This window comes from Martes martes, assembly GCF_963455335.1.
Source record: "Martes martes genome assembly, chromosome: 5".
NCBI lineage: Eukaryota > Metazoa > Chordata > Mammalia > Carnivora > Mustelidae > Martes > Martes martes.
The window spans coordinates 119106959-119179047 of NC_137892.1; positions in this window are offsets into that span (position 1 = coordinate 119106959).

The following is a 72089-nucleotide window of genomic DNA, read 5'->3' on the forward strand; positions in this document are numbered from 1 at the left end:
CTGTAGATCTATCTTTGTGCCACTAACAATCCTTATTATTATTGTTGTATCTGAGGTTTTGAAATTAGCAAGTATGAAGCCTCCAACTTTGTTCTGCTAAGACTGCTTGCACTCTTGGGCTCCCTTGAGATTTCCTATAAATTTTAGGGTGCTTTTCTCTATTTCTGGAAAATACATCACTGGGATTTTGGTAGGCAATGACTGAATCTGTAGATTATTTTGGGTAGTTTGGACATTTTAACAACATTAAGTTTTTCAATCCATGAGCACATGTTGTCTTTCCATTTATTTATATTTTCTGTCATCTTATTTACATCATATTATTTTAGTAAGCCTTTAGTAGAGTGCTAGACCATTAAAATAAACCTGCAGGTATTATGTTTCTTAAGAAGCCCAATTACCTGAAGTCCACAAAGCTTTGAAAACTGACAGACATACATGGACAGACAGACACACACACACACGAAAATGGACACAAGTTTTGAGTTTATGTCCCCTACATAGTAAGATAGAAAGATCAATGGCAATTATTAAAGAATCATTTACTCACTCAGCACTAGAGCACCTACTGTGTGCAAGGCACTGAGGCCACTAAAGCAAAACTGAAAGAGAGCCCTGCCTTCATAACGTTTCTAAATTTTTGGTGGGAAAATCATCTATAAAAGCTTTAAATTATTGCTAATCCAGTGCCATCATTTTTTTAAAGATTTTATTTATTTATTTACTTGACAGAGAGAGAGAGATAAGAAGTAGGCAAAGAGGCAGGCAGAGAGGGAGGGGGAAGCAGACTCCCCACTGAGCAGAGAGCCCAAAGTGGGGCTCGATCCTAGGACCCTGAGATCATGACCTGAGTTGAAGGCAGAGGATTAACCCGCTGAGCCACCCAGGCGCCCACCATTACTTTTTTTTTTTTTTAAATAACCCATTGCCTTTATTGTAAACAAAATGTCTTTTTTCCTTGCAATTACCAACAACTATCACTATTCTTGGCTTTAAATTAAATCGTGCAAATTTGAATTGACTTCCCTTTGGTGCTGCTTCTTCCACTTCCCTTTCTCCTCCATCTTTGCCTTCCCCGAATCCATACACCACTACAGTAGTGCCTTATTCTCCAATGCTATTATTTCAAAAAGGAAGGAATCAAGGCATGGGGAGATAATTTCCCTAAGGTGAGAAGGCCAAAAAGCAGCAGTCAAACTTGGGACTAAGGAGTTCCCAGACTCCCAGTACAGTGTTCTTTCTGTCTTCTACCTGCGCCTCTACTAATAGGACTACTCGTAATGGAGTAGAGGCAGTAACTTGCCTTATCGATGCCATTTCCTGAAAACCAAGTGTGCGGGGTACTAATAAGGAAAGGACTATGAATACCTCATTTAATTTACTCCTTCAAGGTTCTGTGAGACAGGCACTTCTGCTGTTCTTGAGTCGAAAACTGTCAGAAGACTGGTTTTGAGCCAATAGTCAAAGTAAATGATTCAGAAATCCCTTTGGGTCTCAACTAGACAAACTTCTTTTAAAGTGATTGGACTACACAGAGGAAAGCAAGCCAGCGTCATCTCAAGCTCTTGGCCCACTCAAATGGCAAAATGCTCTAATGTTAAGTTGGAAAGCCTTCAAAGATCATGTCTAGACTCACAGGCCTTTATTATTTCTTTTTCACTGAGACTAGAAGAGGTGTGCATGCGAGTGTATGGGTATGTGTGTGTGCCTGTGTTGAGGTAGAGTTACTACCTGTATGCTACCTTTCCTTTGTGCCCAAGAGGTCAGACAGCACCCATTTGGAAAGTCCTGATTCTAAATACATTTGCCATGCTCAATGTATCACGAGTCTCTAACTTTCTAAAACTTGAAGGACAAAAGAGGACTCTGTCACACCTCAAATAAGACTGTAAAAAATTTCCTAGTAATGTCAAGTAAAATGCCAATACTTATAACTATCTGTGCCATTTGAGTTCTCAGTGAACAACAAAAAAGAAACCATTAGCCCTTTCACAAAGAGGGCCATGGGCCACATAGAGCCAGTTCTGGAAGGTCATTAAGTAAGAGCCACATCTCAGTTGAACTACTCACTCACTCCTTCCAACCACTCCAAGTTTCAGATTCCTAATCCACACGGTGGGGAGCGTGAAAGCACCTATTCCTTATGACAATTGGGAAAATTAAGTGACTTAATAAATACAAAGTGCCTAATACAGTCTCTCATGATCCAAGTACTCAACAACTTATTACTGAGTGAAAAAGAAAACATTAAGTTGATTTCCAATGTGAATACAAAAACCATCATCTATACCCAAGTTACACAATTCACAAGGCCAAGGTTCAACTTGGACCTGTTCCAAGAAGTCCCAGACCACTTATCTACCGTCTGCACCTGTCCTTATCCGTAAAGATCGCCTCTTCTGTTTCCTTTGTTTCTTACACACACACACACACACACACACACACACACACACACACACACGGTTGTCTTGAGAACGAATGTTAAGAATAAACACAGCCCTGAAGAGGGTAAAAAACAACAACAATGACAACAGATTCAGGTGTTCTTAACATAGGTAATAGCTATCTGAATTTTAGTATTTGTGTTATATTTACAAAAGGAATCTAAGAGAAACTGGGGGAGGGAGTCCTGAGGTCAGGAGGGAAGAAGTAAAAGTCAACATGCTTGGCATCAGAAAAAAGGATAGGTTTTCCTTCCTCCTTTTTCCTCCTCCCTTCCCTCATCCTTCCTGTCCTGCTGAGGTCTGCCCCTGACAAATTCATACGTTGAAATCCTAACCCCCAAGAATGATGGTATTGGGACATGAAGCCTTCCAGAGACGCTCATGTCTGAGAGGAGAGCCCCTACGACATGGGATTAATGCTCTTATAAAAGAGACTCCACAGAGCTCCCTAGGCCCTTCCACCACGCAGGAGCAAAGCAAGAAGGCATGTTAGGAACCAGAAAGAGAGCTCTCACCAGAGAACACAATCATGCTGCTACCTTGATCTTGGACTTCAGCCTCCAGAACTAGAAGATACAAATTTCTCTTTATAAGAAGCGACCCAGTCTGTGGTGTTTGGTCACAGCCGTCTTGTGACACGTCCTTCCCCACTTGTTCCTACCTTTCTGACTAGGTCTTTGGGGGTAACCCAGGTTGATTATTTGAAAATAAATGAGAATGAAAGAGAACATGAGAGAGATAAGAACCAATATGCTGAAGTAGACAGGAACCCCCAAAATCGTATATAATTAATTTTTATAAGCAAAAGAAAAATACACATAATTTTCATAGCTTTAGGCTTAAAATTCACTGAACAACTTAGTGCTTCATCCTTCTACTTCGCCTTGATTTTCCACTCCCCATTTCTTATTAATCACTTTTACTCCTTTGGCTCTCTGTCAACCCTCGTACAGCTATAAAAAAGAAAAGGAGGAAAAAAGAACCATGGGAATAAAGATGATTTGATTCTAAATAATTAATGGAGATTTTAATATGTGGGAACAAACAGGACTTAGACAGATAATTTTAAAAATATAATCCAAGAGAGTGCTGTAAATTAGGTGAGAAAACTGTTTTCCAACTCTTTGTATGGTTGCTTCAAATTAATTAGTGAGGGCTGGGAAATGCATATCCTTATTCATTTCTAGTGGAAATGTCACTGGGACACCATTTCTCAAGGGCAAATTAGCAGCCTACATCAAAAGGCTACAAAAAGATCTATACACTTTGACCCTTCAATTATACTTTTAGGGCAAATTTTCTAAGGGAATCCTTAAGAATTTATGCAAAGATTTACCTATGAGAGGTTTAAAAGGCTTCATTTTTATATTGGAAAGTTAGAAACAATATACATGCCTGACATTGGAGGACTAGCTAAATAAATGCCTATTCAGAACCATCCATTGAGAGAGGATTAATGGCAAGTGTAGATGTGCAGACTGGATTAAGTATATGGGTAGATTATGAAGCAGTGCCCAGTCCACAAGCCATTTTAATTTAACAAAAGGTAGAAAGCTCCTTCTTTAATAAATGCAAAATGCAGGTAAGACTTCAGTGTGAGAAGCTATTTTGGCCATACTTAGATGTGCTAAAACAGGTTTTACTTCCAAAGAACTAAAATACATAATACATACCTAATTATACATAGCCTTTCAGACACCATCTTTAATAATGTATTTCTAGAGTTTGGGTCACATGACTCATTTCTGTTCTTTCCTTCATAATGCAATTTTTACATTTTCCTGAGTTCCACATTCTCCCCCAAATTGCAGTTAAACTCATGACCAACAGGTGTAGGTTTACTCTCAATACTTTTACCCTTTTTTTAACGAGCACTAAATGCCTATCATATTAAAAGTTGCGTCAGAACATGGCGTGCAGAGATTGTGAAACTGAAACGATGGACCAATTAGCAGGCAGGCAGCACCATGACACTACCGTCTAAATGTCAGCACTTTGGGGAAGCAGCAAGCGGCAAGTTGGCTTGTGAACGACAGTTCTGGGTCTCATGAGTCATGTTCAAGCAATGGATGAAAACTGAAAGCAACAGCTAGGAAACATGATATGTGAGCATGTCAGGGTCCATCAGTTATTTTAACACATAGAATTTAATCTATGAAAATTGCTGAACAAACTGTGGAAAGAGCCGAGATGCCCTTCAACGGACGAAAGGTTAAAGAAGATGTGGTCCATAGATACAATGGAATATTCTCAGCCATCAGAAAGGATGAATACCCAACTTTTATATCAACATGGATGGGACTGGAGGAGATTATGCTGAGTGAACTAAGTCAAGCAGAGAAGTCAATTATCACATGGTTTCACTTACTTGTGGAGCATAAGGAATAACATGGAGGACATTAGGAGAAAGAAGGGAAGAGTGAGTTGGGGGAAATCAGAGGGGGAGATGACCATGAGAGACTGTGGGCTCTGAGAAACAGGCTGAGGGTTTTAGAGGGGAGGGAGGTGAAGGGATGGGTGAGTCTGGTGGTGGGTGTTACGGAGGGCACGTGTTCCATGGAGCACTGGGTGTTAGATGCAAACAATGAGTCCTGGAACACTACATCAAAAACTAATGATGTACTGTATGGTGACTAACGTAACACAATAAAAAGAAAGAAAGAAAATAAAAATAAAAATAAAAAACTGCTGAAGAGTTATAGGAGTACTAGAGAGGCAAAGGGCAATGTGTAGGCATCACAATGGTAGTGACCACACTGAACAGAGGCAGCCAATGAAATTGGTTCTATCAGAAATGAGAACATCCAAGAAACCCCCAAAGGATCTGGGATCTAGACTTCTGGGGGACGGGGCTCATCTTGGCTGGTGATGGTAACTTGAGAGCTCTGAGGAGAGGCTCCACAAAGCTACAAACCACAGCCCTCATTCAGATAAGGGTGCATGAATTTTACTCTGGGAACATGAGAATATGGAAACTAACATGATCTGACATAGAAATCAACTGCTTCCAAGGGTAGTAAACCCTTGGTGAGGTACAGCTGACAAAATAATGAGGAAATATAAAAAAGGAATTCCTTTGCCTCCCTACCATACCGCAATTTACCTCTTACTCTCCCAGTTGCAAGACCTATCAGGGACCCAAAAGCAAAGGAAGATTAGTCTGCCCAGTCCCAGCCACAGTATCACCAAACAACATACAGAACAGATTTGGAGTTGAGTGATAAGAACTTAAAAAAAAGGGGCACCTTTTTTTTAAGTTCTTAAAAAAGTACTTAAGTACTTAAGTACTTTTTTAAGTACTTTAAAAAAAGGGGTGGCTCAGTCAATTAAGCGTCTGCCTTTGGGTCAGGTCATGATCTCAGGGTCCTAGGATCAGGTTCCAAGTCCAGTTTCCTGCTCAGCAGGGAGTCTGCTTCTCCCTTTCCCTCTGCCCTTCCCCCTGCTGTGCTCTCTCTCTCTGTGTCAAATAAATACAATCTTTTTTTTTTTTTAAAGGAACTCATAAAAAACATATGTATAAATACTCATAGGGAGGGGAAAAAAGCAGCATAGCCATCAACGTGCTGGCAGTGGTTATTACTGGATGTGGAGAGTCTATGAATGATTTAATTCCCTTGGTGCTTTCCTTCATTTTCCAATTCTTCCACAAAAAATAAGTCATAACAATTTTCTTATACAAAAAAGCTGACTTCTGATTAAAAGAATGTTAAATGATATCATGTAACATTTGGATGTGAAAGCCTCTGGTATGTTTGAGGGCTTTTTAAAATGAAATTTCTCATTTACACTGATTTCCCTAATGGCATCAAGAATAAAATGCAAGCCCCTGTTTACCCAGCTAAACAATGATTAATGCTAAGTATACGGAAACACATGGTAAGACTAATGAAGAGTTTTTCTGTTTGAACATGGTAATGGTTTTGTGAAATAGGCTAGCACAGGGTTTGAATGAGGTTGCTAGATCAAAACCAAAGATTAATCAACTGGTTAATAATTTTGTCAACAACTATTTGCAACAAAACTGGGATTGCTAATAACTAATTATTAGAGAAATAAGCATTCCCTAAAGAACATTAAATAGAGCAATAATGGATATGACCTGTTTCTGTTTCTGTGGCATGTTTTAGATTTTCCTTGTGACTTCATGATTGTAATTATCATCCCCTCTGCCACCACCAGTACAATTATTGAGCATTTACTGTATGCTCAATAAGTATTACAGGATTACTTCGTTTCTTCATAACAATCCTATGGAATTTGGGCAATCATTTCCATTTTTGAGTTCAGAAAATTGAGTCATAAATGGTTTAACTACCTTGTTGAAAAATCAAACAAGCAGTCAAGGCAGAGCCAGGACATTAAAGGAGCTGAATTTCTTAATGTGATTTTTAATGTGATTGATTTAAAGTAGTATCATTCTCTTTGCTCACCAGGGAGTCTGTTTCTCCCCCTGACCTCTCTTCTCTCATTCTCTCTCTCTCTCTCAAATAAATAAATATTTTTTAAAAATTAAAAATAAAAAAATAAAGTAATATAATTAACAAACTTAAATAGTATTATAATAGTAATCACTCCAAGGTATATCAATTCACATTCCAATTATTTATTTTGTCACTGTGTTACTTTACTGTGGCCCAAATATGTAAAATACCTTAAATTCCTAAAATAGAATATAATACCTTTGTCTCTCCTCATGCCAATGTACATTATTTAAATTACAACATAGCTCGTAATTTCCCAACAATAATAAAAATAGGAGAGCTTCCTATACTAAACATACATTTCACACAGAGTATTAATGCTCAGATATTTTACCTCAAATGAATGCCCATTTAAAATTTTAATATTCAGGGAATGGTCTACCTTTATAACATATTATCTCACTTGAAATTGAGAGTGCCTCTGGGACTCTTTTTGTTTTTTGTTTTTTTTGGCCCTGTGTTTGATAATAGTAGTTTCTAAAGGATATTTGCCAGGGCTGGGATGCCTGCAGTATGAATGCTGCCACTCTTCCTTCCTGCAGACATTAAGGTAAATCACTGAACACATCCAAATTACAGTTACACATGGAAAAGTTTCACTGAGAGAATTGCAATGACTGAATGATTCCTATCCATAAAGCAAATGAGAAAATACCTATATCAAAATGGGTAAGAAAGGCTGAGGCACATTCTTGCCATTAACCCAACTCATGGCATAGCACGATACAGTCCTGAGGGAACATCCAACTCCCAAACTTGTCTTTGAAGAGTAAAGGGTTCGGATCACATATCTAGGACCCCAACCTTTAAGGGTCCCAACAAAGGGATGGACTCTCCCATCACCTAACTGAAAAACAATATGGCTTATATTGACAAGTCTAATAGGACTATAGCAAACGAAAAAATACTGCTGTCGGGTGTGCAGGAAGACTTGCCATGGCTATCCCCACAGGCCTTAGCACATAGGGAGCAGCCAAAAATGACCATCTCTGAATCTTTCCCTAAAAGAAGTCTGAGTGGCTGATTTACAAGCCTAAGGATTTGGCTCCTTATTGGAACACATCTAGGAGCTGCAGTGGGATCCTCCTTGGAGTCCAGAAGAGCCAGGAGGCACATTCCATAACTTCACCCTCCAACTTCCCACAGAAATAAAATTAATCAGAAATATCTCCATGTAAGGAGTTTTCCACACATCCAGTAGCCCCATTTTTATAATAGCCACCCCAGGTACAAGCCCTGAAATTACTGAGCTAGGAAAGCCAACAAGGCTTGCATTCATAATTACAATAGGACTATAACAAACAAAGAATCACTTTTTAAACTGACACAAGAACACCCCCCCCCGCCATATCTATACACTGAGACTCAGCACAGAGACAGTCGGCAGAAATGCTCATATTCCAGTTTCACCCTGGAAGGGATTTAAGTGCATACTTTGCTAGATGCTACCTGGGGATGTGGCTTCCTATCAGCCTGCATCTAGTCATTGGCTGTGATCCTCACCTTTGGGAGACACCCCAATATCTGGGAGCCACTAAAAACAAAGGTGGTTACTTGAACAATCAAAAGGTTTGAGTGAGGGGCGCCTGAGTGGCTCAGTGGGTTAAATCCTCTGCCTTCGGCTCAGGTCATGATCTCGGGGTCCTGGGATCGAGCCCCACATCGGTCTCTCTGCTCGGCGGGGAGCCTGCTTCCCCCCTCTCTCTGCCTGTCTCTCTGACTACTTGTGATCTCTGTCTCTCTCTCTCTGCACCAAATAAATAAATAAAATCTTTAAAAAAAAAAAAAAAAAGGTTTGAGTGGGAAGCAGAAGCTCAGGCTAAGCTGATTGATGAGCTTCATCTCCTACATGTGACCAGTCCATTGAGACGAGAAGAGGTGGCTATCTTATCTAATATGCAGAAAACTAAAGAATCAAGGAAAATCAACAAACTGGGGAATATATTCCCAAGGAGGGGGGGGGGGACAGGATAAACAAGAAACCTTTCTTAATGAAACAGACATGAATTACTTGATAGAGTTTTCAAAATAATGGTCAGAAAGGTGCTTGCCAAGGCCAGGAGAACAATGCATCAACAAAGTGAGAATTTCAATAAAGAGAAAACAAGAAAGTATCAAGTGGAAATCATAAAACTGAAGAACATAATAACTAAACAAAAAAGCAAAAGTTGATGGGGCAGTTTCAACAATAGCCTAGATCTAGTAAAAGAAAGAATCAGTGAAATTAAAGACAGGGCAGTGGAAGTCATCCAATCAGAGGAGCAAATGAAAAGAAGAAGAAGTAGAAGTAGAAGAAGAAGAAGAAGAAGAGGAGGAGGAAGAAGGAGGAGGAGGAGGAGGACAAGGAGAGGAGGAGGAGAAGAAAGAGGAAGAAGAAGGGGTAAAGATAGCTTAAGGGACTTGCAAGATATCACCCTCTAAATCAATATATGCATTATAGGGACCCCAGAATAAGATAAAGGGGCAGACAACTTATTCAAAGAAAGATGGCTGAAAATTACTAACCTAGGGAAAGCAAAAGATATTCAGATCTAGGAAGTACAGAAAGTTTCAAATAAGATAAATCCAAAGAGACCCACCCTAAACATGTTACAGTTAAACTGCCAAAAGTTAAATACAAGAAGAGAATCCTAAAAGCAATAAGGAACCACCCCCCCCATAAAACAATCAGCAGGGTTTTTTGTTTTTTTTTTTTAAGATTTTATTTATTTATTTGACAGAGAGAGAGAGATCACAAGTAGGCAGGGTGGGGGGGGAAGCAGGCTCCCTGCCAAGCAGAGAGCCCAATGCGGGGCTCGATCCCAGGACTATGAGATCATGACCCGAGCTGAAGGCAGAGGCTTAACCCACTGAGCCTCCCAGGCACCCCAATCAGCAGGTTTTTTAGCATAAACTTTGAAAGCCAGAAGAGAATGGTATGATACAAAGTGCTGAAAGAGAAAGACTGCAAACCAAGATACTGTACCAATACTCTGTGAACAAAGTTGCCCTTCAGAACTCAAAGAGATATAGCTATAGAGAAGGAAAAGCTGAAGGACTTCATTGCCACAGACCAGCTTTACAAGAAATGTTAATAGAGTTCTTCAAGCTAAAATAATTAGAACAGAAGCTAAATAAATAATTAGAACAAGCTGCTAATTAGAACAGAAAAACATTAAAGTATAAAACTTGTTAATAAAAAATAGACTCAAAATTGGTATACTCTCTATTTAAATGTAACAAGAATACCCAATAAATGGTAACAAAAAAGTATAACTCTAGTACAAAGACTCTAAGAGAAAAGTATTAAAAGATAATCATAACAACAATAATGTGTTAGTAAATATACAATATCAATGTAAAATGTAATTGTGACATCACAATAAAATGTTGGGAGAAAGTGTAAAAGTATAGAGCTTTTATTTATGTGTATAAAGTTAAGTTTTTCTTGGATTAAAATAAACTGGCATAACTATAGGTTACTTTATATAAGGCTCCTGATAACCACAAAGCAAAATCCTACATCAAATACTTACAAAATACAGAGAAAGGAATCAAGGCACACCACTAGAGAAGATCATCAAAAAACAAAGGAAGACAGCACGCGTGGAATAAAGCATCAAAAAAACTACAAACACACACACATTAACGAAATGGCAACAGTAAGCCTATACTTATCAATGATTAAATGTAAATGGAATAAATCCTCCAATAAGAAGTCACAGATTGACTAAATGGATAAAAATATGACATCTAACCATTTGTTGTCTATAAGAGACTTGCTTCAGCTTTAAGGACATGCATAGACAAAGTGAGGAGGAGGAAAAAGATACTCTACCCAAATGGAAACCAAAAGAAAACAGGGTCACTATATTCACATCAAACAATATAGACTTTAAGACAAAAACTGTAACAAGAGACAGAGAGGATCATTAGATAATGATAAAAGGGTCAATTAATCAAGGGGATATAGTAATTGTAAATATTTATGCACCCAATACTGGAGCACCTAAATATATACAGCACATATTAATAGATCACAGGAGAGAAATAAACAGCAATACAGTAATAACAAGGGACTTATATATAACTGCCAAAAGTGGATAGATCATCTCATCAAGAAAATAAGAAAACACTGGACTTCAACTACACATTAGACTAAATGGACCTAATAGACAAAGAGAGATAATTCCACCTAACAGTAGCACAATACACCTTCTTCCCAGGCACAATGGAACACTGAGGACAGAACATATGTTAGGTTGAAAAACAAGTGTTAATGATTTGGGGAAGATTGAAATCCTATTAAGGATTTTCTTTTCTGATCACAAATATATGAAACTAAAAATAAATTACAAGAAGAAAACCGGAAAATACACAAATATGTGGAGATTAATCAACATGCTCTTGAACAATCAATGGGTCAAAGAAGAAATCAAATGAGAAATCAAAAACTATCCTGAGACAAATGAAAATGAAAACACAATATACCAAAACTTATGAGATAGAGCAAAAGCAATCCTAGAGAGTTTTGAGGGATAAATGCCTAGTTAAGAGGAAAAAATATCTGAAATAAACAACCTAACTTTATACCTAAAGTACTAGAAAAAAACAAGAACAAACTGACCCTAAAGTTAGTAAGGGGAAAAAAAAAAAAAAAAGGGAAATAAAGTTGAAGAGGGAAGTCACAGAAATACAGACTGGAAATCAACAGAAAAAAAATCAATAAAACTAAAAGCTAATTTTCTTTAAAATAAAAAATAGACAAACCTTCAGCCTGACTCAGAGAAGAGAGAGCACTCAAAATCAGAAATGGGTTGTCTGGGTGGCTCAGTTAGTTGAACATCTGAATCTCAATTTTAGCTCAGGTCATGATCTCAGGGTCATGAGACTGAGCCCCACATCGGTCTCTATGCTGGGCATGGAGTCTGCATGCTTTTTGCATTCATGCTTTCTCTCTAAAAAAAAAAAAAGAAAGAAAGAAAGAAAGAAAAAGAAAGAAAGAAAGAAAGAAAGAAAGAGAGAAAGAAAGAAAGAAAGAAAGAAAGAAAGAAAGAAAGAAAGAAAAGAAAAGAAAATTAAAAAGTTGAATTCATAGAAACAATAAAACAATCACTAGCTAGGAATGGTGGGTGGAGGAAAAGGAGAGGCTAGTAAAGGGAAACTTTCTGTTTTAAGTAAGGCCTGAGGGTCTACTGTAAACCTGGTGACTACACTTTATGACACTGTAATGTCTAATGGCATCTGCTAAGAGAGCGGAACTTAAACGTTCTCCCACACAAAAAAGAAGTGAATATGTGAGGTGATGGATCTATCAATCAACTCAATGCTGGGAATCCTTTCACAACGTACATATATATCAAATCATTACACTTTAAATATATTACACTTTCATTTGTCAATTATAATTCAAAGAAGCTGAACAAATAATAAAATCAATGCCCCAGAAAAGCACTCTTGATTAATCAGATTAAGTATGAAAGATTAAACTTCTTAGTTGTTCAGATCAAAGAATGAGGCTTCTTCTCTGTGGGTGGGTGATTGGGTTTCCTCTGAAGGGAGTGGACATTTTGGTATATTTGGTAAAAAGAAGATCCTGTGATAAGAGTAGGAAATTAAGCCTTCAACTGGTGGTCAAGGGGATACTCTACTCTCTCTCTCTCTCTCTCTCTCTCTGAGATGCCATTATGACTAGCCTGTAAGGTGGTCAGACATACTGGGACATAGGGGCTGAGCTGAAGGAATGTGTTGTTTTCCACAAAGAGGCAAGGGGGAGCCATGCATCCTGCAGACAGGACTAAACTGAACAGTCCTGTTATCCATTTTCACAAAGTAACAAAGAAAACTGGAGAAGAGAATAAAATGTAGCTTAAGAGTTCCAACTAAACTAACCCACAGGGAAATCAGGGAGGAGCCATGCGCTCCTGAATGGCTAGACTACTGAGATGCTGGTGACTTGAGAAAGCCCTTTAAAAAAGAGAGAATCATGAGGCATAAAACTCTAGGTGCCCTTCTCCACAAATGTGCTTGGAGAATTAGGCTTCCATTTTATTGAGAACAAATTTATTGTGTTGATTAGATTGTAAGAGACCGGAATCAGCCAATTACTACCTAAGAGCTAATAACAGATTTTACATGCTTAAATGGTTAAAACAACAGCAAACCTAAAGGCTCTTTCATGACAAGTTGAAGTGATAGGAAATTAAAATTTCGGTGTCCATATATCATATTTTATTGGACTATAACCTTGGTTATTAGTTTACATATAGTCTATTGTTCCTTTTACAATAACAGAACAGTTGCAACACAGATGCAACATTGCTACAAAGTCTAAGATATATACTATCAGGGGTATTACAGGAAAAAAAATTTGTCAATCCCTATTAACATAAATAACCAATAGAGCTCTTTAGGGGAGTGTGCCCATTACTAGAATTTTCTGATTGAGAATGCCAAAATTTCACAAATATATCACCTCTAGGACATCTGTCAAGTATCCAAATGCATCACCATCAGATTATGATACCACTCCTTTTTGGAGAAATTGCCCAACGTGATCAAATCTAGGCCCTATCTCCCTTAGGCTCACCTTTCTTGAAGAATAGGAACCCACTGAAAAAAAGAAGTGGAGATAGCTGGGGGTTTTTGTTTTTGGTTGTTGCGGGGGAGGGGGGGTGTTTTTTTGTTTGTTTGTTTTGTTTTGTTTTGTTTTTTCCTATCCTGAATCCTTAGAAGTCACTTTCTACGGTTTAGATAATCTGACAACTTTCTCTAACATCATTCACTTTTAAATTGTATTAAAGCTTATCATTTGTTTATTTTTACAATTTTCTGAAGGAGAGACAGATGGAACTCTAACAGGAAATCCCAAACCCCTGTGTGGCCCTCTGGTTGCCAGCCAGGCTCTCCTGCAGCGGAGCTGTGAAAGTGATTGGCTGGTTCCCACTGAGCACCAAGACCCATTGGTTGATTCCCGCTGAGCTCTGATCCTGATTGACAGCTTCACTATCTCCCTGAGCCTTGCCAGTGATTTCTTGCCTTCAGCAGTGCACCTGCATAGCTGCTAAGAGTGGAAGTGAGAGTCATGAGCCACATCTCAAAGTTTTGTGTCCTTCATGTTCTCTCAAGGAAATAGGTGGGAGGAGGAAGGGAACTCTGGCAAAAAGAGGAGAAAACTAGACATGTAAAACCAATTATTGGGGCATATGAAATTAACATTCTACAAACGTGGGGTTTTAGACAGTAACATACCTCACATATTTTGAACCATAAGTTAAGAGTCTTAGGAAGATGATGTCTAGGAACCAGACACATATATTCTGGAAACTGCAAATATGTGTTCATATTATAAATCAAGAAACCATCACCCTTATTAAATCACCTTTTGTTACTTTGATAGGGACAAATCCATCCCTCAGTGCTTAATCTCTCACTAGTAGGTTAAGTGATAAAAATCTAGACTCTGGACTCAAAACTGGGATATTAAACTAAAAGTGGGGATCTTTATTTAAGGAACCTGATAATCTTTTCTTTTGTCATCTCAACAAGATATAGCTTTAATTACTATAATAGAAATCAGGTGATTCTAAATTATCACCCTGAACATCATCTACTCTATAAAACCAACATTCTGCCACTTAGCTCCCATCTACTAAATAAAAATTAATTCATCTTTAACCAAAGATAGGAAAAGCTTGTACGACAGAAACTATAAAACACATTAAAATAAAGAAAACTTCAATAAATGGAAAAACAACTTATGTTCTTAGGTTGAAGGACTTAATAGTATTAATACTGTTGTCAGTCGAGGGGCACCTGGGTGGCTCAGTGGGTTACAGCCTCTGCCTTTGGCTCGGGTCATGATCTCAGGGTCCTGGGATCGAGCCCTGCGTCAGGCTCTCTGCTCAGCGGGGAGCCTGCTTCCCTTCCTTTCTCTCTCTGCCTGCCTCTCTGCCTACTTGTGATCTCTGTCAAATAAATAAAATCTTAAAAAAAAAAAAAAGATGTCAGTCAATACTATCTGAAGCAACCTACAGATTCAATGTAATCCCTATCAAATTCCCAATAAATTTATTTTCAGAAATAAAAATCTTATCCCAAAACTCACATGGAACTTCAAAGGACCCCAAATAGCCAAAATAATCTTGAAAAACAACAACCAAGAAAAACTCACACTTGCTGATTTCAAATTGTACTACAATGCTACAATAATCAAAACTGTGTAGTGTACTGGCAGAAAGATTAACATTTAGGCCAGTGGAACAGAATAGAGAATCCAGAAATAAACCATGACATACACAAATGATTTTTGACAGGGTGTCAGGATAATTCATCAGGGGAAAGGATGGTCATTTCATAACATGGTGCTGGAAAAATTAGAACTTCAGCATACAGAACTATAAGGTGGATCTTTAGTTGATATCATATATAAAAATTAAGTCAAAATGGATTAAAGACTTAAATGTAAGACCAGAAACTGTAAAAGTCTTGGAAGAAAACATAAGGCAAAAGCTTCACACCACTGGATTTAGCAAGAATTTCTTGGATAGGACATCAAAGGCCCAGCAAGAAAACAAAAGTTGAGAAACTGAACTTCATGAAAATTAAAAAATTCGTCTGCCGGAGGACACTATCAACAGAGCAAAAAGGCAACTCATGAAAAGGGAGAAAACATTTGCACACCGTGTACCTGATAAGGGGTTAATAACTAGAATACAGAGAGAACTCCTAAAACCCAACAACAAGAAAACACACAATTTTAAAATGGGCAAAAGATTTCAATAAACATTTCTCCAAAGAATATATACAAAGGCCAATAAGCACATGAAAAGATGCTCAACATCACTAATTATTAGGAAATACAATCAAAGCTACGGTGAGATATGACCTCACACGCACTGTGATAGATTTTTTTTAATGTATTAGCAAGGATATGGAGTAACTGCAACACTTGTACACGGCTGATGGGAAGGCAAATGGCATATCCACTGTGGACAACAGTAAGATGGGTTGGTTCCTCAAATAGTGAAAAGAAACTTGCCCTGTGACCCAGCAATTCCACTCTCGGGTATACACCCCAAAAAGTAGGGCCTCAGATATTTGTATTTGCACACCTGTGGTATCCGTACACTGATGTCTGCAGCTGCATTATTCATAGCAGTGAAACTAGGAAAGCAACCCAAGTGTCCACTGACAGATGAATGGATAATGAAAATGTGGTATACACAAACAATGATGATTCAGCCTTAAAAAGGAAATTCTAACATACATTAGGGTACAGATGAACCTGAACATTACACTGAGTGAAATAAGTCAGTCACAAAAGAGCAAATACTGTTTCATTCCCACCTATGCAAGGTACATAGAGTAGTAAAAATGACAGAGACAGAAAGTGGAATGGTGCTTGTCAGGGACTGGGGGAGGGAAGAATAGCGTGAGTATTTAATAATGAGTGGAGGGTTTCAGTTTTCCCAGATGAAGACAGGACGAAGATGGAGGCACTGTGAATTTATTTAATGCCACTGAACTACACACTTAAGATGGAAAGTTTTGCATTACATGCATTTTGCCATGATTAAAAAAAAATGGGATAAAAAGAATTCACCATTTGATGTGCCTGTCTAATTCACTGGATGACTGTGAAAATCGATGACCCTTATTTTGTGTAGGACATTCCCATGAAAAGTACAACATTCATACATATCCAAAGTGGTATTATTTGACAAAACATTTTTCTGAAGTTAACTCTACCAGGTTTTCCATTTTTATCAGGTTTTCAATTGTAAAGAAGGCTACCGCAGTCACCACTCCTGATGGATTTGAATTGCTATGGGAGACAAATTCTTAGAGCTGAGCTGAGTCCTCCTTTAAAGTGGGACACCTGAAAGCGTGAACTACCACCTTTATCCTGCTCTACGGCTTATCCCGTAACACGTATCACCTTTTGACATAACAGGATTTACTTAGTAATTACGTTTTTTAGTTTTTTATCTCTTCTGTTTAGCTCCTGAAGAATGGGTATCTTTGTCTACTGTGTTCACTGGCAAGCACCTGGAATTAATGGCAGGCGTACAGTAGGGATAAAAGAATATATTATGATCTAGACAATTTTTATCTACCCCAATATAGGGCCCTCATAAACCTATTAACCTTCCAAAGAAGTTATTTCTAAGAAGATGCCTTTTTTTTTCTTTTTGCATCTGTCTAAAATACACGGCAGATGGGTCACCAGCTTATTGAATTATTTAACAAATACTTATTTAGCACCTACGACATGCTAAGCACTTTTCTAGATGATTTCCTCAGTTTGCATTCTCTCTGGCTAAGTCTGAGTACGGACTATTAGGGTGCCACTATTAATGGAGCAGATGTACAGTTTAGGACAAAACTTTCCGGGTCCACATGACCATTTAGACAACTGAACTAGCCAGGCCACACAATTCTGTCCGAGCTCAGTTCCACGCTAGGTAACAGAATGTGGCAAAAACGCCAAAGGCTAGTCTTTCCTAAATACCAGGAAAGAAACCAACCACCCCTAGACTTAGGCAGACTGCAGGCACCATTCTCTTTTTGCCGACATCTTCTAAAGGAAACCTAGTTGTTGTGCAATGAATAACCAGTGAATGAATGAGCAAATGCTCGAATGTGTTTTCCCCAGTGCTCCCAACCACAGAATCAGCAGCCTTTAATTGTGGCTCATTTACTTAATGTAGTATTTAAAAAAAAAATTGCTGTCATATGGAGTTTTAAGATATCCTGCACTCAATAACATGTTCTTCTGTTTGTACATTAGAAATGGCATAAAACAGAACCTAACAAATGAACTTCAAAACCCCAGTGCTTCGTGTCTCTCTCTCTTTTCTTGGGTTGGGGGGGGGGGGGCGGCTCATTTATTTCCTTGATTTATTCTTGTCCTTTTGTGCCCTTAGTCTCCTCAGCTTTGTCTTCAAACAACTAATTGCCATGTGTTCTGATGGATAAGCCCGGCCGTGGGCTCCTGTTTTCAGTAATAGCGGCTTTCTCCCTTTATCACTCTTTTTACAAAGGAGATTTTCTTAATTAAATGATCTTTGCACTCATCATTTCCTAGCGCTCATTTCATATCTGCTTTGCAAGATGATCGCCAAGGTCCCCTTCCAGTTCTAAAATTCTATGACATTTGGGCGTGACAAATACTAAGGAGATCATAGAATTCATCATTCTTCTCTACATTTTTTAGTATTACAGCCTGCTTTCTCATTTCAGTGATATTTTACAGTCAGTTTGCCTTTAGATTTTCCTCACAGACTCTTCTCCAGCAACTGGAGGTTTTTTAGCTTCCAAAAAACACAGAACATCTGTATCACTGACAAGTACACCAGAGGCTGCCTTAATGGTAGGTATTGCAAGAGCTAAACATTTTGGTGTATTGTATGTGAGAGGAGGCAAAGAGATGGAAAGGATAACCCTCTTCTTCCTGACTGAACCCACGGCGGACAGTGCCCATGGCTTCGAGAACACACTTCCAGCTGAGGAAGGTGGTGTCGGAATGCTCGTACCATACAGGAGGCTTCAGGAAACCATTCCTGATGAATGGGAGTAGAGACTGGAAATCAGACCTCAGAAGTGGCTCGAATCTTCCTTTAGAATACAGCCGCTCCAAGAATGAGTTGCTACCTTTATTAGGTTCCCTTCTTCCCCATAGAATATATTCTTACATATTATATGATTTACTTAGTTCTTCTATTTATTCTGTTACCTCTCTTGCTAAATCTCTGTCCATTGAGGTCATTGATTGCAGGCCAAGAATCTGGAATAATGCCAGGCATACAGCAGGTGCTCAAGAAATTTGTCTGATGAAAGAATGAATAATTTCTTGCTCCACCAGCATCAGGTCCAGGCCAGAATGAAGTGAATGAGGCCTCTAGAGGGCAAAATTGAAGGCTGCGCTCACTCTCAGGGCCAACACCGCACAAACACGCCCACAGGGAGGTGAGAGGACTCCTTCAATTTTGCACCCTATGTATCTCCCTTGCCTCACTCCAATCCCAGATCTGAAAACAATCACTGTTAAAAACACGTTTTTCAGGGCAGCCTGGGTGGCTCAGTCTATTGAGCATCTGACCCTTGATTTTAGCTCAGGTCAGGGTCTTGGAGTCATGAAATTGAGCCCCCCTCCCCAACTGGGCTCCGAACTCAGCAGGGAATCTGCTTGTCCCTCTCCCTTTGCTCTCCTCCCCTGCTAGCACCCTAAAATACATCAATAAAATCTTTAAAAAATAATAAAAAATAATTTTAAAAACCTAACATCTTTTCACCACACCCTATACCTACTAAATCATCACCACTGTGGGGGGGATGGTAGCCTGGGATCTCACTACTTGGTCATGCCTACATGCAGTGTTATTTCAGAATCACTACTTTAAACTCAGCAGCTTGCCATCCATAAGCCATCTTGAGCCAGTATGTTCATCTCCTTCAAGGCCCTCACGAACTTTCTGTAGCTTAGCTTTCCCTTCTTTTCCCTGAAAAAAATCCAACAGTAGCTAATGTGTAGTGTTTTCTAGGCTCCTAGCACTGTTCCCAGGTTACTGTGTATAATGCACCTAATTGTCATAAAAGGCCACGTGATAGGCTCCACCATCGTTGCCACGGCCCTAGGAGAAAACTGCCAGAGAAAGTTTAAGTCACCTGAGGTTTCACAGCAAGGACACATTTGTAGAGACTAAAATCTAGACAGAATGCTTTTAATATTCTGGCCCCAAGGAAATTACTGTCATGCATGTCCTAGGTCCCCTCAGATTTCTACTCTTTATTCAACTCTTCTCTTCATTGAGAAAGCCTTTTCCAGTCACTCTTCTGCCAAAATCCACCCCATTAAAGTCACACCCATCCCCCCCCCACAATATCCAAGTAAACTTCCATTTCCTTCACCAAGCCATCTTCAAACACCATGGTGTGAAGTATGCTTCCCTCTCCTGTTGTCATTTAACTTGGTTTCTCCATTGTTCTATCTGCATTAGGTTAGGCGCACAATGAACCAGATCTGATTAAATATTTTGAAACACAAACCCTTATTAAGCCCGATTTCCTGTACCCATTGTCTTTCAGTAAAGCACAGCCCATGCCAATCTATATTCTATGCTTCTGAGGGGAAGAAGAAAACAAAACAATAAACAAACAAACAAACAGAAAAAAACACCATGAAGAAAAAAACTAAACTCCTGGCTCTTGACTTTCAAAAGCCTAGCACGGTCTCCTAGAAAAGAAGTAAATAAAGGCCGCGGCTAACTGGATGGCTTCCAATTCAACCCCCCAATTAGATAAAAATCCCCAACTAGGATGAGGCATAGAGGGAAAGGCAAGGAGTAAAGAGATTTTACGTTCATAAAAAGTGGGGAGCCCTCCAACAAATGCAGATGCGACAAACTGGTGTTAGTTTAGAAGGACCGGAGAGCAGAGAGGACCTGAGTATCAACTGTAGGCTGGAGCCCAAGGAAGGAGCAGAACTCTATGGAGAAAACCTGTTGCTTTATACGTAGGCAGAGAGGGCATTCCGCACACAGTCGGAGAGTGACTCAGGGCAACAAAACAACTCATGTGCCCCAAAGCACCCTCAAACCAGACAGAGCCTTAGTGCTAAAGGTGCTCCCTGAAGCGAACACGGTGTCTGAACAGCAGGAGGATTTCACATGCCCCAAAGCTCTTTATGAAGAGCTGAGGAAAAGCTGTACTTGAACTGTAGGGATGATGGGTGATTCAGCAGTGTCTTCAACAGCCAACAGAGCACGTGGCAACCAGAGTGTCAGGTAGGTATCAGCACAGACAGATCCTGATCAGTCCCTTTCAACACCCACCTCCCCACAACTGTGATCCTGATATCTTAGAACTCGGACAGTCCTCTCCACGTTTGTGTCTGACCTTCACTCTGTACCACGAAGTCTCCCTGATTATGATCAGTTCCCCAGTTCCAGCCCTGGCATAGGAGATGCTCAACACGTACTTGTAAATACATGAAGTAGAATGAATCTCATACATTTGAAAATGGATATTTTTGCCAGGAAAACCCTCCAGTGACACTGGTAGACATCAGAGTGGCCAGTTACAAGAATCAAGAAGCGGATGCCTCTATGGTGGCTCATTATTCTCCGTCCAATCACAGCTGTTTGGTGCAGATCAAAAACACTCCCAAGGCCTGAGTGAGTTCTGGAACACACAGCAGTAATGAACAGTGTCAAGAAAGCACATGAGAGGGGCGCCTGGGTGGCTCAGTGGGTTAAAACCTCTACCTTTGGCTCAGGTCATGATCTCAGGGTCCTGGGATTGAGCCCCGAATTGGACTCTCTGCTCAGCAGGGAGCCTGCTTCCTCCTCTCTCTCTGCCTGCTTCTCTGCCTACTAGTGATCTCTGTCTGTCAAAAAAATAAATAAAATCTTAAAAAAAAAAAAAAAGAAAGAAAGAAAGAAAGCACATGAGAGGTACTGCTATTTTATTTTGGTTTGTAAAAATCACAGTCCACTGAGTTCTTAAAAGACCCACAAAAGAGGTGACATTTGTTGAGGTCCCACCAGAGAGGGCCTTTGTGAAATTTGTTATAAATGAAACACACTGTTTCTGCCAAGTTTTCCTTGGGGAAGGCTAAATATTGGAATATCCTGAACTTCAAGTTAATTTGTACATATCAGACAATGGCAGGCCTTCATTTTTGATCAAGGGCAAAAAAAAAAAAGATATCAATGCATAGATTTAAAAAATAAAACAAACAATGAATACATAGCTAAAGACTGAGGATAGAAAAAAAAATGAAGGAGAAGCAAAATAGACATAGTATAATAAATCACGTCATTTTACTATCTGACCACCACCACTACTGGAACATTTGAACCAAAGGACTTAAATTTCAATTTTACAAATACAAGAATTCAGAGACTGAGTTAAAAGGAAAAACATATAAAAAGTGAGAATCCGTGGAGAATAAGAATTCCTTGAATGGGTGTTTGAAGGCCTATTGAAGGACATAAGCATACAGAGTATTAAAGTATGCATCCCAGTTTATTGTGTAAACTCAGTTTATTGTGTAAATTTATTGTTTTGTATAATTAGCTCTTCCAAAGAAATAAAAGGCAGGACCCAATCTTAGCCTTAGGGCAACCGCAGGCAGCACTGGGTCACTTAGGTATTTTTGATGTAACTGGCATCACCACGGGCTGGTGATCCTTACGTCACTTGTGTTCTTATCCTGGTGGTCTTGTCTTCTACTTATAGACATAATGAATTCTCGGCGGCAGGGAACTAGCAGGTATGGAGGGACTCGAGAGGTAGGGATGGGATGGTCTTTAGAATCAGCTGTACTCTTTTTATTTGTATTGAATCAAAGCTTCATTACTAGGACCCCAGACTTGGGATGTTTTAAGTAATCTCGTGAATTTCAGACAGGGGAGGAAAAAAGGAATCAATGAAAACATGAGGATACATTATAATATCAAGGTCTTCAGAGAGCTTAGGTAGAGATAGCTCCTGATACCAACTATTAAAAAAATTTTTTATCCAAGTACTACTTTTACATCATTCAAAGACCAACTAAAAAGATGACTTAAAATGAAAAACATCTGTCCCCTTGTCATCCCTCCCTAGCCTCCCACATCCCAGAGACACCATTTTCAACCCTTTCAGTTTTTCCTTCTGGTATTTGCCTTCATATTTTCGATTCACACGAGTATACCACTTGGGCTACTGCTCTTCCATGTTTTAGCTATTACTCACTGATTTGTTACTGTGAACGATGATGACTTAACGGTCATCACCCATCTTCCCACCCTCACCCACTTCTCCTCCTTCTTCCTCCTGGTATAATTTCCTCACATCTTTAATAAAATCCATATGTAGCACTTAAAATCATTATTCTGACTATGTAAATATTTTTCATTACTAAACCAAGTCAAGTACTATTTCAATCTTGTTCCATTTCCACTTTCCATTTTGCCTTGAGTTAACTGCCTCTTTTATTCCTTAAATGTTGGTCTTCCCTTGAAATCTGGCTAAGGCTTGCTTGACGCTCCAGTTTTCTACCTCTAGGAGATGGCCCCAGCTGGGTCAATGAGAGTAACGGGGCACTGCTCTACGTAGCTCTTCCAACAGCCTAGCCTGGATGCCTCTTCATGCTGGCCAAGAGTAAGCATCAGTGGCCATGTGCCATGTTGTGGGTTTTTGTTTTTGTTTTTTCCCCGAGCCTTTGCACAGGCTGCACTTGCTACCATCTCACTGGCCAAGGCCAGTCACACAGCCAAACTCAGATTCAAGAGGCAGGGGAAAAGACTCTGACCCCTTGGTGTGAAAAACCTCAATCACGTGTCAGAGGACTACAGAGAATGGAAAGGAGGAAGACTCAGGGTCCTTACTTGAATCAGTCTTTCACAGTCACTAATCAGGTGACTGGGTCTGTTTCTGATTCTCTAGCTTGTTCTTTTCATTTGTCCTACTCACGCCAATACTCTAATGCCTTCATTAGTAGGGCTTTATAATAGGTCTTAATAATTTGTGTTATGAAACAAAAACAAAATTCTCAAGGGCCAAAATGCTGTCACCAAGTTCCCAAAACAGTGCTTAATACATTATCAGTTTCAAGCTCCCGCAGAAATTATTCTTAACTGTCAGTCAGGAACTGCTCAGCAGCACCAGTGAGTCTGCCACATGGGCCTCTCCATGCCTCAAAGGAAGAGGAAGTCACCCACACCCTACAAGATGCCTTGCCTGGAAAAACCCTTGTCTTTTGCTCTTAACTTCCATGGCCCCACCTTTCTTCTATAAAACCCTTCCATGTGGTACAACTCCTTGGACTGTCTGCTAGATGCAGAGCTGCCGGGTTCATAAATCGTTTAATAAAGCCAATTATATCTTTAAATTTGCTTGGCTAAATTTTGTTATTTAACACTTATAATGTTAAATCTTAGAATTTGTCGTTCTTCATAATTGCCTTGCTTATTTTTGGCTCATTGCATTTCTGTATAAATTTTGGAATCTGGTGTGTTAATTTCCACACAAGGATCCATTGGGATTTTAATTGGGATTGCACTGAACCAACAATGTAGAATGCGACCTGAGCCCTGGGCTCCTAGAAAACCTCAAAGGTCAAGAAATCTCCCTACCCTTTTGTGTTCTGGAAAAGAGCTTACTGTAAGAGCTATCCTCCCTCCTAGTAACTTAGGGAAGATGCAAAGACAGACACTTTGTTTATCTAGGACAAATCCAGACACATGTCCTCCAAATTACCATTCTTTGGCTCAGAAATGATTAGCTGATCTCTTTGTACTCACTGACTAATCCAGAAAAAATGAATATATCCTCTTGTATTTTTTTATGTTTGCATGTCCAGCTGCAGCAATATATGAAAAAGTTAGAAAATCAGGAACTTATTTATATGCATCCATTTGGGTAGGAGGAGTAGAATAAACTGCACAATCTTTAGAGAGGACAATTCATGAATATCTTTAAAAGCCTAACACACCCATAATTTGACCCAAAGACGTTTTCTTAGAAGTGATGTTTTTAGGCACCAAATCCTCCAAGTATGCAATTACCTATATACAATAAGGTTTATAGAAGCATTGTGTTTTTTTTTAAGATTTTATTTATTTATTTGACAGACAGAGATCACAAGCAGGCAGAGAGAGAGGAGAAAGCAGGATCCCCGCTGAGCAGAGAGCCCGATGTAGGGCTCGATCTCAGGACCCTGGGATCATGACCTGAGCTGAAGGCAGAGGCTTTAACCCACTGAGCCACCCAGGCGCCCCAGAAACATTGTTTTTAATAGAGCAAAAAAAAATTCAAATACATAGCAAAAGAGGAATGGAGAAATACAAATGCATTTATTGCCAAATATGTTATCAGTACATTCAATTTTTAAAAAATAAGTCCACGCATGTGGTACAAATTATTTTTGTTAAAAAAATTTAAATGTATATGCATGCGCCAGAAGTGTGAAAGTACATATTAAAATGTTCATAGTTAACACCTAATGAACTACACAAAATGTCTCTAAAACATAAGCTTATACATGTGTTAAAAAAAAATAGCACCACAAGGAAGCAATTATGACAGCAGGAAAGATGTCAACAGCTTTTATTTCTATTTGATTTGAGGGATTGTTATTTATTAGCCTAAGACTGAGCCTGGCCTTGATTATTCACTTCTGAGAAGAGTGACAGAGCACTGGAGCCTTTAGAAAAATATTAGTGTGAAATGTGAGACCCTGCTAGAAACTCAAACAATATATATTGACAACCATTACCAAATTCAAGTAAATGTGGGATCTGATCTCTGCTAGACCACCCAACTGTATTAATGATCACTACCCTTCGTTAAGCATGTATGTGGCCTGACATATGCTAAGTGTTTGGCACCTATTAGCTGCGCCCAGCACTCTGTAGAAGAGGAAAAGTAAGGCTCTGGAGAGTAACATTTATCATTTACCTCTACAGATAAAATTACATTAAGAAATTCACTTACACACTTGTGGCAGGTATATAGCAAGTCAAAGAAGATTAACCTGAGTTACATATCTATAGAGAGACCTACCTCTCTAATTTGTAAAAGGGGATTGCTATGACTGCTTTCATATTCATGTATTTCTGTTGAATTGCACTCAATGAACTAAGTTTTTGACATGCTAGTGATTAACTGACATTATACTAGAACAGGGCAAGCTATTTCATTATAAATCTTCTCAGTCCATGTTGATACCCTTGAAGCATTATCAAATAGCATTCTCTTTAGTTACTATTTAGACAAAGGACATACAATTCACTCTAAGCCCTCCCTACCCTTAATGTCATTGTTCCTCTCTGCATCTTGTCAAACTGGTCAATGTTCTGCATTGAACAAATACTGTATACTTACAAGACTGCCCTGCCAAGTTCGTCTATATTGACAAGAATCAGATGGCTGGTCCCCTGGGATTTGTAGAGGAGTAGGCTGCATAAGGATTTAAGGAATCTTTTGGGTATGTTGGAAATATTCTCTACCTTCATGGTGGTAGTGGTAATTTCATGCATGCGTACATCTGACAAAACTGAACAGTGCACTTAAAATGAAAGCAGTGTACTACATGTAAATGATACCTTAATAATGTTGATTAAACAAACTCCCTAGATTAAGTGGTATGCAACACTCTCAGGAGAACTTATGATCAAGTAACAACTCTATTCTTCTGAAGCTTCTATTTGCTCTTTATTTAGCTCAAAAAAAGACCGACTGGCCACTTTCCAGACCACCCAGGTATATCCCATTTTAAATATCTCAATTTAGAAAAGGTTACCTGGGATTCATTCATTTTTGTGTTAGAGCCGGCATTCAAAGACCTGTTCATAGTGTATATCATTGCTTAGAGATAAAGAAAAAAGGGGGTCCCAGTATCCCTTTTTTTTTTAAGCATAATCCTTGACAACTTGTCACCTTATAACTATCCCAAGCTGAAGAGGTGGGTATTGAAGGAGAACTAATATTTTTTTGAAGGCAGACATATTTAGAAAGAAAAAAACACAATTAATGGATATCTTTTTCACATATGATTACAAAACATATTACTACAATCTTTTCAGCCTCCAATGTAAGAAAATAAAGAAAGACTTCAGACTTCTAAAGGTCTGTGAAATCAGTCAGAATAATTATTACTTTATACTACAAATAATTCCTGAGTCTTGAAGGATAAACACACAGAGTTCTTCATCTGCTCCCCAAAGGAAATAAAATCGCACACATCATATTTTTAAAAGAGTAATCACAGTAACTACAACAGTAGAACTACATTAAAATTAAGATTTCAAAAACAGAATATAGCTTGCTATGGGACAGAAAGATTTTTTTTTTTTTCAAGATTCTTTATCTCCTTGTGTATATAAAAAAAATGGCATCAAGTTTTCCTTGGAGATGTCTGTAACCTATTTTTCTTGCCGTTCTTTGATCTATGGCATATTTCTTTGAACAAACCTGTGAGTAAATAACTCCATGTACTTTGTCCTGAGATTTGACTCTGACATCTCTAAGCACAAAAACTAGACAGCTTTGCCTGGTTGGAGATGCTCGAATAGGAGAATGTACTACTGACATCCCAAATCTGTGAACTCAGGAGAGTAGCCATGCTGTCGCCAAGCACTAAGCCCACTACCACCCCTAAAAACAATGTTTCTTAACTGAATTCCACACCCACCACACTAAGCTGAAACCAAGAGAAATCAAGATTGCAACCAATCAGTGGAAGGTGATTACTGTGGCAGCAGTTCTACTTACACTAATCAAGCAATTTCTTTTACTTATCCCCAAAATAAGAGAAATGACCAGTGAAAAACAGCCAACTGAGTGCATATTTAGCTAAGAATGTGTCCATTTGAGATGAGCACTAATCTTACCTCTTCCAAATGAGAGCAAAGTAATTCTGTATCCTTTAAGTATAATTTAATTTACTTTCCTCATTATTGATTAGTACCAACAAAATTATATTAATTAACCTTCATACAAAGTCTAAATAACACCATATCTTTCTGAGCCCAAGACTTCCAAGTGAATTTATTTGGAGCATATTTCCATTTTTCTTTTACGTACATGTAGTTACTGGCTCCCTATTTATTTTTCAAAAGATAAATTAAAACCAGAAACTCCTTGTTGCCTTTCCTTTTCCACTGAGTCAGTCTCTGAGAATGATACATTTTTCCAGATTAATTACTACATTTTTGGATAATATTCTTTGCCGGAGAACAAGAAAATGATTGATTAAAACTGGCTCTGTGTGCACAACAGAAACGAACCTATATTGGTGATAAAAACCTATTGTGTAGTTGGTGATTTGGTAGAAAGTAAGACACACAACATTTTTTTTTTTTTTCTGAATAGAATGCTCTCCCAAAGTAAGAGCTAGATGCATTTGTAATTCTTTTCTCTATTCATTTGATTTTTTTTTTTTTTACTACTTCCTTGCTTTACTGCTTTTTGCTTTTCTGGGCATCCAGAAAGGGCTGACATGCATAGCAAACCCTTCAAGGACTGCCTGTGTACTGGAAACATGCAGGAGTACATGACTGATGAATACTTAGTGAGTAAGACCTATACACAACTCACTCTAAGCATTCTAGGTTATTTTTATAGTGTCTTTCCCCCACTCACCAGTCAAATCAATTCTAGGCTACCAATTATGGTGGTATTCTGGACATAACTGTCAGTCACCAATGGATGTTCTACTGTTGCTACATTCAATGTATCCCATCATAACTAAACCACACTCTTTCCCTGCACCGACCCGTCTCTCTGGGGAGGTTCACTGTTTTTCCTCCCTCGTCACTTTTTGGTTTTTTCACTTCTATTCCCAAACCTCAGGCAGGAGGCAGCTCCCCAGAGTCCATTTTCACCCATAACTCAACCTTCGTTTGCATTCCATCCCATAAAACCTATTCTGTTCTTAAAACCTTAACTGTTACCTGTGTCCTTCTGGAACTTCAGATGAGAAACCAGGAAGCCTTGTTGGGCGTCTTCTTTCAACCACTCCCATGGGAAATCATAAAGTCCCCTGGTGGGCTCTTCACAACACCCATTGCAACCATGCTTTTCCCATTCTCCCCACTCTAGGTACCGTCACCCCATACTGTGCTGCCTTCTAAACCTCCAAATACTCCAGGAATTCTCAATTTCAGACTTTGAACTACACCCCTCAGTTTGTATCTCACACCTGAATTATCACAAACCTCTTGCATGACAAATGCCAACAGTGAAAACTATAAGTGGATCAAAGGGCAGGTCCAACCACAGCGGCAAAGCCTGTGAGTGGATGAGGCAATGGAAAGCCACAGAAGCAGCGTTTTGTTTTGTTTTTTGTTTGCAAGACCTTGAGATGTGGAGAATACCAGCACTGCAATACCCATCCCCCTAGTTTACAGAATGGATTGGATATTTATTGACAAGTGGAAAACCCAGACTACCACAGAGGAGTCTAGCCAGAACATGATGAAGGCCTGGGAGAGAACGTTTGATACTCATGTTTTCATTATTGTTTCATATGATCTCTTTGTCCTCAGATTAACTTCAAAGGCTGCGTTCCAGACTCCTAAGTGCTCTGCTGTGCCCACCCCAGTAACCTACTTTCATCCATCCCCCCATTCACAAAGAATACCCCTCTTTCCCACAACAACCCCCCCATTTTTTATTAATGACAAGCTCAATTCTTCCCATGGCCTGTGTCAATCTTACCCTCCTCCAGGATGGTTTCACAGAAGCCATAGAACAAAGCTAGAGCTCTGTAGCCAGAATACGTGGGTTCAAATGTTGTCTCCCCTCGTGTCCTATAGTGTGGTGCTGGGCAGATTACTGGACTTCTCTGAGCTTTTGACTCATTATCTAGGAGGTACATAAAGGACCCAACTCCTATGTTTACTCCAAATAGTCAATGAGATAATCCATGTGAAAAGCTGAGCACTTAGCCTGGCACAGAATATTAGCTTCATACCTGTCAGACACTGCCATTAGCATCGTTATTTTTCTCCTCATCTCTGAGTGTTTTTCTTCTTCTCTGAATTGCTGTAATACATCAAAATTTCAAAGTATTCTGGAACTTCTTAATTCAAAATCAGGTAGGCTGCTAGTTCATCATACACACAGATCTTGCTTTGCCAGTGAGTTAAAGTTTTAAGGGCAGAAACCATGTCCTCAATTCTTTATTCCTCCTCCTAACGATTATATTATTACTGCTGTTAGTGACAACAGTCACAAGGCACTGTACTTATCATTTTTAATACAGCAGATGCAGGCAATCATTTTAACACTGCCAGACAGGAGTTACCATCTCCCTTTTAGAGGTAAGGAAACAAAAGCAGAATGGGTTATTAAACCGAGAGCAATGCACAGAACAGGTGCTTTCACGCTTTTAAAATTTTGGCCAGAGCCAAAGACATAATAGCGTGATCTAAAATGCATCCCGTCACTAAGCATTTTTGAACAGCCTGTTTTGTGAAAGCAAGGCGTAGGTATAAGCTGTAAAGATAAGCAGGACCTGGTCCCTGACCTTGAGAGGCTTATGGTTTTAGTTGACAGAACAAAAAATTAACCAAACAACAAGAGTATTTGGTTATTATCACATTAGATCCCCGAGGCTCTGGAATCACAGAGGAACAAACTGCATTTTGGGAATGGACATTCACAAAGTGTTCTATGTAGAAGGAAGAATATATATGCAGCAGTGTGGGAGAGGGTGGGAAGGGCCTAGTATGCCACTTAGGGAAGCATGAAAAAGAGCCCATATAAATGTCTGGGTGGGGGGTGGTCAGTGGTGAAAAGTCTGAAAATGAACTGCTTCATGTCACATGCAAAGACAATTGAAATCACACAATGGTTTTAAGCAGCTGGGAGAGGGTGCGCATGGATGAATGGAGAAGGCAACAGTATGATCAGATGTGATTTCTAGAACCAAGCACTTCAGACATCATTTGGAAGACAGATTGCAAAGGGCAACTTTAGAGCCTATACTGGTACAAGAGAGAAATGATGATGGACTGAACCAAGATACTGGCAGTGGGAAGCAAAATAAGGGGATAGCTGAAAGTGATACTTTTTTTTTTTTACATTTATTTAAATGCAATTTAGTTAACATATGGTGCATTATTAGTTTCAGGGGTAGAATTTTATTGATGCATCAGTGGCATATAACACCCAGGGCTCAATACGTCACGTGCCCTCCTTAACGTCCATCACCCAGTTACCTGCCCCACCTCGCCTCCAGCAACCCTCAGTTGTTTCCTAGAGTTAAGAGTCTCTTATGGTTTGCCTCCCTCTATGTGTTTATTTTATATTTCCTTCCCTTCCCCTATGTTCATCTGTTTTGCTTCTTAAATTCCACATATGAGTGAAGTCATATGGTATTAGTCTTCTCTGACTGATTTGCTTAGCATAATACCCTCTAGTTCCATACATGTCATTGCAAATAACAAGATTCCACACTTTTCGATGGCTGGGTCATATTCCATTGTGTGTGTGTGTATATATATGACATATACATATATATATATAATATATATATAAAAATATATAGAGCACATCTTCTTTATCTGTTCATAAGGAATTATTTAAAAGATGGAAATAATGACTGATCATCAACTAACATGAGTTATGAAGGAAGAATCTAGGGAGAGGCCAAATATTTACCTTGGAACATTGTGCTTTCATCTGTAGATTCTACCTCTGACTAACTCTGTGGCTATTATGAAATAAAGTGTCAACAGAAAACAAGCCTTGAACAAATCAAGAAAGCCAGCTGCCACATAGGACCACTGCCTCTGTACTTTACTCTTGGGAACGTCTATGGATTAACTCTGATTCGAAACACAATCACGAAGCTTACCCAGGACTCTAGACCAGCTTGGTGTAGACGCCCCAGTGTGATCTGGTCCCTGTGCACATGCTTGCTCCTCCGCGGACTCGTCTTCCCCGTACTTCTGCATGCTCTGGACCAACCTAGTGCTTGGTCCTTAAACCTAGCTTGTTCCTCCACTGCTTTTCTCTTTCCACATATTCCCTCACCACTGGCTCTTAAACCAAAGTTCATCTTCTCAAAGAGGCTTTCTGCAACCGTTCACCTCAAGTAAGCCTCTCCCTTCTGCAAATCTGTTACCCTACTCCATTTATTTCACATTTCTCATCTCTGCTTGAAATAGCTTACTTGACTTCTCACTGGTTGTCTTCCCTAATTGTAACTGTAACCCCATGAGTACAGATCCTTTTTTTACATTTTTATTTAAAGATTTTATTTATTCATTTGAGAGAGAGCAAGAGAGAGTACAAGCTGGGGTGGGGAGAGGGAGAAGCAAACTCTTCGCTGAGCAGGGAGCCTGATGTGGGACTGGAACCCAGGACCCCGGGATCACGACCTGAGCCAAAGGCAGATGCTTAGCCAACTGAGCTACCCAGGCATCCCCAGATCCTTTTTAAAAAATTAATTAATTAATTATTTTGCCGTGCTCACTGGTGCACCATGAATGTAGAGCTTGGCACACAGTAAGCACACAATCAACACCGGATGAACTATTCTAACTGCCCAGAATATAGCTCTGTGTATTTTACAGTGCCCTCTGAAATCCATTAAGCCCTTGATGTAAATTCAGCAAGAATTTAAGCTCATTGTATGCCTAACAAAATGGAGACTTAACAAGGTTTCCTAACTTTGTAAAGTTACAGAACTATTAATTGCAGGTGCAATACAAAGAACTTAATTTTCCATATGATTGATCATCATTTAAAAACTACAGAGTGTTTTTTTTAATTTACTATCAGAGGGATAATGATTAAAGGTCAAGTTAACTATAAAAGAAGTTATTACTTCATTATTTGAAGGAAAAGGAAATAAATTTAGATATTTAACATAGTTTGGGGAATTTCAGGATTTCACTAAGACTCCTGCATCAAAATTAGTTAAAAGGGCACTGGAATGGTGGAATGAGAAATGATTCTATGCATGGAAGCAATAATGTATGAAGACATCACTTTAACCTGTGTATTAAAACAAATGTAAAGGCTTAGGTACTGACTTGGTTGATTCACCCTCTTTTTTGTGGATGTTACAGCATTTAGCAAAATGACAATTATTTTTCCTTTCAGTTTTATTCCTTTCCGTTGAACAAGTGCTTATCTGCTTCTTTCATCTATTTTTTTTAAAGATTTGATTTATTTATTTGACAGACAGAGATCACAAGTTGGCAGAGAGGCAGGCAGAGAGAGAGGAGGAAGCAGGCTCCCCACTGAGCAGAGAGCCCGATGTGGGGCTCGATCCCAGGACCCTGGGACCATGACCTGAGCCGAAGGCAGAGGCTTTAACCCACTGAGCCACCCAGGCGCCCCTCTTTCATCTATTTTTATGAAGAAAAGAAATGGCATTAATTTCGGTATTTGTGTATTTCTGTGTGCACTAATCCACTGAAGAACTATAGCTATCCTCAAGGTCTTGCAAAGATTAATAAAAAAATTGAAAAATAATTTTATATTACACACCAGGAACTGATTTTTTTGGCAACTGAACATGATTTTTTTTTTCAAATTTTGGTCTTATGTAATAAAGTGGGTCATAATCAAGTATTATTGAAATTTCTAAAATCTATCCACATTGGTTAAATTTTTTCCAGGATTCAGAAATTTCAAATTTTAATACCAGTTGATCCTAATCTGCTTAATATTGATTTGCCAACATTAAACATTATAAGAATAACTAAGGGGTCATTAAGATGATACTTAAACTTACATAAACAAGACAAAATCACATTCATCTATGAATCAGAAAGTCTTTCTGATTAATTCGGATAAAATTTGGTAAGTTAACAGTGATTTTTCCATTATAAGCCAACCTGTGATGTGTACCTCCTTTTGGAAGAGCTTGTCTCTGTCAATCTCTCCTCATTCCTGTACTGTCAATAAATAATATATTTAAGATAAAAAATAGATCTATACAAATACCTGTAAAAAGTCACTATTGAAAATTTGACGATAAATTATGAAAAAACTTCTCTTACAACCACTCACACTTTCTGGGATTGGTAGATATTTAGTCGGAAGTAAGGACTTGGGAGGATCATTCAGAGAAAAAAATTAATGTGGAAGAGAGCTCACAGGTCACATAAGCATCCTACAGATCTTGAGGTTATTTTCCCTAAGTCTTGAAAGGATTTCCACTGGATAGAAAAGTTGAATGGTAACATTTCAATTAAAAAGTACTTTGCATGTAGGTCAGCAAGTCAGAGCATTCTGAAGCTGCACAAATCCTTAAGGGCCATGAAACCCAATCTCTTTCATTTATGTTGAGGAAATGGACAACCAGAGAAGTTTAGGAATTCGTCAATATCACAGTTAGTAAACTGCAGGGACAAAACTGAAACAAATGCATTCAAACTCCCCAGGTGAGAGTAGGTGTGTGCATCCAGGAGCAGAGGCTACAATTCTGAGTCTACTATCACCAACTGTGCTCTTTGGAGGACTTCCTTCCTACTTTGTCTCCTCACCCACGCACTGCAGGCCCAACTATAACCGGCCTCCCAGCGTCACTGACTGCTTACGGCTTGGGCTACACGGCTTCTAGAGTTGCACATTATTCTCCCACATGTGCTTCTCATTGAATTGTAGGTGCTCAGGGACATTGCCTCTAGGGTTAGATTGGAAAGGCATAAGATCCAAAAACCACCTCCCTCTATATGAGACCTATTTTTTTATTTAACTTTTTTTTTTTTTAAGATTTTTATTTATTTGACAGACAGAGATCACAAGTAGGCAGAGAGACAGGCAGAGAGAGGGGGAAGCAGGCTCCCTGCTGAGCAGAGAGCCCGACGCGGGGTCCGATCCCAGAACCCTAGGATCATGACCTGAGCCGAAACCAGAGGCTTAACCCACCGAGCCACCCAGGCAACCCTTTATTTAACTTTTCATTGTGAAAAAAAAAAAAAAGTAGACTTCAGTAGAGTTGCCTAGAGAGTACAGTATGCCATTGTATACCAGTCCCCCAGTTTCTTCCACTGCTCCTATGTTCCATAACCATGTTACATTCATCAAAACCAATAAATTGGCATTGGTACAATACTTCTCAGTTGAGCCATTACCATTAACTAAAGAAATTATTGGCATTTCCTCCACTTTATCTACTATTGTCCTCCTTCTGTTCCAAGACTCAACCCAGGATATCATACTACATTTAGTATAACCTCAGCCCGAAATTAGATCCTATCTTGATCTAATTAAGAACGTAGCAGCTCAGATCCAGTGATCAAAATCAAAGGGGCTGACAGGTCAGCAGAGAACACTGTGAAAGGCTCCACTTCCTCGTGACAATAAGTGCCACGGGCTGGCATTAACAAACCCGCCAGGGACTAAGACTGAAATGTCATCAGTTCTGCAAGAATCCACTGAGCGGAGCACAGAGCTATGTTCCATCTTTTCTTTTTGAGTCTTGGAACATTGAGTTTAAAAGAGCAGATATGGGCACTGTTGATTAACACGTTCTGATAGCCAATTTTCATCCATGAGGCATTACCCATTGCTGTTTCTGATCCTGAAGCCACAAGGACATAACCTTTAAATAAAGAAAAAAGTCCTGCCCAAGGAAATCAGACAGATCTTAAGACAGGCCACTCATTCACAGAAGAAGAAGCTTATTCCCCTGCTTGGAGATGGCTTCAGAGCATCCCTAATGGATAGTGTCTGGCAACATTTTATAAATGCCTAGAGTCTTCCAAATACTAATTCCAAGCACTGCAAAGAGAAAGCACTTGTGGAGAACTCTGGAAAAGCAGCCATTTCTTCTCCTGCAACAGCCACATGGGGATTTATGGGGAGATGGGATGTGATTATGGCCCGGACATGAGCCAGGGCGAGAGGATAACAGGGTGCTGGTCTCTGCCTAGGATAACGAATGGCTTTCCTGGTGTGACTGATGCTCTGCTGTGCATCTTCTTTATTTGTTACCTGGCCTTGCATGGGAGCTAGCAGGAGCAAGAGGGACTACAGAGGGGCTTTCTGGCCCCATTTGATTGTCAGTAGTTGGAGAAAGAGGACAAAGGACACTTTCTCATTCTGGGAGTCCTGACTATCACAAAACACTGGCTCTCTGGGGGATGTACCGAGGAGCGGCATGGTCCTCCCACATTCTATTCTTTTCTGACTGTCGTGTGAGTCCGTGGGGTAACATTCACCAGGTACTCACTAGGCCCAGACTCTATGCCAAAAACTTTTGTTATTTATCAGGGTCAAAATGTACCCACTGCAAATCATGTGGGCAGAAGAAAGTGTGACCATTTTCCATAATTTATCTCCTCTCGTTTCTAGTCCCCATCTGCGAGCACAGTACCAAATCTCCCTTTGTGACAGAAATTCATCTTTCCTCTGTTTGGAAACTTAGTTTTCTTTAAGCAATTATATCTTATTTCAGAGACTGTCCTTAATCATAGACTGTATCCAGAAGAACCCTTCCTTGACAACCTGACGGGGAGGGTGTGTCCTCTCAGGACCCTTAGTGTCCACAGTGGGTGATCCCTGTATGGACTTGTCATTAGCAGGTTCAAGCCCTCGTAGCTCCGGCTTTGTGACTCTACCTCCCTTCAGACTTGGCCCGTGCTGACTTTCCGGGTCCTGGCTATAGAGCCCCTCATAATTCACAAGTGGGGAATGTACCAACCAATACGCATAATCCATCTTCAGCTCTCGGAAACCCTGAGAACTCTTCGATTCCCATTAGACTACTCAGTTCAACATCTCAGAAACATTATACCTATCACGTACACAAAAACTGCTCTCATTCTACCTTGCCTCCTCACAGTATACTTCCCACCCAAAAGGAGAGTGATATATTTATACTTTGTTTCAATTTTGAGAGAGAGAGAGAGAGAGCACACATGTGTGAGCGAGCAGGAGCAGGAGAGGGAGAGAGAGAATCTCAAGCAGACTCTGCACTGAGCCCAATGTAGGGCTCGATGTCATGACCCTGAGATCATGACTGGACCCCACATCAACAATCAGATGCTTGCTTCACTGACTGAGCCTCCCTGGTGCTCCCAGAGTCCTACTTTTACAATGTCAGTCAGATCATGGCATGCCACTGCCCAGAACCTTCCATGAGTCTCCACTTCACTTAGAATGAAATCCCCAATTCCTGCCAAAGCCTGCAGGGTTCACTGTGGTCTGGGTCTACCCCCCACCCCTTCTTCCCTTGATGACTGACCTACCAACTCCCCTTTGTTCATTCAGCTCCAGCCACACCAACATCCTTCCTATTTTCCCACCTTAGGGCCTTTGCACAGATGGCTATCTGGTTAGGTCCACTTTGAACAATTCCCACCGGAGCTCACATGCTGATAGGTCACTGTCTTGGGGCGACCTTCTGCTCACCCTATGAGCAACCGCCCCCTGCCCATCTTCTCTCCAGCCCCTCCTCAACGTCTGGACAGCACCGCACCACTGAACATCTTCTATAGTCATTTGCTTGTTTATAGTTTGTTCCTCTCCAAGGAGAATATAAATCAAGGGGGTGAGAAAAAGGGGGTATTCCATTACTGATCCAGTGTCAACAAGCCTTAGAGGCAGACTCTAAGATCGCTATTATTTCCATTGTACAGGTGAGGAAATTAAGTTCAGTGAGTCTCAGTGATTTGCAGAAGCTCAAATAATGAAAACTTTTGTTTTTCTACCTCAAGGCAGAAAAAAGCTTACAAAATATGTGGCTATATAAAGAAGGACACAGGACAAGAAGACTGCTAGCAACTTACCCAGGATCCTGGAACACCAGGGGCCCAAGAGGAGGCCTGACCAGGTAGAGTTAGCGGGCGGGTGCCTACACAGCAAGAATTCTACTATTTCCTGGAAACAAACCACTTCTGGGGGGGGCCTGTTCATTTTTCAAGTGGTCAAAGCAGCCGCTGGATGGCAGATAATCAAGGAGCCTGGGGGCAATTAGTTTTACTGTTTTGACAGTGAGGAAGTAGGGAAGCCTCAGCGATTTAGGAATTGTTGTCATGCTCCGAAAGTTCTTTATTAGGCCTGAAGATCAGATGTTTCTCATGTCAGCCATCTTGATTCCCATTTACAAGGGCTGCGGCTCTCCGCCTGGCTTCCTCCATGAACACGCTCATGGCCTCCAGGACATGCAGAGGGAGGGGGTCGGTGGGGGTGGGGGGAGGCTCTGAGCCTGCAGCTCCATGCCTACACATTACACGTTATATTCCTTCCTGCTGAACCTCAACAACTTGGGAGGCCAACCAGAGCCTCGGTCCTCTTTCTATCTCTCAGAGCACCTGGCACAGAGCAGGTGTTCAATAAATCTCTGTTATACTGAATTGGCAGTTCATTCAATCAGCCCAGGTCTGGTTTTCTTATCTGTCAAATGGGGAGAGTGAATCTCTCTACAAGGATTATTGGGTGAACAAATGAAATCAAATAGATTTTTTTTTTCTTAATAGCATACACAAGAGGTATTGGTTTTCTTTTAAGTTTAAAAGGTAAAACAAACATGCTCTGAGTCTTTCAGGGGCCATGACATTACCTCACTTGACATAAAATGCAGTTTTAGAAAAGGAAAAGTTCAGATTTTTATTGGAGCTACTTATTCATTTAGGGAGTGACACTTAACGTCAGAGGAAGGAAATTAAATTCTACATTCACCAAGGAATTAATAAATATTTTAATTTGCTCCATCTGATGACAAAAAGCATGTTGCAAATTGCATCAATAATATTGCCCTACATTAGTCTAATACTTAGTATTTACTTATTGTAACCAGATAGTCTAAAAAATGACTTTCTCTTAGTTATCATTTTTGTTTGTTCATTTGTTTGTTTAAAGAGAGTGTGTGAAGGTGGGGTGGGGCAGTAGTAGAGGGAAAGCGAGAGAGTGAATCTCAGGTTGACTCTGCACTGAGCACGCCCGCCACGGGCTCGATCTCATGACCCTGAGATCATGACCTGCACCGAAATCAAGAATCAGACGCTTAACTAACTGAGGCATCTGGGCACCTCTATCTTAGCAACGATTTTCTAATTAACTATGTACTAGGTACTTTTTAAAGTGCTTTACATGGATGACCTTCTTGTTCTTCAAAATCATTCCGTTATGTGTGTTTCTTCCATATCCTAGAGGCACAGAGAACTTAAACCCCTCACTCAGGGTCACATAGCCAAGAGACTCAGCTGATTATCAACCCATGCATTGTGGTGTGACAAATACACCACCAGCCTGCCTCCCTGAAGTGGGCCAAGATGAACCATCCTTCCTCCATTCCATCCAGGCACCTGTGCGTCTGTCCATCCGTCCGTCCACCCATCCATCCATCCAACAGAGATCTATAAGCAACTACTGCATACCAGGCCCAGTAGTAGCTGCTGAGAAATGTAACAGAAAAGAGGAACAGTTCTGCCCTGGAAGAGCTTGAAATCTAGCCTAGGATAATAGCATTAAGAGAACAACCAAGCAAAGGAGCACATAATTCCTAATAACAGCAAACGTTGAGAAGGAAACTATGAGAATACTGGACACCACAAGGACAAGTGACCAGGGCACAAATGTGGCTTGTCAGTCAAGGAAAGACCCTCTAAAATGAACCTGACGTGTGAGCTGAGAGGGACGGCAGGGTGCCAGTGTGTTCTGTTAGAGCCGGGCATCACTCAGAATGGCAGAAGCCGAGACTAGAGATCAGAGACGAGAGCAAAAAGTCCGACTGCAGAATCAGAGTGGGGGCCAGCCAGCCTGCTAGAGACAAGCCAGAGGATTGCTGCAGCCTGCGGGGGCTGTGAGTGCCTTCCCGGCACAGGTCTGAGAACTGTTTAGAAGTTAGGGGGATGGACCCAGTGGCCATGAAGAACACTGTTCTCTCGGTGTGACTAAATTCATTTTTTCACTGGAAGGGATTTGAGTACTGTATGGATAAGCACGAAGGGCAGAGTCCACAGTTGTCTAAAATTTCTGCCCCAAAACTTCACACAGACTTATGTCCTCAGTCAGGCGGACAAGTGGGGCATCCATCTGTGTTCAGTCCAAAAGCGGAATGTCACTGAGCTCTGCTCTCTGGAGGCTGGGGGTGACATCAGCTTTGCCCGTACACCCCGGAAGCTGTGGCCGCTGCAGCCTCTCCCACGTATTTTATGTCCCTATAAAGCACCAGCTAGTATTTTTTGAAAAGATACGTTCAAGTGATATACTTCACTGACATATTAAGGGAAAACAAGGTGCATGTGATATGGGAAACAAAGGCAGAAAGAAATGTAGATAAAAGTAAATGTCCTTATAACCTGCAGCCCATTGACAAATACTTGAGACAGGCCAAGTGTAACCTTCTTCCAGGACACTCCCAGCTGTCCTGCTGCTGCTAATGCTTTGCTACCAGGAAAGAGCCCTGCTTGACAATAGCAAGGAGTCAGAATCCTGTGAGTCTTTAGCATATGAAAATCCTTTTGGGGGCCCCTCAGTTAAGCTTCTGCCTTCGTTCAAGTCATGATCTTGGGGTCCTAGGATGAGTCCCACATCCGACTTCCTGCTCCACAGGGAGCCTGCTTCTCCTTCTGCCTCTGCCTCTCTCTCTCTCTCTCTCTCTGATACATAAATAAATAAAATCTTTAAAAAAAATAGAAAAGAAAAGAAAAAGAAAATCCTTTAGGAATTCCCCTTTATCTTCACTTCCCCCAAACCCAAATTATTTCATCAGATGCCCCTCACAATCCAGGGCCAGCAGCTCCTTCTGCCCTCGGGTCCTGTCCCCGAGCTTTACTAAAACCACTTTTTTACACTGAAAACGTCTCAGGAGTTCTTTCTTGGCTCTTCGCTCTGAACCCTAACAACACTACTCCAAAAAAACACATCACATGTAATTTAAAAAATAATAAATTAGGGTGCCTGGGTGGCTCAGTGGGTTAAGCCTCTGCCTTCGGCTCAGGTCATGATCCCAGGGTCCTGGGATCGAGCCCCACATGGGGCTCTCTGCTCAGCGGGGAGCCTGCTTTTCCCTTTCTCTCTGCCTGCCTCTCTGCCTACTCGTGATCTCCGTCTGTCAAATAAATAACATCTTAAAAAAATAATAATAATAATAAATTAAATTCCAGAAACCTATGACAATCCCGAAAAGGCAATACAAGGAACAGACACGGGAAGAGAAAGAGACGCTAGAATCTAAGCATTTGAGAAACTGCCAAGTGCCGATTACTACAGAAACATTTTTCACACAAAGCTAAGTCAAAGAGGAAAAAAAATATTATCTCCTTGCCATAATTCTAGCATCTTCATCCAAAATATTTTTTTAAAGACTTTAATTATAAAAGTTGATTTGCAAAAAAATTAAAAAAAAAAAAAAAAAGCTGATTTGCCATTCAAGGTTTTCAGTACGTCCAAAACACGTTTGCCACTTCCTGAACTCCTCCTGAAAACCCTGTAAGATGTACTCATCCTGAATTCTTCAGGCACACCTAAGTCGTTTTTTTTCCCCTCCTCCTTTATATCTAGTACTAAATGTTCACAATCAAGCAATACTGGAAACAAAAGACAGTGGGTAACCTAGAGAATATAATGGCACTTCTTCCTCAAATTGTCTGCCTGCTACTTTCAAAGAGTTGGAAGCATTTACCCTTAGAGACCAACACTTGGATGATACCTAAAACTTGGATACAAAAGCCAAAGGCAACTCTCAATGCCATGGAGGTCTGGAGCAATCTTACAACTTCATGCACCTGCAGGCTCACAGAGGCAACCAGAAAGATCCAGCAGATTTCCAGGCAGCGAGCTGTATGCACCAAAGGACTTGGGCTTGCTCATCTTGCCTGTCTGGCAACACAAAGATCCAGTCCTAAAGGTAAAGGAAAGAAGTGTTCAAATGGGACTCGGCTACCTTGCTTAGAGGATATAGGCTGAACAATTTCCTTGCTAAGCTGGTTCTCTCTGAGTCCGGATCAGTCCTTTTTTGCCCCAGAGTTTTTATTTCACACAATGTTGAGAAGCAAGAGGAAAGGGGAAAAGGAACATAAGGGGATGTTGTCCGGCCCCTCGGAGTGTCCACTGGCCAAGTCTTTTCTCCATCTCTCCTTACTGCTTCATGATCCAAACCTCTCTTCATGATCCAACTAAATTCCTATGTCCTCTCATTTTTTTTTTTCACCAATCAGCACAACTCTAAAAAATAAAAGAACATTATCATGTCCATTTTCCAGAGGACTTAACTGAAGAAATTTCCATATCAGCCACTACAATCTTTGAGTTATTTATGAATTTAGGACGGCAGTTGCACGTGTCCTGCCTCTCCAAAGAGCACTGTAACTTTGGAGAGCCAGGACCTGTTCTGTCTACTGCTGCATCCCCTGGAAAGCTTGGCACACGGTCTTGTGCACAACACGAACTTGCATATGCCGATATGCTTTGATTTGATATTGAAAAGACCAGAGAGGTAATGCTTACTTAAAATGTACCCTCTACAAATGACTGACATTTGAGTTCAATATTGACTTGGAAATAAAATTCAATACCCATTCATATTCGGTACTAGAACCAAATACCAAATGAATATAAATGGGAGGCATTTCCATGTCTGCCATTCTTCTGGTATTTCCAGCATGGGCAGGAGCAGGGTGGAAACTGTCAGAAACACGGGCTCCCTCATTGTAAAACAATGATGCTGACACCAGGGTTCACTGCCATTTCAGGAAAGGAGCTGCAAGGGTGGGTGCAGGGAACAAAGCTGAAAAGGCAGAGAGAAAAGAAAGGCGGGGGGGGGGGGGACCCAGACATTCACATCCTGTGGATTAAAAATTCCAGCAAAAGGAGAATAAGAAGCTAGTCCAACAATTGATAGAATTTTCAATGCAGTCAACCTAAGCTTCAATATTTATTCCAGCAGGAAAATTGAACCTCAAGTCCAAAATCGACTCTCAGCTCCCATTCTCTGCCCAAATACACATACATTTACATTTATGGGTGACTATGTGGCTATATTTAAATTCTCAGCTCTAAAAGCTGCAGGACTGTAAATAGACTCATTTTAGCCATTTTATCAAATTGTATTAGCTTTCCTTCCCTGCCATTCTCCAAGGCAGGCAAAGTTCAGACGTGCAGAAAATGTAAATGATTTCTTTTGATAATAGCACTGGTAGATTCCAAACCCAGAAGTCAGCTCATGCTTATTTCTGAGAGCTTGTTGAGTGATGCCTGGTCATGGCTTTGTGCTAAGGGAGTAAATTTCAGCATAAGGAGTCCATAGAATATAGTACCTGAGGTTAGAAATGGGGGGTAGGGAGGGCAGAGAAGCCATTATGCTAGCACCCAACAGATATGCTGGTGGAGAAAGCACAGTGAGCAAGAATGAGGACTGAAGACATCTCCCTATAGAAAGAACTGTGTGTGCTTAATTAATGATGGTGTCTGTCATGGACTCTGAGACAGGAAGCCAAGGTCACTGACAAACTAGTGGATTCTTCCAGGGAAAATGATGGTTTCCCAAAGAAGTATAAGCCCTAACCCAGTTCCTCAACAGGAGTGGATTTCATTCTTCGATTTGTATACACAAGTGGTGAGATTATATATATATATTTTCCACTCTCTCCCTAAACTCCAATTACCTTGGTATTTTCTTATAATCTATCACCAGGAAAATGGAATTCAGCATTCTGCAAAAGGAAGAAAGTGTACCATCATCTTTGAAAGAAAAAAGAATTAAAATGTTTGACCGTTAAGTGTAAAAGTCTCTGAAATCTACCTTAGACAGGAAAATTTAGACAGAAGCTTGACTACATTCCCACCCCAATATCCACCAACCAAATCTAGAAAAGTGAATCCCTTAGCTGAAGCGAACAGAAGTCTCATTAAAAAAAGAGAAAAGAAAGAAATAAGTTGATGTGATAATAAACTCCTGCCTGGCTCCTAACTTCAGGCCCCGTAGGTGTGGAGATTACAGAATCCAATTCAGTTTTCAGAATTTTAGAGTAGAGGACAATTGTGGCCCATAACCTGCATGGAATTAGGCCAGTAGAGTTCTTCAGATCTGCCCTATACTGGTATTGTGAGGTGAACAGGAGTCACTTCCCACACATCCAAAGCAACTTGGAGAAACAGTAAAACCTTCCATCCCCTGAGCAGGTAAAAGGCATCAGCTGAAAAGAGAAACCAGCCCCCCAGGTCAAAACGAAGGAGGACTGGTAATGCAGCATCTCTTCAGAGACCGTGGTTGGACGTGAGAGGATGACTGTACATCTCAGCAGAACAAGCCAGAATAAACAAGGAGTCCAATCTAAAAAGTGGTCAGGCTACCTCTCTGCAGATGCCGAGATACATGGGAAGTCCTGGTATGGGACCTGGTTGATGGTCCTCCTCAGATTTACTCAGTCCCACCTGCCTCCCTGTCATTGGCCATTTGCTCAGTGGAGAGCTGTGTCCACAACCACCTGGCCTTATCTGTTCACAACCCACCTTATCCCCCCATGAGGGCTGGGCTGCAGCACACCCTCCATCACACCACATCCAAGGAGCTCCAATATCTGTGGCTGCCAAGCCCAACGCCATCAGGTCACAGAGGGCTCTGCCTCTTCTCTTCCAGATGCAAGTGAAGGACTGCTCTTGGGACGTGGGATGTAGCTTCCCCCACAGTAGCCTGGTGAGGAGCTTTGAAAAAACCCCAAAGGGTAGACAAAGCTTTGACCAATGGGCAGGAGTCATCTGTGTTTATCTGTCTAATTGCAGCCAGTTCAGTTCATCTCCTAACTTGTGTTTGCTTCCTTCCTTCCTGGGGTGCTTTTTCCCCTCCCTCCCCCCACCCACTGTGCTAGTCCATAATATGTAGGTTTTGTCTCTCACTTCCTAGCCTAGAGAATGTGGGCCACGTAGTGGTACTTAATAACTTTAACTCTAGGAAGGAATAGAAGACGGGAGAAAACATCTGAAGATGACTTGAAATGAATAAGAAATGGATAAATTTTACTAAAATTGGCTGGAGGAGACTGGGAGGCTGACAAACGAATTAAGGCCACAGGAAAAAAAAAATAGTTCCATCTTTATCCATCAAACTTTGCACTTATCAATTAAATAGCTGTTACCTTCAGGAGTAGTAAAAAACTCAAACTTCATGAAAACCCTTTGCCTAAAGGCTTGAAACATACGCTCCAAAATCCAGGGCCCTACAGGAAAGAGCAAAGGAAAGGGTTTACATCTAGAGTAAAGATACACAGTAGCTTCCCCACCTCTTCTGGGTCACGCGGTCCCCATTTCAGAGTATGACGGCCAAGTATAAGCAGCAGCTAAGCGTGGAAGAGCATGGATGTCTTATTCGTTCTGCCATTCACCAGCTTGGCACCCTTGGGCAACTGACTGACGCTGCCTCCTTATCCATAAAATAGAGACAAGAGCACATACCTCTGAGATCTACTTTTGAATGCAATCATACAGTCCCTAGCACGGTGCCTCAAAAAGAGTAAGCATTTAACGGATGTGTGCTAGGTTGACGATGATGATCAGGCTGTTCGGTTGAGTGCAATTTGAAAAGATCATCAACTAACTCAACAAAGAGCATATTCCTCTTTTCTGAATTAGAAACAGAAAAAAGGTTTTTATTGTTCTCCATCTTTATGAGCTTGTCCCTCCTCCCTACAACAAAATAGTCAATAGGGTGTCTTCAGGATAAAATACAAACCCCCAACCTTTGATATGTTTGGCCATTGATTCCCTAACTTTCAAAGCTCTTCACAGCAGACATAGAAAGATGGAGGTATTCGCATATAAAAAATACACATGTAGGGGCACTTGGGTGGCTCAGTGGGTCAGACCTCTGCCTTCAGCTTGGGTGGTGATCCCGGGGTCCTAGGATCAAGCCCCACATCGGCCTCTATGCTCGGCGGGGAGCCTGCTTCCTCCTCTCTCTCTGCCTGCCTCTGTCTACTTGTGATCTCTATCAAATAAATAAATAAAGTCTTTTAAAAAAATACACATGGTAAAGAGATTCAATGCCAACATCTAAGACAAGGCCCAAAGGTAAATAAAGGCCCCATGTGTCTTTGCAAAATAAATGTTTTTTTGTTTGTTTGTTTGTTTTTAGATTTTATTTATTTGACAGAGAGAGAGATCACAAGCAGGCAGAGAGGCAGACGGGGCGGGGGGGGGGGGGAGGGGGGGGCAGGCTCTCTGCTGAGCGGAGAGCCCGACATGGGGTTCGATCCCAGGACCTGGAGACCATGACCCGAGCGGAAGGCAGACGCTTAACCCACTGAGCCGGCCAGGTGCCCCGCAAAGTTTAACTGGAACTCAGCCATTCATTTACATATTGTCTCAGGCTGCTCTCCGCAAAGAGGAAGATTATGGTCCACAAAGCCTAAAACATTTACTATCTGGCTCCTTGGAGAACTAGTTCTCTGACCTCTTATCTAAGAGAAGAGCTTGAGGCGAGAGCCAAAAATCCTAGAGATAAGCTGAAAGCAAAAATTGAGCCAATAAGGGAGGTGGCTTCAAATGATAAAAGCAAGGATTTCATACATGAGAATGGGTGCAAATGAAGAAGAGGCCAAGAAATAGCCCAGAGAAGTCAAGTTCATTGTTAGCAAAAGATTAATGGCATAAATGCTACTTAGAGCTGCATGTTGAAGCCAAGAATGGTCGTGTATTTCTCCTCCAGGGTCTTAAAGTAAAAATGCTTAATCTCAGGAAATATAGTTTTAAAAAAATGCATATAAGCTAAGAGACAACTGAATGCAACAAAAGTTGGATTTAATTTGTTTTGGCTGTTGATTTAATATGATTATTACCAAAACATCTTTGAGACTATAAAGCTACCTTGATTAAATATAATTCTGTAGCATTTCTACTTTATTACTTCAATAAATGAATTGAAGAAATAAAATACAGGAAATGGAGAGGGTTTTTTAATAGAAAAACTCAAAAGATCAATTATTTAACACTTTTAAATTAGTATATATAAGATTGATGTTGGACCAGATCTCCATCTGCACATCAATGCGCCCCTATTAAAAAGATAGTTTATTTGCTTCTAGTTTCCTATTATCATCTCTAAAAAGTTTAGATTAAGGTGATGACACATTTTCTTTTCTGAGATTGTTTTATTCTTTATGTAATTATTATCTTATTGTGGGGCACTTGCAGAAAATGAGTTAAAGATTCAATGATATGTCTAAACTGATCTAATGCAGGGAATCACAGGACTCAAACATTTACTGAAAACTAAATTTGCTGAAGAACTCATTCATTTGTTAAAAGAAAATACAATTCCCTATTGTTTTTCAAGCTCCAGTCTCACATAACTACTTAATAAGGGGAAAATGTCACCTATTCTTGATAATCAAAGACACTTTTCAAAAATCTACATATATAGTAGCATTAAGGAATTCTCATAGAGCCATTACAATTATGTTGCAATATTGAAAGACAGAGAAAATATGTTTATAATATTATCAAATGGAAATGTTACAACAATGAATTCCCATTTTATACAAAAAATGTGTGTAAATATTTAATACAGAGTAATTCTTTCTGGAGCTGGGAGATTAGTGACTTAATTTCCCTTTTATGTTTTATGGATTTTACTTGTTCAATGTTTATTCCATCTATAGTTAACAGGAAGAATAATTCTATTAAATGTTTCATAGACAGTATTTAAATACCAAAGAAAACGATTATTACAAACTAAAAAATTAACACCCCTCTTGAAGCAAGAGGTATGATAGCTTTCATTTATAATGGGTAGATGGGAGAAAAAGCATATAATATAGTGATTGGATTCTAACTTTTTGTGGCTTGATTTTTTTCATTTGCCTAAAACCTAGTATCAAAGAATTGATATTTAAAAAACGATCATCTTCTAAAAATTTAAAGTTGAAATGATTCCCACTACTCAGTAGATACTCAGAGCATAAGAAAAAAAATCAGTGAAATTCACCTATTTTTATTCCTTAACAAAGATTCACAGTTTTACCTTATGATTCTATTCTGATGATTAACAGCTATAAAATGTTCATATAGATAGCACATGACATAATTTTATAAAGCTCTTTGATTATTTGATCTTCCAAATAATCTTGTGAAATAGCCAGGACAGATCTTACTCTTCCCTTAACGGTGGAAACGAGGGTCAGTGTGCTGGTCTGTATGGGCATCATCCATGAACACCCTGTTGAGGACCAGACGATTAACAGGTGATCAGGGAGCAGAAGAAGAGTAGGGTTGGGCTAACTAGTCCTCTGGCCTCCTTTCCTTGCCCCTCCAGGATGAGAAGCAGGTGTACCCCCCTGCTATTGCTGGGCCCAGAGTACAGCACTATCCACAGTTTCTCTTAACCTTCCTACATTCTCAGTTTGGGTATGCCATCAACCAAGAAGCTGATGAATGTACCAAAAGTTGCAGAAATTATGCAGGAGCAAAATCTTTAGAAAAACAAAGGAAAGTTCTTTCTTTGGCCAATCAGACTCCCCAGAAGAAAGCCATTCTTTCCCAAATGGGGGATTTCACACAATCTCCAGGATTGATGGGGACTCCTAGAAGGTTAGAGGAGGGGTCGTGCTAGAGACTGTCCAATGCAGTCGTTCTACAGATGTGGAAATGGTGAAACACAGCATGTGTCAGTTCAGAACACAAGCTGCAGTGTCCATGTGAATCGCCGACTTTGTTATTGTGCATTTCTGGAGGACTATTAATGTGGGTGATTCACATTATTTCAAACTTTGAATATAAATTCAGATGTTTATATTTTGATATATTATTTGAAAATCCTCAAATTCAAACACTCAAAAAACTGGTTGTACCCTATTTCCTAGCCAACAATGAGTTATACAAAGGACCTAGTTAATGCACCTAACTATTATACTAATTACAGATCCTTTTAATATATCCTTAATTAAAAGTTCCATTTTCAAAACCCATTGTGTTACAGCATGCATTATAAAAGTCACGAGTAGGTTAGTGAAACAAAGCTACAGAATAATGCTTTGTTCCCACAATGAAGATACCCAGAATGAAAAAACTCTCTTGTTTCTATGCTACAGACAACAGTTTCTATTTCTGATTGCATACTTGGTATAAAAATGTTTTTCATCTGGCTAAACACTACATTCTAGCAGCTGTAGAGTCCATGGCTAAATTGAGGTGAGAGTGAGTGATAGATGGAGGTTCTGAGCAGGTGGGATTAAAGGTCTTTTATAAAGGAAGTTGAGAGGACAGTCGGTCACCCGTCAGACCTAGACCCAAAGCTGAGGGGTCAACTTTCAAAGTCAACACCTAACTCTGCGAATTCTTAACTATGTTTTTTTGGACATAAATTTTATTATCTGAGTCTTAGTCTTCTCATGTGCAAAATGGTGAAAATAATAGGCCTCACAGTCCATGTGAGGTCTACATGAGATGTTTCTAACAGCCTTTAGTCCAGTACCAGCACCTGGTCTGGACTCCATAAACTGTACTGCTTGTTTAATTACTATCACGGCGTTGACAACGGCTAATCATTCATGGCCAGAGAAGACATTAAAGATCTCAGAGACCAAAGTTAAGCACCTTAGGAAAAAACCTGCTTGCCAGTAACTTTGGTATATTTCATTATTCTAGCCTTAGAGATTCTGAGAATGTTGTTCACATAATCATTTAGAATCTCAAATCCAATAAATCTTTGAGCATGCTTCAACTAAAATTTGTCAACCATCAGACATCCATGAGAACCATCTCCACACAATGTATAACAACTTCTAAACTCCTGAATTTATCTCTGAAGGCAAAAGTCAACTACTCTGCCTTAGAACCCAGCATGACCAAGAAACATCAGTGTCAAGAGTTCTAAGAATATCTACACCAGGATTCAGTTGGGACTCACCTGGGTGTGGAGTCCAGCAGAAGCCAATGATTCCCAACTACCTCTCCGTGGAAGGACTACCTGAGAGTGATCCAGGGACCTGGGAAAATACACATTCCCAGTCCTCGCTCCTGGAATTCTAAATCAGTAGGCCTGAGGTGAGCTGCACAGCTGGGTTTTAATGTTCTTCATGGTTATTCTGTTGCACAGCCAGATTTGGGAATCCCTGAAAAATGAAGCAACTGTGAGTCATGAAGACTCCGTTCTAGGCTGGCTAACGTTAGAGTGCCCTTCACAACTCTGTTCTCTCTTGGCCTCAGTTCACAAATTTGCAACACCAAGGGGCTGCATCACTAGCATCTTTAGGAAATAAAAGCCTGGTGGTGGGTATTAAGGAGCGCACATACTGCATGGAGCCCTGGGTGTGGTACATAAACAATGAATCTTGGAACACTGAAAAAAATAAAATAAAATAAAATTACTTAATTAATTTTTTAGAAAGAAAAAAATATCTCTTCCTGACTCTGCCATTTTACTTGGAAGGCTAAAAGTAAATGGAAATAGCTAGAAGAAGGAAATATCATGCTAAATGTGAAAAAGGTCAATGCACATTTGGCCAATCAGATAGAGTTTTGACAGGGTAAGTGATTTTTTTTTTTTTTTTTTTTTGGATAGCTCTTTGAAAGGCTCTCCCGCCATTCAAAGCAAAAACATAACCCGCAACCTTCGGCTGCCCCTTATCTCAGAGGCTGGCTGCCTCTGGTCTGCTGGAAACTGGCAGCTTCGAGGCAAAGTATTTATCAAGTTACAATGAATGAAAAACTGAGCCTTGGCAAGAAGCCCGCTGCCACCCCTCAACTTTCTTGGTCACTGGCAAGAGAGCACAAGTCAGTGGGCGAAGAGGGAAGAAAGCCACTTGACTCCAGCAGCCACCTGGTGACGAGGACACAGAATAGCCAAGAAGCTGATGAATGTACCAAAAGTTGCAGAAATTACGTAGGAGCGAAATCGGTGTGCTTTTGGTTCTAGGCCTAGCTCACAACATTAATAGGTCGGTCCTGCTTTTCATCTGGTTTTTATTTCTTCCCCTTGACAGAAAAGCTTGTGATCTAGAGGCCCAGACCCACAACTAGATTGAAAACATAATCTGTTTGGCCATTGCACTGTTTTTGTACCATTTAAGTCAACTTTGAAAATTGGAATATTCCACATAAAAATAGAATCTTCCAGATTCTCCTGATTTTTCAGATTCTCCTGAAAAATCAACAAAGGCCCACCCATAATCTTTTAGAACTGAACCATGGGCTGTTCCCATTCAGAGGGAAGAGATATACCCCAGAGTACCCCTACTGCCTCCCCGGCGCAGAAGTCTAGTGTCTATGGTCAGTTCCTCTCTTGCTCCAAGAGTCTTTTGTTTGTTTTAAAATAGACAAACACTTTGGCAGCTACATTTCCAACAAAAGCAGGGGAAGGAAAAAGGGCTGGTCTCAGAGATTGTTATGTTTCAGAAAACTAGGATGAGGTTACAGAACTTTTGTAAATGCTTAATATGCAAACCTGACCCATTTCACTGATCAGCATTCCCCACCTTGTCCCTGCAGATACTGGATTTATAACCCCTTCCTTAATAGGAGGGTTGAGTTGAGATAGTCAGGGACGTGAGCAACAGGCCCCAGTGTACCCTGGACACTCCAGCCTGGCTGTTACCACTTTTCTTGACGCGCAAAACACAAAGGAGTAGGCTCAGACCGGTTCCGACTAGTCAGAGAGCAGACGATACCCAATCTGACCTTTCACCAACTTCTTTCATTAAAATGCTAAAAATCATGGGGGTGGAGGAGACCTAGCATGCAAATGAAACAGTGTGTTTAGAAGTACATTCTGCCAAGTGCACCTGTGTGCCCAATTCCCCGTATTCCGCCCACCCCCATATGCTTAGATGTCACTCCTTTCCTGCCTCAGGCCCATTAAAACTTTCCCTGGCTATTGTTCTAGGAGCCATTTTGACACTGCAGGGGTGATAGGTCTCCCTTCTGCCAGAGCCACTGCCCCCACTAAAGCCTTGCCTGTGTTTGTGCATTTTGCATCCAGCCTCATTCCTACTGTTGACTGGAAGTCCAAGGAGCCAAGTCTAGTAACAGAAGTATGGCCAAAGCTCACTAGGAAACCAGGGAATGGGTTAAGAAGCAGTGCGTTATAGGGCGGTGGTGTTCAGGCCGCTCAAATGAAGATCCCTTAAATAGAAAGTGATTGTAGAAAAAAAAAATCTCGAGCCTGGGTGGCTCGGTGGGTTAAAGCCTCTGCCTTCAGCTCAGGTCATGATCCCAGGGTCCTGGGATCAAGCCCTGCATCAGGCTCTCTGCTCAGCAAGGAGCTTCCTCCTCTCTCTCTCTCTGCCTGCCTTTCTGCCTACTTGTGATCTCTGTCTGTCAAATAAATAAATAAAATCTTAAAAAAAAGAAAGAAAGAAAAAAATCTCTACTGGTTATCTGTTGAGAGGCAGTTACGTTGAGCAGTTAAGGGCAAAGTTTTAAAGTCAGACAGCCTAATATAAAAACCATCTAGTTACTTAACCTTTCTGCCTGTTTGTCACATGGAGATAATTAATGATCCTTGCCTCCTAGGGTTCTTAGGATACTTGAATAAAATGCATAAAAAGCACTAAATGCAGCATCTGGCAGATAGTAAATGCTCAGTAAGGGTTCTTAAAAATGCATAATGCCATAGAGCTGGTATGTGTACATGACGTGGAAATGGATTTCTTTTCCATTATTCCCAGGGGCATCTGCACACACAGGAAAAACAGCAGCATATGTATTCCTCAGACATTATTTATTCAGTCCACCAGCCATACTTGGTGGTTCAGGAGTTCAGTCTTCCTCACTGTCTCCAAGGGCTTTGAGGTCAAAGGTGAAGAGGGTGGAGAGACGTAAGGTCACAAGTCCAATTCAAGACATGGGGCTTGAATTATGTTTTTGCTCCCAAACTGGCCGCCATCCTCTCTTACAGGAAACAAAGTGGAGGTGGAAGGAGAAAAGGGAGAAGAAGAAGGTGTCCTTAGACAAGTCCCCGAACAGGGATGAGCTGAGAAGGTGAGGATTTCCAATTAGATCCTAGGCTTTCTTTCTTTTTTTTTTTTTTTTAAGATTTTATTTATTTATTTGACAGAGAGAGAAATCACAAGTAGGCAGAGCAGCAGGCAGAGAGAGAGGGGGAAGCAGGCTCCCCACTGAGCAGAAAGCCCCATGCGGGGCTTGATCCCAGGACCCTGGGACCATGACCCGAGCCGAAGGCGGAGACTTAACCCACTGAGCCACCCAGGCGCCCCAAGATCCAAGGCTTTCTATTTGTGCTCTCCAGGGACTACCCTTGGAGAGAGCCAGAGGGAGGTGAAGTGGGCGGGTTTCAGACCCAGCCCTGCTTTAGAGAGCAGAGCAGCTTTGACGAAGATTCCTCATAATACTGGATGTGTGAAAAGTGTTTTTGCTGCTTCCCAAGTGTTTCAAACAATGGGGTTTGGTAATCTTAAAAATGGTGGTTCTGGGGTGCCTGGGTCTGCCTTCAGCTCAGGTCATGATCCCAGGTCCTGGGACAGAGGCCCGCATCAAGCTCCCTGCTCTGCAGTAAGCCTGCTTCTCCCTCTCCCACTCCCCCTGCTTGTGTCCTCTCTCTCGCTGTCTCTCTCTCTCTGTCAAATAAATAAATAAATAATCTTTTAAAAATAATAAAAAATAAAAAATAAAAGCAGTGGTTCTCAAACTTGGCAGCATGTTGGAGTCACTCCAAGGAGCTAAGAAAATACAGATGCATTGAACTTAGCTCAGGGATCAATTTAAATGGTTGTAAGAGTGGCCTGGATGTCCAGATGTGCAAATGCCTCTCCATTGATTTGGCCTTGAAAATATTAGCCAAGACAAAGCCAAGGTTATCCAATGGTCTGCCTTCAGTTTTTCAATGTAAAGATCCCATGAAGCATAAGGAAAAAAATCCAGTCCCATAGAGCGGTTTAGATCATTCAAGAATGCCACTGATGTTTACTCATTTTCTTAAAGACTTGATTTCTAATTGCTTTCCTTCATGGAGATAGTAAAAGACAATGTAAATTCAGTTTTAGAAGAGTTATGTAAAACCATGGTACACTAAAACAAAACAAAACAAAAAACCCCCTACATCATAGCCTAGATTCCGACTCAGTCTACAAGGAAAAAAAGCCCTACTTTTACCAGAAAGAAAAAATTAATTTTGATTCACCTCACTATGACAGTTCCTGTAACAGTTATTTTAGTAGGACTTTGTGGCAAAGTGAAAATTTCGTTTCATAGAGCCAATATAAAGGTATACTCGGGCAGGGCTACAAAAACACTGAAACATTTGAATAAGATAATACAGCAACTTAGCTATGAAAAATTAACTGACAAATATGTATCAAGTTGTGTTTATACCCAGCGAGGTTTGTCATCTTTGGAAAAAAGGAGATTACAGCATTTTTCCCCCTGTTTTGCTAATAGAAACGCACCAAGATCATTTTCTAACTGTCTGAGAGAGAGAAAGAGACATCTCCTGACATATTTTGGTAAATAATACAAGAGGTGCAGCAGACCCGTGAAATTTCTAGTTTTGAAAAAGGTATGTATTAACTGGTCAAAGGGTACTTTTATTGCATTTTCTTGAAAAAATCATATACTCCCAAGCCATTATTTAAGTCGGTGCTGTCAAACAGAAATAGATCATGAGAGACACTTTACTTCAAATTTTTCAACAGCCATATTAAAATGTAAAAAGAAAAGGTAAAAGGAGTTTTGATATATTTTAACTTGAGATATAAAAAAATTTACCATTTCAACATGTAATCAGGATTTATTATATCAGAAACAGGTGAATTATACAAGAGGGGAATCATGGATCAATATACTGCTAAAATTATTACAGATATTACAGGTATTTTTAAAGACAAAATCTTAGAAAGCTTATGTGTATTTTACACACACAGCACATACCAGTTGAGACTTGTCATATGCATTTCAGGGAACTATCATGTGCATTTAGGCTATCTCCTCTTTAGCTCACTTCTCTATCCCATGATATTGTCAGTAAACGGCATTTGACACTGTCAGAAGTTCAGCCCTTCATCCTCTATGTTCTATGTCACTTGCGGGAGCAAATAGATTAAAAAAAAAAAAACAACTAAAAACTAAAAAAAAAAAAAACAGACAAATTAAAGAATTTCTTGTATCTGCCTCTCAGCTTCTCTCTGGCTCCCCTTCTGTTTACTAGCTTCCCCCACTGGCTGCCCTTGATGCGTCTCTGTTCATATGATTGTGCGCCTGAATGGTTTATGTTCTTCCCTGTTCTAAGTTTAAATGCAAGTAATGAACTGTTTTATGTTTTCCTTTTCAAGAAATGTTTAGCTACTGATGGCATAGTATTTTTCTATTCTAGTTATGTTAAGAGCCCATGAGGTACAAAAGTTTTCAACCACTGGCCTACATGAAATTAGACAATGGATTTGAGTTCTTGAGAGCCCTTCTAGTCTTCATGAGGTCACAAAAGAAATCTAAAGACCAGTGAGAACCTTTCAGGGGAAAACAAAACAAAACAAAACAAAACAACAACAACAAAAAAAACCCAGAAAAATTAAAGACCTATCTTTCCAAAAGGAAAACAAGTTTGTCATCAGAAACAGCAAAATCATTACAGAGAATTGCCTCTTCTCTCAAAATCAGAGATTTTACCAGACTCCAAGAAACCACGAGGATGAAGATCATCTTACCTCTTTTATAAAATCCTACACCCTCACAGTATCCCATGCTCACAACAGGCAATGTTAATTTAATGCCACAACAATGCCCCTTTGACAAACTCTATACTGTGGACATGACATTGTACCAGATACCGAAGATAAAGCATGAACAAGACAAACATCATCCTGTCCATTAAAGAAAACTATATTACGTCCCAAAATTATGATGATAATTTAGGGTTCTATGGACATGATGATGCAGGGCAATCAGGTCATGCTGGATGCATATAAAGGAAATGGAACCAGCCTCATGAAGGGAGTTAATGAAGGTCCCTTAGAGCATAAGCTGAGCCTCAAAAGGTATCCAAAAGTTTCCTAAAAGAACAGTTCTAGTAGGGTAGAGAAGCATCCCTCATGGCAGGCTAGCACTGGCAAAAGCTGGAGGTGCTAGTGTGGTGGTTTAGATGAACCAGAAGGAGTCACCAAGAGGGGATGGAAAGAATGAGGTGCCATGTAGACAGGGGTAAAACCCTGAAGACCACAAAGGGCCCCATAAACCATGATAAAGACTTTGGCCTTTACCCCAGCTCTTAATGGAAGCCACCATGGGGTGTTAAACAAAGACAAGACACAATTAGGTCTGCCTTTTAAAAAGAAGATTCTAGCTGCAGTGTGGAGAACAGAGGAGAGGACAGGGATGGTTGCAAGGAGACCAATTAGGTAGGAATCTAGAAGGGTCCTTGCTGTCAAGGCCCAGGCTTGGGGGGTAAGCTGGCTCCCACGTGAACGGAGCCTGCCAATACATCTCGCTTCATCCACAAACCATTCTGAATATTAACGATTGCATGTGAAAAATCTGCATTTCCAGCATCTCCTAACACAGCCTTGGAAACCACAGGTTCACTTGGGTATCCCCAACATCCAGCTGGAGCGGAGGAGTGCTAGTCTCTCTCAGGCAGGGCACTGGCCTCCCATTTCCCAAGCTCCCCGCCTTACCACACCACCTCATTTCTGGCTCCTGTATTGAAACCATAGTACTTGACCTCCAGAGCAGAACCAACTAGCCATCAGACTCAAGATAGGCAGAAATTAAAGAGTGTGTGTTGCAAGGACTAAATTGGCAAGCCGTTCATAAGGAGGCTACCCAAGACCAAGAGAGGGGTACCCAAGACCAAGAGAGGGATACCCAAGAGCCATCCCGGACTCTGGCATCTTGAGAGAAGCTGAAATGCTTTATCCAAGGACCAAGCGACAGATCATCTGAATGGTAACATCCAAATCATGGCACGATTCATTTATCAAACCATACTGCAAGCTTAACTTGAAAGACCATGGTCCAGTTGTGGCAACAGGCAATTCTAAAAAGCTTCAAATACAGACCCTGGATTTGTGGGGTAGAAGCCACCTCCTAGTCAGACAGACAGACAAATATGGAGGCCCAATGGCTAACAAGACCACATCACTTCTTCTGAGTGGGTAGAACCTTTAGACTCTGGAGGCTGGCTAGAAAGCCCAACATGCTTTGAAACAAGACTAGCCAATGTTTGCATGTGGTCTGTGTGGGAAAGAGGCCATTCTAGCAGCAGGGGGAAAGGAAAAAAAAAAAAAAGCTTATGATTATGGATTTTCAGAAAGTGCCCGAAAGTGCCAGCAGCCTCCATTTCCTAACACCAAGTATGAAATAAATGGGAGGGCCTTTTCTCTGTGAAATCTTCTCTTTTGTTTCATTCAGAGTATGTTTGGCATGAAGATGCAAAGTTTATGAAAGATCTAAGAAAGATAGGAGGCTTTAATAAGGCATTTAACCTGAGAGTATGTCTATCTGAATTCTATTTCTCAAATATCTGAATTAACTGCATTAAAAGACAAAGTTTCTCCCAGCTATTTATTGGACAACTTACAAACTGCCACATCAACAGATTTTGTAGATTTAAGTTTTCCCCTTCTGGCTATTTATTTACTGATCTTTCTCTTCCTATGTTCTTATCTCTAATTTCCTGTCTCTGTGTTATAAGACCAGCCAATATTTTTTTTAAAGCGAAACCATTAATTCAACCAATATCTTAAGAATCTACCTCGTGGAAGGCTTGTGCGCAGAAAGCTTGCTTTCTAGTGGGGGAATGAAGCAAGCAAGGAACAACTAACAATTTTTAAATGTCGCCACTTGTTGTAATAGAGGTATGCTATGGAAACAGACAAGGAGAGAAGAAATCAGATGTTAAGAGGGTTAGGGAAAATTTCATGGGAGTATTTGAGAGCTTTTAGAAACAAACACTGTCTAAAACTAGGCAATCAAGAGCATAAAATGTCTACTTGCAAAGGTAGACTTAGACACTATTCAACAAACTTACCCAAGGATTATTTAACCCTCTAGGAGACTTCACCAGTGTTTGACTTTGCTTTTTACTAGTTCACTAAATGTCAGACTTTGAGGAGTTACTTGTTACCATACCTTAAGACCTATAGAAAAGGTTATTCCAAGGCTACAGTTTTATTTCTCTAGAGGACTCTTTTGTCTCTGATTAAATCTGTTTCCACACACCTTTAATGGTACACTACAGACACTCTGCTCCTTGCTCCTTAAAATGCTCTTTGATGCAGCTTTTCTATCTTACTTTATTCACATTTATTAATGAGTTGAATAAAACATTTGACATATGTTCATTACCTATTTGGATAAGAGTCATGTTTATACTTTTTGAATATTATACTTTGACAAAGTCAGTCTTTAAGGATCAGTAAACATCTACCTGACAGTCAGAGTGAATTCCTTCTTTTTAATTTTTCCCCAAAAGAACACAGATACAGAGGAAAATGTAAGTATGTTGAAACACAACAGCTGACTTCCTCACTCTCCCAGCCTGGGCCTCCCAGAAGCAAGTCAACCATATTTAGCAGCTTCGGTATGTAATTCATGGTTATCCCACACTCCTTTTTAGGCTTCTTTTCCTTTCTCATAATTTACCTTTTTATGATATCACCTATTTTATTATAACTCTGAAATATAAGGATTTAGCTTATTCCTCCCTCCCCAGTTTTTTTATTCTTCTGTGGCTTTACTTGTAACTGAAGTAATACATCTAAACTTTGTCATGTTTCGTTAACCTTGAAGGAAAAAATATCTCATCTTCCCCTTTTGTTAAAGAGCTTCATGTTTCCACATTCCCTTTAAGCTCTCATTCTCTTGCCTCCCTATCTACTGTCATCTTTCAACCTTGCTCTTACTTTCACTGTCAAGGTTTATAACATTTTGAGGCTCCTGGGTGGCTCAGCCGGTTGGGTGTCTGCCTTTAGCTGGGGCCATGATCACGGAGTCCTGGGACTGAGCCCTGTTATCAGGCTCCCTGCTCAGTGGGGAGCTGCTTGGCCCTCTCCCTCTGCCTCTCTCCCAGCTTGTGTGCTCTCTCTTTTCTCGTTCTCTCTCTCAAATAATAATAAAATCCCCCCCCCAAAAAAGCGGGGAGGGGGGAGGAAGCCTTATAACATTTGGTTAACTTACTTGTATGTTTACTCTAAGGGATGATACTAAAGTTAGAAAAGAGTTTATGATGATGACACAAACTGTCTACTGGAGAACCAGGGAATATACTAAAATGCCATTTATTGCTCTGAATTAAATGTTGTACCCCCAAACAACTGGATTCTTTGTTGTTTTTATACTTCTTATTTGGACCACGGTTTCTTCACGTGGTTTTTGCTACTGTTCTTGTTCAGTCTGATTTCTTTAAGAGAAGACACACATGTTTTCCTCATATCACATCACTTGGTTCTTTGGCAAAAGTGATTATGATCATCTGCTCCAATTTTCTTCTTGAAGATATCCTTCTTAGAGGTCTTGATTTCTCTAATTTTAACCACACACTTTCTATACCTGCTGTATACCTTACCTTTCACTTTTGGAAGGGGATTTTTTTTTTAGTTTCACCATTTCTTGGTATCGTTAAGAAATATTAAATTTCATTGTCAGTTCAGAAGAATATATTCAGAAAGGGTATATGAGAGGTCTAGTTATCCTGATGTTTTTAAATAACTTTATCTTGTTCTCACAGTCAGGCTCAGAACTGAATTCTAGACTCAAAATACTCTTCCCTCAGAAATTGTCTAATATCTTCTTGACTCTAGTGTTATTGATAGAAAGTTTGATACCAGTTTAAAAATAATTTCTTTTTGTAAAAGGTTTTTTTCTCTTTCACATCCAAAGCTTTTAAAATTCTTTTAGTCCTAGAATTTTGAAAATGGAATCTTATACATTAGGAACTTGTGCTTAATTCCTATTTAGGTCACTTGGTTTGTGACATGTTAATTCAACCTATTGACTTCCTTGAATAATATTCTAAAATTTCTTTGATAGTCGAATACACCCACCTCCCATATCTGTTATCTCTGGAGACCTTGCAATGGGATTTATCTACTATACTTGACTCTTTATTTCCACTAAATACGCTATGACCTAGATCTATACTTTATTTCACAACCCCTTCGTTAATTAAAAAAAAAAAACAACTAAATACAAGAGATATCTCTTAGTCTGTGTTTTTTTTTAAGATTTTATTTATTTATTTGACAGAGATCACAAGTAGGCAGAGAGGAAGGCAGAGAGAGAGAGAGAGAGAGAGGGAAGCAGGCCCCTCACTGAGCAGAGAGCCAGATGCGGGGCTCGATCCCAGGACCCGGGGACCATGACCCCAGCCAAAGGCAGAGGCTCTAACCCCTGAGCCACCCAGGCACCCCTCTTATTCTATTTCTTAACTACTCTTCTATATGGATTACCTTTTACTATTTTTAAGGATACTGATGAGAATGTCTTAAAATACACTCCTTTGTCCCTCACATTATCTATTTTTACATTGGTTATACATTTTAGTAATACTTGCTTTCCTTCATGACGTCTGCTATGCAAGTGGTTTTCTTCATTGGTGTGAATCTTTTTTTATTGCTTAATAATAGAAAAATGAGTGTTTCTCTTATAGTTTTGATGTAGAAAAACATGAATAAATGTCACTCCTGCCACAATTATATAAACTAGCCAGATAAACCCAGTGGATACCTTTCTTTAAAGATCTTCACCGAAGAACTGTAGATTCAAAGGAATCTAAAAGAAACTCCAGAGAATGATTTCATACTTAAAAAGAGGTGCAGAGGTCAGAAGGAGGGTGAGCAGAGTAACAAGCCCGTTAGAGAAGGACAGCCTTTGTCTGACCAGGAGAAACTAGCCAATTATGGATGAATGTGTAAGCTACCATCGGAAATGATGGGAAATGAAGCTAAAAATAACCAAAATGCAAAAATTCATTCCACAGAACTAAATGTAAAAGCTAGAGCCATAGAACTTCTAGAAGAAAGTATAGAAGAATATCTTTGTGATTTTATGTCAAGCAAAGATTTCATAGGTAGGACACAAACAGCACAGACCCTAAAATGAAAATGTGAATAAAGAGACACTTCATCAAAATTAAAAACTCCTGCCCTTCAGAAGACACCACGAAGAAAATGAAAAGTCTGGTAACAAACTGGAAGAACCTATCTGTAGGATATAAAAGACACAGAATTTATATCCAGAACATTTAAATCATTCCTATAACTAAATAATGAAAAAGACAATGCAGCTAAAAACTGGGTGAAAGACTTGAACAAACTCTTCACAAAAGAGATACAAATGACCAATAAATAAAACCTGAAGTGCTTAACGTTATTACTCAGCACAGAAATGCAAGTTAAAAAGATACCATTTCATATTGACTAAAATAGTTAAAATTAGCCAGGTTAGCAAAATTGTTAGCAGAAAGAACAATTGGATCTTACATATCTCTTGTGAGGATATAAAGTAGGAATGAAAAACACTGGAGAACAATTTGGTGGTTCCTTATGAAAATAAATATACACCTATCCCATGACTCAGCAATTCCACTCCTTGATATTTACCCTAAGAAATTAAAACTTATATCCACACAAAGATTAGTTCACAAATGTTCCTAAGAGTATGATTCTTTAATATTACCAGACTGGAATCAGCCCAGACATGCACCAAAAAAAAAACAAAACAAAACAAAACAAAACAAAAACAAAACAAAAAGAACAAAATATGATATATTCATTCCAGGGTACTGGTGAGAAATAATAGTGAACAATCTACTAATACACACAAAAACATGGCTATTTCCCCAAACCATCATTCTGAATGAAAGAAGCAAGAGACAACAGAATACATCATGGATGGCCATTTATTAAGTTAAAAGGTAAAGATCACTCTTTCCTCAAAAAAACATGAGAAGAAAAACATCAGGACTGAGGAAACTTTCTAGTGGTGGGAATGTTCCTCATCTTGATCAGGTCTGTAGTTACAGAAGTGTATATGTTTACAAAATTCAAACTATACACTTATAATCGGTTATCTCAGGAAAATTGATTTAAAAAAAAAGGAATGGGGAGATTGCATTAACTATTTTATTAGAGATGAGATTTCCTCTGCTGTTTTAGAGTGTAGTCCTCCTACAGAAGGATTAGAATATAGAATGACCCATATTTGAGGCAAAATTCATGTACAATCAAAATGACCCTTGAAACACTAGTAGAGACATGTCCAGTATTTCACAATAGATATATCACAAAGGTCTTGCTCTAGAGAAGAAATCAAATTCAACACAGTATGAAATAATTGCCTTATGTATTTTTAATCTACTATTACACTGAACATCTTCATATAGCCAAGTTATATTCAATACAGTGAGATGGTCACCTTGGAAAGCATGAAAGAATGGGGACCTAATAAGTTAACAAATATGTGCCCTATTTCACTATCAGTGTAGAACATGCTCTTATTGAGTAGAAGAGCGGAGACTTAAACTATGTTTCTCAATATTTTTATCAATCATATATAATTGAATTGAGCTAAGTTAAAGGTACATACTATAAAGCAGTCTTTTGTATTCAGGTCTCACCACAAGGTTCTACCCAGGAATCGGATAGCTACCTGGTTGGCCATTCTGCCAGTGTGACAGAGCTGCAGCACTGGCTGACTTTCCTCAAAGATGGACAGGCAGGAAACTAATCTCGGGCTTGGGATGCCCTTGAAAGGCACAGGCAAAGGATCTTCCTAGGAGGACATCCATCCAGCTGAACAGCTAAGCACTATATCTTCCCTCTGGAAGCTCACTCAGTGTCTTCAGAAAAGACCCTTCCAATTTGTTTTGGCTAAGGGCAGAAGGATCTTATCAGCTCTATTAATGAGAGGCAATGGAAAAGAGGTGAATCATTCACACCACAGGCAGATTTTTTAATTAATCCTTTCTCTTTCCTTCTTTCTTCCTTTAGGCTCATACTTTGTCATATTTCCCAATTTTAGAGCATCTACTGAGGGGTTTCCTCTGATGTCTTTACTGAACTAGGTTTTATGTATCAAAAAACGACATTTCCTTTATACATCTTGCAAAGATATTTTGAAGTCCTACTTACTGTTTATTCCTTTTCCCACCCTTTCTACCAGTTGAAGTTTGACCAAAAACTATACAGAGGGAAGTAAAAACATTTGCTTGAGTTCAATGTCACAGCTTCAAGTAAAAGGTCAGAGATCAATGCCATGAATATCATTAAATGCCAAAGACTATTTCTGGTTGTTTTCTACATTTATAATCTCTCCTATAGGTCACATACTTGCTTAATATGGACCCTTGGCCTCTCTTCCTATTTTATCTGTGTCCTGTATCTCCTAAAGAGGAATAAGAATAAAGCCACAAACTAATTAAAACTAGGGTGCGAATGCCTTCTATGTCACTACAGGAAGACTGCTTAATTTTTAACCCATGGATGAAGTGGATCCAAACACACCCTGAGATTATATATGGACCATGCATTTTTACATGTGGTCATCGTATTGGAAGAAGAAATTCTGTGGTTCACTGTAGAGACTGATAGAATGTCATGTGATTGAAGAAAGGTACCAGAAGATTAGTGGCCACAATGAATGGATTATATTTCTGTTTCTGGAGAAGGGAGCTTTCTCAGCTTTATTATGGTTTTATATCAATTTTTCATCAGACTCTCCTATATTATTAGACCAACAATAATGACATCAAAACATTATTTGCAGATAAGATGTCACCTGTCACAAAACACAATCAAAAGGGCTATGCAACTAAATCAAGCCTTCAGAAGTCTAAAATATTGCAAATCCTCTGTTAAAAGAATAAGTTTTTTTTTAAGCCTGATTAATCTCCAAGGACATTAACATTGATTTATATCAAATTCAAACCATAGACATAGCTCTTCAGACATCCCATATGTAGTAAAATGTTGCACAAGTGATTCTTGGCTTCCCAAGTCTAATTGATCAAATGGATAGCTTCTTAAACCTTTCCAAGATCCTAACACAAGACCCATAACCTCTCAGGAAGGAGTTATGCTTTGGATACAGGGAAGGCGAGGGGTACCTAAATGTATTTACTCTGTAAGAAAACAGGTCGTGACCTTGGAAAGAATAACTGGAAACTCTCTGGAAAGGAAATCTTCCAGTCCAGAATGGCAAATAGGTTTTCATTTCCATGCTACAATCAGCTGTTTTCTGGAGTGATGTGTTGGGAGGATTCTAGAGCTCCTGAGCTACGATTAATGAGCGAGGTCTGCACAGGGCACAGGAAAGGGGGTAATGTAGAACCTGCAGGATGGGCCCCAACCCTACAGTCAAGAGAAGACTTAATAAAGGCTGTAAAGCACAGTGCTGTATGAGACAGATAACAAGGACAGTGTAGTTGGAAAGAAAATAAGAATAGAAGACCTCTAAGGGTGCCTGAGTGGCTCAGCTGGGTAAGTGTCTGATTCTTCATTTTAGCTCAGGTCATGATCTCAGGGTCTTGAGATCAAGCCCTGTGTCGGGCTCCATGCCAGCATGGAGCCTGCTTGAAATTCTCTCCCCCCACTCCCTCTGGCCCTCCTGCCTCCCCACCTCGCCATATGCACACTCTCTAAAATAAAATATAATAAAGAAAATAAAATATAAAGAAAACTTCTAGAATAGATTATACAGATAGAAAAATCTGGAGAAGCAGACAGAAGCCAAAACAAAAATAGAAAACAACCAAAAGTTAGAAATCTAAAAAGAACCAATAAACCATAAGGAACTGACCTATTTTTAAACTGAATCCATTCTACAATATATTTAAGCACCTTTTCAGTTCCAATGTCTGTTGACTACCAACTACTTTCCAAGAAGAGCTGGGAACTAGAAGGAGAGTGACTTCTAAACACAATTATACTGACCTCTCTTCATCCTAGTAGTTACAATGAAGGTTTGAAAAAATGCCATGAAGTCAAAGGGAAGAAGTGACACATAGCTCGGGGGAGTCCCAGAAGGCTTTCAGTGAATTGGATCTTAAAACGTGAGTTTTTCAGTTTTTTGGTTTTGTTTTTGGTTTTTGGCTTTGGTTTTGGGATTGGGTTTTTTTGGGTCAGGGAGTAGCGATGAGTCACTCTGGGCAAAAGGACCAGCAGGTACAAAGGAGTGGTGATTTAAAAGGATGTGGCCTATTTCTGGAAAAATGGAGAAGGTCACTTCAGTGGGTGCAAAGGCTGGGGTACAGCAAGAGGGAGGACAGCAGACAGAGTTGCAGCACAGACCAAATGGAGCAGGAAGACTGTGTGTTGGACATTGAGGTCGTCAGACAGCTCTTCAGGGGTGATTTTCAAGGTAGTTTTCTCAATTATTCCCATTTGATCCTCACAACAGATATATAGGATGGGCATCCATCCGCTCTGCAACTCACGCTAAAGGTGAAGAAAGTGCTGGTGTGAACGTTTCAAAAAATTATCATGAAGAAGAAATGGCAAAGTGGGGATGGCTTTAGCGGCGAAGCGGAAGAATAAGCAAGTTGAAAAGAAAGTCTCTCTGAGGAGATCTTTTGTAGACGGGAAGTTGCAGTTCATAGATTTTTAACCTAGGCTCTATTTGCATAGTTATAAAAACAGCGTGTCCAGTTGCAGGAAAAGTTAAAATGGCCCTTTTGTCACTGTCATTGTTATTGTCAGTGGGAGTGGTGGTGTGGCGTTCTCTGTTTTAACCTGGCAAATAAGACCTCAATCTGTACAAGACTTTGAACACAGCCACAGCTCAGATTTCGTTAGTTTCAAAGGCCTTGGGTAAAATTCGGCCCAGGGAAACAAACAGACTCCAAAACATCATGCTCGAGGGGAGAAACACACATCTTTTTCTTCAGAAACTGTCACACGGAGATGATTCCTAAAATGGGCGCTCTTTGAATTAGAAACAAAACAGACAGGCAAAAAGGTGCTACCGCATTGGAAGCAGAATCAAAGACCATGGCAGCAGGTTTCTGGTAGTCGGTATGCTTCAGGGCAGGGTAAAACACTCTGTGAAGGGAGCAGGACCCATTACCTGCATTTTGTGGGCCTAACCCAAAGATCAGAAAGTTTCTCATTCTACCAGGGTGGTTTTCAGAAAGTAATTTAATATCTCTGTTCCTCAATTTCCCCATGTATAGAATGGGATAGCCTCTTAAGAGCCACTACTTGAGGTAGAGAAAAACAAAAACCAAAAATCCTCTAGAATAAAAGAAAAAATTAGACCATATCCCAAAGAAGCCTTTCTGAATGGTGTTCTAACATCTCGTGGTATACAATGAGCACAAAAACTCAACAAGTAGAAATACCGTTCACCATGGGGACCCAGGAAGATCCTGAACTTACCTTCTGCCACCAACCCATGGTGTCTACACTACATATAGAACAATTTCTTCTCAAAATTGCTAAAGGCTGGTGGTGTGATGAGCACGCATGAGGCGAATGAGAAGAACACTACATCAAGGCCAGTAGGAGAGGCTAGGGCACTGTCTGACCGTAAACCCTATACCTGGGAGGGTGGTCCACAACTAGAAGGGAACTCAAAACTCAGAGCTTTGCCCGGAGGAACAAAGGATTCAAACCACGTCATGCACAGCAGCTCTTAAGACATATACTTGAGAGGGGCGCCTGGGTGGCTCCATTGGTTAGGCATCTGCCTTCAGCTCAGGTCCATTCTGAGGTTCTGGGATCGAGCCCCACATCGGGCTCCCTGCTCAGCACAGAGTCTGCTCTTCCCTCTCCCTCTCTCCCTGCTTAAGCTCTCTCACTCTCTCTCTAGAATAAATACATAAAATCATATATATATGATATATATTTGAGAAATAAGCCCTCCTAAATATCTCATTTTGAAATCCACAAGACTCTTATCTAAAGACTCTTAAGACATCAGCGTCTGAGAAACATCTCTCAAAGGGCCTATGGGCTCCGACTCCCTTGCCCCAGGGCCCAGCTCAGAGCTAGCTGATGGTACCCATACTTCAAATGAAGGAAGCTCACCTACTTATACTCCAACCTTGGCTTGAGGGGCAGATCTCTAACTTAACACACACACCTGGGAGCCTGCTAGAACACTCCCTGTGGATTGTGACTGCCAGGTGCCCGCCCTCACGCTCCCCTTTGCTGTGCTCAGGCACCTGGAAGGGTGCCTTTGTTATGTGCATCTGGTACTCCAATTTCAGTGGTTGCTGCTCAGGGAGTAGATCCCCTAGCACCAGAGGCCAGGGGAACTTGTGTTCCTGATCACATGAGACTATCATTGATGTGACCCAGAAAGGAGCTCATACCTGTCTGTTGCCTCAGTTTTTGTGACTGCTGCCTAGGGACCCCTCTGCATGCCCTGGCTCATGGCCAGTGGGACTTGGGCTTGTAGGTCCCACGGCACTGTAACCAACAGAGAAAGAGCTCATGAACAGCTACCTCCCCAAGAGCACAGCAAGAGGCAACAGACCCAGTGGCCTGGTCTTTCTGCGGAGGTCTACTGCTCACCATGACCACAGCCTGAGGGGCAGGCTTCTCACTGAACACACATCGAGGGGCTGACTGGAACCCTTCCACAGACTTCAGACGGTGAACACAGTCTTCATGCTCACCCTGTTGTGTTCCAGGACACCTCTATGGAAGGGAAGATTGACATGCCTCTGGGGCCTGCTTTTTGTAGCTCGCACCCAGGAGACTCCTTTTGATTCCCTGGCTTGAGGGACAGAGGAATCTGCCTTCCCAGGTCTCACGGGACCACGGTAATTGGCAAGGTGGTTCTTGGCAGGCTACCACTCCCAGGGCACTACACAGACAGGCAGAGAGCCAAGCCACGACCTTTAAGTCTTTCTGTGAAGGAGGCCACTTTGCTTGTCCAGGAGCTTCAGACGGAGAGGCAGGCTTCAAGTCTGGCACAACCAAGTGGCCTACGGAGCTGGTCTCAAGGAACGTAGACTGTGATGCCATCTTGACGCTCTCCAGTCTTGCTCCAGCTTTCCAGGAGCTCCCGGGAAGGAGCTTGTGATGATTTTTCAAACATGACACCAAGAACAAATGCAACAAAAGCACCAAAAAACAAGTGGGACTGCATCAAATTAAAAAGCTTCTGCCCAGCAAAAGAAACCATCCACAAAATAATAAGGCAACAGACTGAATGGGAGAAAAATCACTGCAGATCACATAATGGATATGGGGCTAAAATTCAAAGTAGATTAAAAAAAAAAAAAAAAAACAACTCCAACAACAGCAGCAACAAAATCTGATTTAAAAATTGGGCAGAAGACCTGAATACCCATTCTTCCAAAGAAGACCTACAGATGGCCAACTAGGACATGAAAACACCCCCGACATCACTAATTATAAGGGAAATGAAACTCAAACCCAAAGTGAGAAGTCACCTCACCCCTGTCAGAATATCTAGTACCAAAAAGACAAGAAATAATAAGTGTCGGGAAGGATGTGAACCCTCACACACCGTTGGTGGGAATGCAAACTGGTGCAAACTCGATTCAAAACAGTATGCAGGTTGCTCCAAAAATTCAAAATAAAACTACCATATGATCCAGAAATTCTACTTTTGAGTTTATCTGAAGAAAACGAAAGTGCTAATGTGAACAGATCCATGCGCCCCCATGTTCTTTGCAGCATCGTTTACCACAGGCAAGATCAAGAAGCAGCCTAAATGGCTACAATGGATGAGCAGATAAAAATGCTGAGGTATATATACACCAGGAAACATCTTCAGCCCATAAAAGAATGAAATCTTGTCATTTGCAACAATGTGGCCAGAGATTGAAGGCATTATACCAAGTGAAAATGAGTGAAACAGAGAAAGATAAACACACTGATCTCACTTAAGAAATAAAAAGCAAAAAAAAAAAAAAAAAAAAAAAAAAAAAAAACCAAAAAACAAAACAAAAACAAAAAACCCAAAAACAACAACAACAAAAAACAAGCTCACGGAGAACAGACTGGTGATGGCAAGAGGCAGACAGTGGGAGGTGGGAGAAATGAGTTAACTGTTTTTAATTTAAACTGAATAAAAAATGTTTAACAATTGACACAAAAATAAAATTCAACAAGAAGTTTTGTGTAGAAATTTTATAATGTCTTTGGCTCCATGTGTTTCTGCCTTCGTGGTCCATGTTCGAATTGATCCTTACAGACAGGTGTCCAACATGCCCGGGGTATGTGGCTGTATTACCGGGAGTTACTAATTTATTTGGAATTAAGTGAAACGTGACTATTTGCTCAAATCTAGGATAACCTCAGGCTTGTGTGATCTAAACTTCCATTTCCCATATGAGGTCATCGAGAACCGCAGGAGTGGGTAGGAGAGTCAAGCGGACCTCAAGCAGCAAGCCCAGCCCTAACCCTGGGCTCATGATTGTGGTTGGCACGTATGGCTTGAATAAGGAAACAAAGCCAGCTGCAGAAAGCAACGCTGTGGATTCCCCAGCAGGATCCTTTGCCTTTTAGAAGGAAGCAGTTCTGCTGATGCTTTCATGACTGACACTAAGATATTTATTACCAGAGATGAAATGTTGATGCATGATGAATTTCAGGGGAAATCCAGTGAGGGCTGAAGGAAACCACGAGAAGGGAGGTCATAAGACTTGGTAAGTTAGCCACAGTTCTGCTAACGTGCTGGGAGGCACAGAAAACACAAAAACCACCATTTCACTTCCAAAGGTAATAGGTAAGTACAAAAGTGATCCACAGCAACACCAACGCTTGCACAAAACTAGACTAAGAAGGGGAAATACATGTTTGCATGCACACTCGCACACACACCCCCACACCCACATCTACACCACACACACACACACACACACACACAACCCCTACCCCACACACACACCTACCCCCACACACATCACACTCAACCCTACCCCCCAGCCCCTCACAGACCCCACACCCTGACAGTATCTGAAGGATTCTTCTCCTAAGCCACCCACCTTCCCACACTTAGTGGTGACGATCAGAAATAAGGACGAAAAAACCACCCTCAAAAGCAGTTTTAAATCTCCCTTCATAACATCTTTTGGAGGCATATGGAGATTTTCTACTTACATAGCAGGTTGGTAATAAACTGATTAATTTGTCCTTTATAGAAAAAGCACTGTTAGCTTACACGTATCCATAATAGCTCTGGATCTGAAGTTCTACCATGGAAATGGAGACTTTAAAAAGCACAGCTCAAATAAAGACAGATGCCCAAGTGTCATAAAAATAATATGACAGTATCACAAATCAGGGAAGTACACAAAGGAATTCAGGTCTTCAGTGTTCCCAAGATAATTAACCTTGCTGATATCCATTAACCATGTTAGGTAGCTTCCGACTCCCTTTCAATCACCCTAGACAGATAAACCGTAATATGCACATTTAATGACAGTTCTGCCTCAATACCATTTCCTGCATATTATTTAAACTTTTTTTTTTTTTTTTTTGGCAACAGGGTCAACTCTTCCCCGTGTTTCTAAATTTTTGTAATGCAACTGACACAGTTGTTAGAAAACTATAGCATTTTGCCTTCAGTGTTAGTTAAGTGAACACACAAATATGCACATTGATTGAGGCCACATACAATGGACTAGGACGTGAATTCTCTCGCTCAGGACTGCCATGGCTCCTGGGAGCTCTAAAGCAAAACCAGCAGCTTCACATGTATCCAGGGCTTAAAAGGAACCAGCACATACCAGCACTTTACAAGTATAATTTAATTGTCACTGTAATTCTATCAAGCATGCACGAGAATCATCCCCATCCTCCAAACGGAGACACGGAGGCTGAGAGTTCCACTGATCTGGAATGAAAATGCAGCCAGGGACTCTTATGCGGAAGATATAACATGATGGTTAAGACATGTTTCCCAGACAAAAGGAAGGACCTCCTCTTGGATTTGGTTCTGCGACAGAGTAATAGGACTGGGAGCGTAATAGGACTGGGAACTAGTTTTCATTTCTCAGCAGCCTCTTCCATGTCTGTCAATTAGGAAAAGTCAAACCAGCCCTAGAATGCTTTCAAGGATTAAATGAGTGGATACATAGTAAAAATGGCACTTTTGACAAAGCCCTCAATAAATGGGAGTTTTTAAAAAACATTTTAGGCATTTTTATAGACATTATTTACACACAGTAAGATGCTTAGTGACTTTGCCAGTTAATCAGTTTTGAAAATGCTGGTCAAGGTACAGAACATTTCTGTCACTCCAGAATCTTTCCTCATGTACCTTCCTCAGGTGATTACATCATACCAGACCCAAGCACTGAACTATTTCTACCATCATCAAGGAGTTCTGACTACTCTACAATTTCACAGAAATCATGAAGTATTTTTTTTAAACATTTTAAAAATTTTATTTATTTATTTGACAGACAGAGATCACAAGTAGGCAGAGAGGCAGGCAGAGAGAGAGGGGGAAGCAGGCTTCCCGCTGAGCAGAGAGCCTGATGCAGGGCTAATCCCAGGACCCTGGGATCATGACCTGAGCCAAAGGCAGAGGCTTTAACCCACTGAGCCACTCAGGCGCCCCCATGAAGTATTTTTTGTTCTTTAACTAATTTCGATCATACTGTTTTTGAGATTCATTCGTGTTATTCTGTTCATCTGTATAAAGTTCCTCTTTATTGCAAAATAGTGTTCATTTTACAAATGTACCCAGGTTCCTCCCTTTTCCTGTTGACATCTGGCTAATTTTCAGCATTGGACTATTTAAAAAAAAAAAAAAAACCTCCTATGAACACATGTGAACAAAGGTTTTCAAGCCTCGTGGATCAATACCTAGGAGTAGAAGTGCTGGCTCTTAGGTAAGGCAGTTGTGTCACTTTCTAAGAAACTTCCAGATCATTCTTCAAAGTGCTTGGAGCATTTTACATATCTGCCAGTTCTCCATGAGAGTTCCAGATGCCCGTCTCCTCTGAGGTTTTGGTGTTGGCACTCCTCCCATGTTAGCTATTCTGGTAGGCGTGTAATGGTATCTTAGTGTGTTTTCAATTTGCATTTCCCTGAAGGCTTGTTAGGTTAAACACCACTGCTTCTGTTCATTGGCCGTTCTGTATCTTGTTGTACCAAGTGCCTCTTCAAGTACATGTCGGATATTCGTGTTATAAATCTCCTCTCCTGGTCTGTGGGGCATCTCTTTATCTTCCCAGTGGTGTTTTTCGCTGAATAGATGTTTTTAATTTTCATGAAGTTCAGTGTATTTCTTTTCCCCTCTTATGGCTTGTGCTTTTGTGTCCTTTATAAAAAGCCTCTGCCTTCTGAAGTTACAAAGGTATTCTCATTTTTCTTCTACTATCTTTGTTGTTTTAGCTTTTATGTTTCAGTGTTCAGTTGGACTCAAATTGATTTGTATGTATGGGATGAGGTAGGCGTTTAGGTTCTTTATTTTTCAAGTAAATACCCAGTTGTTGGACTATTTACCGAAGTAGTGTTTTTACACCATTGAAATGATGTGGTGCTCTCAGTGAAACAGCTGACTCTCCGTGTGTGTGTCTAATGCAGAATGCTATTCTGTTCCATCGATCCATTTACTTAGAATGGCAGCAATCCTAATATTACTTTTTATTATTATTTTTCCACCTTTTGTTATTTCAGATGCCATGATTCAAACCTCAGTAACTTTGATTTGGCATTTGAAAATGTTTTTATTTTCCCTTTCAGTGCCATATATGTCTATTTGTATATACGTGTGTGTGTGTGTATGTGTGTGTGAGTGATTATATATACGTATACCCCTGCACTTAGGTGTATCCATTTTTTTAGAGTGTCCTCATTTTAGATCTAAGATTTTCTAAAAACTCCCTTTTTCAGACACCAGGGACCACATTGATCAT